A 69,404-nucleotide genomic window follows, 5' to 3' on the forward strand; every position below is an offset into this window, starting at 1 on the left:
GCTTTTCTCTAGTTGTGGCAAGTGGAGGCTGCTCTCTAGTTATGGTGCATGGGCTTCTCACAACAGTGGCTTCTCTTGCTGTGGAGCATGGGCTCTAGGGCGCACAGCTTCAGTAGTTATGGCTCCTGGCTCTAGAGCATAGGCTCAATAGCTGCGGCACACAGGGTTGGCTGCTCCGATGCACGTGGAATCTTCCCAGATCAGGGATCAAATCCGTATCTTCTCCTTGGCAGGTGGATTTGGAAACCCTATAAATATTATTATTATTAGATGTTATCTTTCTTAAATTGCTACATCTATTTTGTACCCTAAAGCATCCTTGTTACTCAGAACAGTCCCTGGAACTCTGTAGATACTTTTTAAATATTTGCAGAATGAATGAGTGAATGAATGATGGAATTCCCTCTGTTTGTCCTCATTCTAGTGTTACAGTGCCTTCCAGTAAGGGTGGGGTGGGTGACAGGGTGTTCAAGTGCCATTAGGGCCTAAATCAGAAATTTAGAAGTTTGTGGGCATAGTCCACAAGTATTTCTCTAGGAAAACGTGTCTAACCTACAAACGAAGTTCTGGTAACTCAGGTCAAAGGTAAATTGGGAGGGAAAATCTGTATGGCACATGTACCAGGAATAACCTCCTTTGTCTTGTTTTAGTAGATACTTTCAAATTTCCTTCTCTAGGCAAGGCTGACTAGAGTGCAAGTTGCAAGTTAATTTGAATTTCACGTTTTGTCCTTGTTCTTATACAGAGTGAAAAGACTTCAGAACACTGCAAAGTGTTTATATAACCAACAAAAGGAGTGTTTTGCAGCTGCACAGACCTGGAATCTAATCAGGATCCCTGTTCTATAATCACGGATTGTACTTGGCCCGAGTCTTATTTTTCTTATCTATAAAACGGGGATAGCTTACTTTCTTCATAAGACTGTGCTGGGAAAGCATTTATGTGCATTTTGAAACCACTTCAGCTCTATACAAATATCAGTTATTACTGGATCTCCACATTGGTTTCTTGATAGAGTTTCAGGAAAATATCTGTGAAAGGGTGGGAGATACCTGATCTAATCTCAACGCTCTTTGAGATCCGGAGGGTTTGGACTTTCCCATCCAACTGCTATTCAGGGGCCAAGCCTTGAGGACGCTGGGTGGGCGATCAGTGCTTGATCAGACTAGGACTGAAGGGTCCGGGCTAAACTCCCTGCTTTATTTCTTTCATGTCAAAAGTCACAATCTACAAACCCTGATAAGGACTCAGGAGATGTAAGCCAGAAAGACGATGAGTGAAAACCGAGACGCAGAGAGAGGGTGTGTGTGTGTTGTCTTGGGAGGAACATCAGAGCCAGAGAGGGAGGATGTGCCGGAGGGAGTTCGCGTCTGAAAGAGTGGAAGGGGAACGGAACGCAGGAACTCCACACCCCGAGTGAAAGTGAGGCCCAGTGAAAGGGGTCAGCCTGAGGAATTTCGGTTCCCGCCCTACGACTCCCGGCTTTGACTACAGTTCCGCCCGCAGAAGCCCTGGGCCCCTTGCCCCGCCCCCAGGGGTTAATCGGATCGTACCATTATGCCATCATAGGGGCGGAGGTGAAACGTGGGCTAGTCTTGCAAAGCAAATAGTTCTTTGTCAGAAAAAACAGGATTATCTATATGATCTGACAGTTCTTAGTTAATACATTTCCTTTCTGCCTGCTAGGATCCTCTATACTCCCTGAAGCGTGCCAGGAGTCCGTCCATGATTCCCCCTTTCCTTTACGTAGTTGGTACATTCCCCCGGGAGACGTAGGCGGGGAGGCGTACATAAACCTCGACGCAGGAGGCGGGGCTGCTCAGTCCTCGAGGCGTCGGTGCTCTGTAGCGTTGGAACCTTGTTGCTTGTCGGCCTGTGCGCGCGTGCGCGGACATGGCCTCAAACGGTATGTAAGGGCGCGAGGCGGTCGTGGCGCGCCGGCCTCAGACCTCATTCCCTCCCAGTCCGGCTTTTGTTTTTCTGTGGGACCCGAGCGGCTATCGAGTGCAGGATCTTTTCCTCGCACCAGTGGCTGGAAGCAGCGGAGAGGGGTGGAAGGGGGAGGCCGATGTCGCCATTTTGTTTTGCTCCTCTGGCTCCTCGCGTGGGGCGGGAGGTCGTCCCTTCGCTGCCCCCTTCCTTGAGGTGAGGATTGGGAGGGACGCGGCTTATTGATTGGGAATGGGAGGCACGGATGGAAATGCTCGGTCGCCGTACCCGCTTCTCCCCCACGTCCCCAGCCGCGCGCTCGGGCCCGCTTTGTCGCAGTGCTGCATCCGGGCACTCGGAGGAGCGCGCACGCGCTCTGGTAGCCCCTCCCCCCTTTCTGGCGGCGCGAACCGCCCCCCCCTCCGGTCTCATTTCGGCCCTGCTTTTTGTCGCGAGACCCTCGACTGGAGGCTCCGCGGCGCGCGTCCGGTGTGGGCCGCGCCCCCGGGGTCCCTCGGGAAGGGGCGGGACCGCCTCGTTCCCGCCTCGCTTGCCACGCGGCCGGGGGCGGAGGCTCGGGGTCGGGGCCGCGCGCCCGCTTAACGGCTGTGGGTGGGGGGCTGGGGAGTGATCCAACGGTCTTGAGGACCGGGACCGAGGCCTTTCCCGCCTAAATTTCCTCTTACCGAGGTGGGAACTGAAAAGAACGGCCGCCCGAGGCCACACCCTCTCTCGGTGCTCTGGCTCTTTCCTGCGGGGGAAGCGCCTCGTTTCCTGTATCGAGAAGATGAGCCGATCAGGCCCGTACGTCTTCCATGTGGCGTTTTAAAAAGCACTTTGGCTTCTTTGGATTCGCCTAGTCTTCCCGCAGCCCCGAGTTAGGCAAGGGGGATAGGAAAACGCACTCCTTTGGGAGCCGCAGGGCTGGGGGCTTGAGTACCAGCCAACGTGCTGATCAGAGTGCTCTCTTCCCTTGGTTAGCTGGCTTTGCACCAAAAGCTCCCATTTCCAGGCTCCAAGATGGGGCAAAGGGTGAAGCGTGGCCTTTTGTGAGATACTCTTGTTCCTTGGATTGAGAAAGCGGAGGCTCCTTTCGGAACAACTCTGCCTCTGGCTTGAATTAAAAACCTGTCTTGATGAAACAGCTGTGTGATTTCAGCCTAACTCTTGGCGATGTGTTCCTCCTCGAGGGGGCGTGAGAAAGAAATGTGTAAATCTTTGCAGTTCCTGACATCGATTGAAGTTGCGGACAGTTGCTGCTGTCCGTTAGCACTCTTGCTTTTTCAACTACTTAAGGCTGCTTTCTTGGTTTTGTGGAAATGCGCTTCCTCTTTGTGTTTTTTATTGTAAGAAAACTTGACTGGGATCTCACAGACTGCCCTTTGCCAGTAGAGTTTCATGAGGGGATTTATGCCTCCTTTGTTGATTTTCTTATCTGAGGATACGAAGCTTAAGTCATTTCGCTCTAGGCTATTCTGAGGAATGGCTGAAGGTAATATAATCGTGTTTTTCTTTTGCAGACTATACCCAACAAGCAACCCAAAGGTGAGTGTCCCTTCTGGGCTTCCAGAGTTTGTAGAGGGAGAGGGTGGCTAAGGTTTCTTTTCCTGAGAGCATTGTTTTTTTCTCCAGCTACGGGGCCTACCCATCTCAGCCTGGGCAGGGCTACTCCCAGCAGAGCAGTCAGCCCTACGGGCAGCAGAGTTACGGTGGCTACGGCCAGTCTACGGACACTTCGGGCTATGGCCAGAGCAGCTACGGTAGTTCTTATGGACAGACCCAGAACAGTGAGTCTTAGTGGGTCACCCCACCTCTTCAGCTCTTTGTGAATGTTGCTTTTCTTAAACCTAAACAGTGCTGAAACGTTCCCCTTACCAGTCTTGGACCCTTAAAGCTCTTTGATGTTTTGAGTCCTTTAAAACGAAAAGACTTAATTAGTTTGTAATCTTGTTTCCTTTTATTTTCTGTGACTTTTTACTTTTCTGTTTATGCTGTTATTTTCCCAATTTCTCCTAAGCATGAAAGTGAAATAAAGGCGGGAGGAATATTCTCTAGAGGCAGAAATGCTTTAGGTTTTTAAAGAGGGAAAATGACTTGCTTGAAGATGTTTGAAGTCAGATGGCATCACATGATATACCAGGAGGTGGAATTTGCCCTGAGATCCCTGAAGTGTAAATAGTAACGCGTTGTCTTTATTTGTTGTGCACATGGTTGGGGAGGTTAAAGTGCTGTTAGTGAACAGAGATCTCTTGGGCTGTGACTAGTGGTGGTCCTGGAGGCTGGCTTTGGGGTTGTGTGGGATGAGATTAGAACTCAGAACTTGAGTAGAAGTTGAAACACAGCTTTCAGGTAGAAAGGTAATCTCTTTAGCTACAAGTTGCAAGATTGCCAAGCATCTTATAAGAGGTTGACTTATCATGTATGGGAAGCATTAAGTGGTATACAGTGGTGTTCTCAATGCATTTGCTGCCTGTTGTCTTTCCTCATAGCTTTTGTGACTTCACTTTTCCTTTCCTTGTAGCAGGCTACAGCACGCAGTCAGCTCCCCAGGGATATGGCTCAGCTGGTGGCTATGGCAGTAGCCAGAGTTCTCAGTCGTCTTACGGGCAACAGTCCTCGTACCCTGGCTATGGCCAGCAGCCAGCTCCTAGCAGCACCTCAGGAAGGTAAGGAGTGGGTCTGGAGAGGACTGAAAAGATTAGGGGTGAATCCTAAGGAATGATAATGTGATCAGCAGTGGGAGTAACTATGAGGGGTAATGGGACAGAGGTGGTCTCTGCTGGGGACAGAGAACGGGATGTACCAGAAGTGAAGTCCTGGACACACTGGCATTGTGACTCTTGTCTTTTTTCTTTTCCCCTAGTTACGGTGGCAGTTCTCAAAGCAGCGGTTATGGGCAGCCCCAGAGTGGAGGCTATGGCCAGCAGTCTGGCTATGGTGGACAGCAGCAAAGCTATGGACAGCAGCCAAGCTATAACCCCCCTCAGGGCTACGGACAGCAGAACCAGTACAACAGTGGCAGTGGAGGTGGTGGAGGGGGTGGCGGAGGTTAGAGGTTTTCTTCTGCTCTGTCTCATGCCTGCTTTTCGCAAGAAATTGTATTCTCTTAGGCCCTTACCCTGAAAGCGTTCTTAAAAACCTTGCATTTTTGTGTCCTAGCTTTATCAGTATTTCTAGTGACACTTATTCCCTGGCACTCCTGAACTGTTTTATGCCACCTCACAGTCTGTTTTGTCCTTTATAAAGGCATGCTTTTCTTTCCTGACAGGTGGCTATGGCCAAGATCAGTCCTCCATGAGCAGTGGTGGCGGCGGCGGTGGTTATGGCAATCAGGACCAGAGTGGTGGCTACGGGGGAGGCCAGCAGGACCGTGGGGGCCGTGGCCGGGGCGGTGGCGGTGGTTACAACCGCAGCAGTGGTGGCTATGAACCCAGAGGTCGTGGAGGTGGCCGTGGAGGCAGAGGCGGCATGGGGTAGGTGTCTTGTGAGCCAGGGAGTACCATCATTGGGAAGGGTGGAGGGTTGCATGAGTCTCCCTTGAAGCCTAGTCCTGTAGTGCATGGTTAGTCTGATTCTGGGAATTTGTGAGGACTTTGATTTGGGATCTTGACTGTTTCTTTTTCGTACATCCATCCCCATTTTATTTTTGTGAGAACTTTGAAGCCTGAACTTCTACCCACACCTCTGTACAGAGAGTTGAGTACTGACAACTTCCATCTGTAAAGAAAAAGGAGAAATATAGGGGTATATGTGGATTGGAGTCATTGATGTCCTAGACAAGAAACATGGAAGTAAAGGCTTCTTTCTCTGCAAGGGAAACCGATGATCCCACTCCTGGTGATAGGGAAACTTATTACTTGTATTCCCATGTGTCCTCTAAAGGAGTTGTCAATGGTTAACCTGACTTGAGCTTCCAGGAATTGGCTACTTTCTCTTCCTGTATTCTATAGCCACTTGAATCCACGAGCTTGACTTGTACTAATCTGACGGACTGTAATGATTTCTTGTGTGACTTGGTTCTTGGGGCTCTCTGAAGTGTGCAGACCTTTTGGACAAAGTACAGTACACTTGACAGTGGTCTCCCCCCGCTTGCTCCACTGTCCCCCTTCCTCCGGTTACTTGTCCAGCTGGACCTTCTTTCCTCCCCTTCCTGCTGAAGCAAAACCTTAGATTTGATGTTAGAGCATTTGTCTGTTGGTAAATAACCATTGGAGGGACCCTTCTCTGTCTCTCTCGAGAAGGGGAGGAATGTCAGTGTGTTACTCCTTTTGGGGAAAAAGTAAGTTTTATAAAAAGAGTTTGTGTATGGTAAGTATTCAAAGGGGGGGTGGGGGCAGTGCCAAAAACCTGACAGAAATAAGGAAAACTCTGTTGTGTGCGTGTGTTTAATGCAAAACTTTGAAAAAAGAAAAGCAACTGTTATGTGACTGTTAACTTGCTCTGCATTTTATGTGCCACAGGTATGAAAGGTGACATTGCAAAATACTCCGCTCTTCTCGCAGTGTAGAAGGGGTGACCCCGGGGGTGGGGAGAGATCAAAACCAGCTCAGTAGTTAGGGTAGGGCTTAGCTAAGTTTTGTCTCGCTTTAAGGGGAAATTGCCTTTGGTTTTGACTTTTTATGGAATGGGGTTGGGTCTGCTTGCTGCTTTCAAAGCAAAAAAAATCACAAAAATGTGTTCAGGGCTACCCCAGCCTGGTGTGAAATGTCTTCTGGGTAAATTGGGGGTAGGGTTTTTTAAACCAACTACTGGGTTGTCAACTGCTTGCGACAAGAGGAAAAAACATCTGCTACATCGGAAGAACGACCAAGGAAAATGGGTCTTTTTTTTTTTTTTTTCCTAGAGGAAATAGATATATAACCTTTTAAGCAAAATCCTTAACAATTGTGTCTGAGAAATTGCACACGTGTGTGTGACATGCTCACAGGTCAGACAAGGGGTGGTCAGGAAGGGGAATGTATTTTAGTAGCCACTTGCATTATCATTTTCCCAAAACACCTACCTATGTTTGGGGAATGTTGAACAAAACCAAAAACCGCCCTTTTGTAGCCGTTGGAAGCTTCATGTCCTTTCTTCTAACTTGTCTTCTCCAGCGGAAGTGACCGTGGTGGCTTCAATAAATTTGGTGGTAAGTGAACAGAGTTTCCAAAATTCCCAACTCCCAGCAATGCTTTGTCTGATTGTTCATTTGCAGTTGTCTTAGCGTGTTTTAAGTGTCAAAAGTTTTGGAGTGTCCATAACCACCTCCAGAAAGGGGTGGGGTGGAATGCCACCTGCTGCCAGATGTGTGCTAACCTGGAGGCAGGCAGGGAGTAAGACTCAGCAGTCGTCTGGTACCAAATTGGTTTGACCCAGGTTAATAAGAGGTGTTTAGGAGGCCTCTTGACAGGAGTTTCACCACACCCGGCACTTAGTGACCACCGTTATGAGAAAATGGAGAGTGTGTGCTGGAACACGTGATGCCAACTTGGCTTTAGGATCGATCCTTTGATCAGTGTGTCCGAGGCTTTGTGTGTGTGTGTGAGTGTGTTTAACAACCTCCAAACGTTTTAATTCTGGACGAGGGATGAAGTATTGCCCTGCCCTGAGGATGGTGAAGTTGGTTTATATTTATGTATTAAATACTGAATGGTGTCAATGCAATCCTACATACACGTATTTAAACTCAACTCAGATGGGCTAAATAGCAACTAGTTCTGGGCAGGAAGGTGTGAACTGCTTCCAAGAAAGGTTGGGAGCATGTGTGGCTCTCATGGGAAATTCTCAGGTCTTAATAACAGCACAAACTGAATTCATGGAAAAATGGCAAATTTGAGAAGTCTCCCAGTAAGCTGGAACTTTTCTGGTCTGGTTAACTAACAAAAGGTTTCTTGATTTGTCTCAACATGTAAAGCCAAAGGCTTGGGTTCATGATTTAGGTGTCATTGAGTGTGGGTACAACATTTATATATGGTGAATTCAGATAAACTTTGGGCAAAGATGGTCTCTGGAAAAAAAAGAAAATAGAGGCTGCATTATGGAAATAAGATTTCTGGTCTGTTCCCTGGGACATGCTTAAAACATACAATAGCTATTATGTATGATTTTTATTTTCATGTGGTTTTTGGGGAAACATGGTTTTAAGACTGGTTTTGAAAGATGACATTAAAAATTGTTCCACAAAGGATAAGTGTCTTTGGTGCTAAAGTTTGGAGAAACTGTATGGATGCATATCACATTGCTGGTGATGAGCCCATTTCTCTCTGGGGCGAGAGAAGAGGGCCAAGCTATGAGTTGGTTTGTTAACTTCAATGGGTCTCCCTCCTAGCCCTCCCAGTCTGTGCTGAGGACATTTCCCAGCCTGAGCTGGGGGAGGCAGCATTTTCTGAAGTGTGGAGTTGTCCCTGTGGGGACTCAAGTTACATGCAGACCTTAAGAAAAGGGGCCTGTGTCTTTCCCAGACCTGCCTAGGGTTTTCTCTGGGCAGGCAACCCAGAACAGGGTTTGGAGTGAGGCTGGCTGTGAGCACTTACCTGATGTTTTGCAGAAGTTTGAATTTGGTGTTAATTTTTTTCCTGGTCTTTCTCAGCCTCTTAACTAACGGCTCCTCTTTCCTTGTTTTTTTGTTTTTGTTTCTTTTTTTTTTTTTTTTCTATGTCACTTAAGGCCCTCGGGACCAAGGATCACGTCATGACTCTGGTAAGTCCACAGTGGCAGGAAAGAAAGGCTAAAGTGGTAGCAGGACTTTTTCTTGGATATTGTTCAAACTTAAGGGAATCTGAAGAAGAGCGGGGCTAGAGAAGGAAGATGTGGGGAAGAGAGTTCAGGTGTAGCTGTGTTTGACAGTGTATTTAACAAAAAAGACACAGGGAAGCACTTAGTGTGCTGCTTGTTTTGATTATGTTTGTATGCTGCATCTTAGTGTAAAATTCGTTTCTGGGGGGGTCTTCAACTGAAAGTTGAGAAACACTGGTGTGGTCTTAGGCAATTAACTCCTGAGCCCTGGTTTCTTTTATGAATATCAACATGTTTCAAGGGGTAGTTGTAAAACCTAATTTTAATTTGTGAAGCAGCTAGCATACAGGCACTCAGATAATGAAGTAGAGTTGGAGATCTGTCGGACCTACACCACCAGTACTTTATCTTAATTGGTTTAGAAATTTTTTTTCTTTGAAAGCTAACTGTCAAGTATTCAAGTTCAGGTTATTAAGTGTCACTGACTTGTTTTATCTTTGGTTGTTTCCTCTCCACTTTTGCTGCTGTGTTTGGCAAGCAGAACAGGATAATTCAGACAACAACACCATCTTCGTGCAAGGGCTGGGCGAGAATGTTACAATTGAGTCTGTAGCTGATTACTTCAAGCAGATTGGTATCATTAAGGTACTTATGGGAACTTGTCTTGCGTCCACTGCAAGGGCACGGGTTTGATTCCTCATTGGGGAACTAAGATCCCATGTGCTGCACTGTGTGTCCCCCCAGCCCCAAAGGAAAGGTACTTCTGAAGCAGAGTGGGTGCTTTTTATCGGTGCTGCAGGCTTTGGGATTTCATACCTTAGTGGAAATAGAAGTCTTAATGGTTGCCTGCTTCATTTGTTGAGGAAAAAGCATTAACTGTTGCCATTCCAAAGGGAATCACATTTTAACACAAAGAGGCACAATTGGTTAAAAAAGTGATTAAGACTTTTGAATTTGTAGTCTGTAATCTTTATCATTTAATATTGAAGGGAGAAGCAGTTAACAATCAATGGCTTTCTTTCAAGTTATGTGTGAAATAGGAAGGTATGGTTTTGATAGTGCTGTATTCTCTTAAGACTGATGTGATCTCATGTTGCTTTCTTCAGACAAATAAGAAAACAGGACAGCCCATGATCAATCTGTACACAGACAGGGAAACAGGCAAACTGAAGGGAGAGGCCACGGTATCATTTGATGACCCACCTTCCGCCAAAGCAGCTATTGACTGGTTTGATGGTAAGTCTGAGGAGGCTGGGGGAGAAGGCAGCTAGCTTGGGGAAACAGGCTGCATTTTGAGGATTTCTTTGAGTCTTTGAAGACTTAACAGCACTACACTGTTGGTGTAGTCTTATATTTGCTTACGTTTCATGAGATTGTAAACATTCGTAAGAAGGCAGTCTTCTCTTGATTGTACCAGGTGTACTTTTGGACCCACAGGCCATAGGTCTTAATAAGAAGTCTCTTTTATATACTTCCTCTATTTTTTTAGGTAAAGAATTCTCTGGGAATCCTATCAAGGTCTCATTTGCTACTCGGCGAGCAGACTTCAATCGGGGCGGTGGCAATGGTCGTGGAGGCCGAGGGCGAGGAGGTGAGGAGCTATTTCTACTGCTATAAAGAAGTGATGGGGAGAGAAGGGGGGAGGAGGATGGTACGGGCTTGTTTGGGAAGGACGGGTTGGCCACACTTGGAAGGGGAGCAGACCTGTTCTTGGCTCTGTTCTAGGACCCATGGGCCGTGGAGGCTATGGAGGAGGTGGCAGCGGCGGCGGTGGCCGAGGAGGATTCCCCAGTGGTGGCGGCGGTGGCGGAGGACAGCAGCGAGCAGGGGATTGGAAGTGTCCTAATCCGTGAGTGGAACGGCTTCATTTTTTTCTCCACCCTCTAGTACGTGTGCCCTTTGATGTTAAAGTATGTGCCAAGTTGCTTCAGTCCTGTCTGACTCTGCAACACCATGGACTGTAGATTGCCAGGCTCCTTTGTCCATGGGGGTTCTCTAGGCAAGAATGCTGGAGTGGCTTGCCATTCCCTTCCCCAGGGATCAAACCCAAACCTCTTCTGTCTCTTGCATTAGCAGGCAGGTTCTTTACCACTAGCACCACCTTGATGTTAACGACAAGAGTTTGTAGTTTCTGACTAATGTCAAAGCTACGCTAACAGGGACAGACTTGGCCAGGAGTCATCTAGACTGGGCTCAGTAACCTTCAGTCTTTGTCTCTGCTCCTGAGAAGCAGGCCTCTTAGCTTTTCCGAGGCCTCATTCTCCTCACGTATCCCTAGGGTCACTGGAATCTTCATAATTCTAGGTCTTGGCCATTTCCACACCTCCTCTCCACCCCCCCAACACACATTAATTGTCTTATTTTCCTCAGTACCTGTGAGAACATGAACTTTTCTTGGAGGAATGAATGTAACCAGTGTAAGGCCCCTAAACCAGATGGCCCAGGAGGGGGACCAGGAGGTTCTCATATGGGTAAGGAAGAGGCAGAGCTGGTGTTGGGATCTGCAGGGAGGCTAGACAAGGGGAGGGAGGAGGACTCTGGGGGATGTGATAGAGGGCTGAATCATGTTTCTTTTTTTCTAGGGGGTAACTACGGAGATGATCGTCGTGGTGGCAGAGGAGGCTATGATCGGGGCGGCTACCGAGGCCGAGGAGGGGACCGTGGGGGCTTCCGAGGGGGCCGGGGTGGTGGGGACAGAGGTGGTTTCGGCCCTGGCAAGATGGACTCCAGGTAAGTAAGACTAAATTGAAAGGGAACTAGAGCGGTTGACCAGATTGCATGGGATTGCAGGGTTTGGGGAATGTGGTTTCATTTTGAGGGCGGGATTGGAAAGCTGAGACTAATAGGAAATGAGGGAAGGAAAATTACCTGGGGGAGCTAGTCTGTGGATGCCCACATGCACTCTGTGCCTAGGGAGATGAGCTGTCTCTTGGGGTGGGTAGCAGGGCAGATTGGGTTTTGGGGGTGGGTGGGTAGAGAGGTTGGAACCCAGACCTCATGGATGCTCTTTCTTGCAGGGGTGAGCACAGACAGGATCGCAGGGAGAGGCCGTACTAGCCTGGCTCCTGAGGCCTTGGAGCAGCTTTCTTCCTGTACCCAGTGTTACTACCCTCATTATTTTGTAACCTTCCACCTGATCACCCACGGGTTTTTTGTGTCGGACTATGTAACTGTAACCATACCTCTGGTTCCCATTAAAAACCATCATTTTAGTTAAATTTTCTTCCTTTTCCCCCTCTTCACTCTCCTGGAGCGTGGATATCCAGGTCAAGAATGTGGGGAGTTTTTCCTCTATTCAGATCAACCAACCTAACCTGTCTTGTGGGAACTGGAGTAATTTGTTCCCGCTCAGCAGGAACTAGAATAAAGTGTTTGATACTTGGTTCAGGGGAGCAAAGGTCAAGTGTATCCTTGAAAGTAGAGATTAAACTTCCTCTGTTACAGTAAAAATTGGATGAATGAAAGGGGTAAATGAAAAAAATGGTGTGTTGCCCCCGGTTTTTGTCCAGCCATGTGGAAATTTTTCTTCTACCCTGTTGATTGACGTGCTGAATTTTGTGGGCTTATTTGTAGCAGTTTTGTTCCTTTCAAGGAGTTCTGGCACTTTTCTAAGGGTGGGGCTCAAACAAATTAAACTTACAGGGTACTATTCAAGCTTGATTGACCCTGATTAGATCATGTAGTTAACCAGTTGGGTTTTTTTTTTCCAGGAAGGGGAGAAGCTGAGCACCTAACTAATGGCAGATATGCTGTGGCCTTGCTCACAAGTTTTCATAGGTGGAGAACGAAGTGCCTGGGTTCTGTGGCTCTCACAGTCAGGAAATGGTCAATGCCAGGATGCAGTCCCTGTCATCTTCCAACTTGATTTTCATTTCTTGGCATTTCTTTCTGAAACAAATTGGTACCCTAAACATGTATTTGCTTAGGCCTGACTTAAGAGGATGCTGGATTTTAGGGAAAAACACTTGGGAATGAGATAAGATGGTAAAAGGGAAAGGTTAGCTGGAAAAGTAAGGTAAGGCAATTCTTTTGATATTTCAGTGAGTGGGCTCCCTCCCCACAACACTAGTTTTCCTGAAGGTGGGGCTCTGGGTATTGTCTGCTGAGACAGTGGTGTAATTAGGTCACATTCACATCTGCCAGTACTCAAAAGTCTTTGGTATTTTGAGAAAGGGAAGGGGTTGGGCCGATGAGTTGCCATCTCAATAGTGCCCCTTAACCTAACATACCTTTCCTGACCCCAGAAAACTACCCTTTCAACTCAAAACTTGAATTTAGGAAACTTGCCCATTCTTGCCAAGCAGTTGAATTTTGGTTACATAGAACTTAAAATCATAACCAACAGTAAACAGTGGTGGTTGTTAGAAGCACAGCTCATCAGAGTGCCTGGGACCCCTTGTGGGAAGTGCTTTTCTTTTTCTGAAATTGTTCCGTTTAAGAGTTGATTCATCCTCAAACCTCTGGTGATTGGAGACGGAGGCTTTGGCTTTGTTCAAAGGAATAGCTACCCTCCCTGCTGAGTGGAGGTGTTCTGTCAAGAGGAGGTGGAGAATGGCTGAGGTTCTCCAGGCAGTGCTTTTATTTGGCTTGTAGAACTTGGTACTTATGAGAAGCCCTCAGATTTAGAGCCAAGGAAATGGCAGTGGTGGTTCTGCCCTCTTCTGCTTTTGATCTATCTTAAAATGATGTTTGGTTTGAATGGCACAAACCACGTCTGAGAGGTTTATGGGTGCTTCACCTGGAAGGGTTCTGGTGTTAGGGTTAGATTGTGGTTCCTTTATCCCTGCTGTTAGGGTTCTCACCCAGGCTCTGGGAGTAAGTGGGATTATTAGCATTTAGTTCTTGTCCTAAAAAGGCTTCAGTGATTGGCCTCACCCTTCAGTAAGAGAAAATAAGGTACTGGGACGACTATGGTGGTCCAGTGGTTAAGGACTCCATTCCCGGTGCAAAAGGCTTGAGTTTGATCCCTGGTCAGGAACTAAGATCCACATGTGACAACGAAGGTCCTATGTGCCACAACTACGACCTGACGTGGTCAAATAAAAAAGAGTCCCAAGTGTCTAGTGGGTAGATTAGTTTGGGGGACTTTCAGGAGGCTGGGTAGAGGTGGGTGAAGACAAGCAACTGAGGGAATGTTTTGGTGGTTGATTCCGGGGCCAGTTCATCCTTTGGTGAAAAAATAGACCCTGAGGGGTTTGGACTTTGGATCCTCTGCTCTTTGCTGTATTCCCCTGTAAGCAGCACCTGGCTAGTGATAGCCAGTCATGTTTATCTGATGAGGATTGTAGGCTGGTCTTTTGAGTTCTAAAGAATAGATTATTAACTGAGTTACTGAAAATGTCCTGCAGTCTTGAAGCACTAGGCGTCTGGCGTTTTTGAATTGGGACAGGCTAACTTAGGAAGAAGCAGAGGAGAATGTTACGGGTGGGTGGGGAGAAGTGTGCTGGAGGTCTGATTGCCACCGCCTGATTTCTCAATCTTTTTCACCTTTGCCCCACATCACGTACTGGATTTCAGTAGCTTAGATAATAGTGCAGAGGTTAGGTCATTGAATCAATCATCCATCAGGGTTTAATAAAAATTTTTTAATTGAATTTATCTGGCTGCACCATGAGTTGTGCAGGATTTTAGTTCCCTGACCTGTAATCGAACATGTGCCTCCTGCAGTGGAAGCATGGAGTCTTAACCACTGGACTGCCAGGGAGTTCCCTACCAGGGGTTTCCTACCAGGTCTTACCTGCCTGTAGTCTCAGGCTCAGTGTAGGTCCATCGCAGCCATTCCACTCCAGCCTTTCTAGAACTCATACTTCTCCTACCTTTGGGCCCTCAAAACTTTGACTCTCCATCTTTAACTTTTTGTGTTGTTAATCATTTTAGACAACAGGTTTCCACAAAAATCTCGTTCACCTCCCCCATGCAGTGATCTTCGAGCTGCTGGGTATATAAGAGCTGAGGAAGTAGTGTCAGGTGGAACTTCCCATCAGGTTTGACTTCTGGGCTTGTAGAAGTTGTTTGGCTCCTAATCCTTATGGTGTTGGCTGTTAGAGTTTTAGGAGACCATTGAATCTAAAATTGCTTCTATATATATATATTTTTATATTGAAGTGTAGCTTCAATTTTAGGTGCACGTATCCATTCTCCCGTAAACTTTCCTCTTATCCAGGCTGGGACATCACTGAGCAGAGTTCCCTCTACTATACATAGGTCGGTCCTTGTTGGTTAAAAACTTAACACTCTAGAGGCAGGAACAGAAGTGTCATGAGATTGGGTCTGGGAACAGTGCTCTGGATGGATTGTGTTCTTTGTTGGATTGTGGTCTTAACCTTAAATTGGGGTAATGGTGCTAGTGAGGAGGGTTCTTTGAACAGGAAGGACAATTGAGAGCCACCAACATGGAGATTGGAAACCGAGGAGGAGCTGGGACTATGGGGTCTGATTGGAGATTCCTGTGTGTAGCGGGGAGCCAGGCTCAGGTGGTTCTGGATGGAGACTGCCAAGCGGGGAGAAGAGGGAAGGGGAGCAGGGAGCCAGGCTGTCCAGACCGCGCCCTGCAGCCGTGCCACGGGGGGGGGGGGGGGGGCGGGGGACAGTATTGCATCCGTGCTGCTTCCCTGTAGTTCCCGCAGGGTCCTTGGGGCTCTGGAGTGCAGCCCGCTCAGCGTTAAGAACTTGTCTTAGAGTTAGCCTGGTGGCTATTTTTTAAAAAATTAATTGGAGGATTATTACAATATTGTAATGGGTTTTGCCATACATCAGCCATGGGTATTTTGTTTTGTTTCCCAGAATTAGAAGGGGAGTGGCCCCATCCTTTGTGCTCTCTGCCTGAATGAAAGTGAAAAGTGTTAGTCTGTCAGTCCTGTCAGACTCTGACCCCATGGGGTGTAACCCACCAGGCTCCTCTGTCCGTGGACTTCTCCAGGCAAGATTGGAATGGGTGTATGTATGCTTAGTTGTTCAGTCATGTCTTGACTCTTGGTGACCCCATGGACTGTAGCCCGCCAGGCTCCTCTGCCCATGGCTATTCTCCAGGCAAGAATACTGGAGTGGGTAGCTGTTCCGTCCTCCAGGTCATCTTCCCAACCCAGGAATTGAACCGGGGTCTCCAGGTGGATTTTTTTATCAGCTGAGCTACCAGGGAAGCCCACTGGAGTGGGTAGCCATTCTCTTCTCCAGGGGATCTTCCCGACCCAGGTATCAAACCCAGGTCTCCCACATTGCAGGCAGATTTTTTGCTGTCTGAGCCACTAGCAAGCCAAATCCCTACATGGGAAGGAAAAAAGTGACAGTGTAGTTGCTCAGTAGTTTGTGACTCTGCAACCCCATGGCCTGTAGCCAGCTAGGCTCCTCTGTCCATTGGGATTCTCCAGCCAAGAATTGTGGAGTGGGTTGCCGTTTCCTTACCCAGGGAATCTTCCTGACCGAGGGATCAAACCCGGGTCTCCTGTGTTGCAGACAGATTCTTTACCATCGGAGCCACGAGGAAGGCTTGCTTCTGCAAACCTTGGCAGTCTGACCAAGGGGCAAAGCAAAATCCTCTCTGGCTATGTGTGTCTTAAGTTGGATATGCACCTGAATCACTTGGCAGTGGGTTCTGATTCAGCTTGTAGGTCCCCGTGGGGCACAAGTTCTCTAGCAATGTTGATGGTGCTGTTTGAGCAGCACACTCTTAGAGCCAGACTCTGAAGTTCTGCAGGGACTCATCTGCTCATCCCACCCTCCTCCCCACCTTCTCTGTGAAGGGGAACTTGATTTTGTATAAAACTTTCTCTGTTGACAGTTTGAGCCAGGACCCAAGAAAAAGGTCACTCAGGGAAGGCTGGGCCCTGCAAATGGGATTTTCTAGTTAGCACAGGCCCAGCGAACATAGACTATTTGTTCCGTCTGCTCTTTTTTCAGTCTTGTGATGCTTAGAGGTTTGGGCAGAAAATGTCCATTTTTTCAGGTGCTTGTTGAAGCCATGAACTACGAACAAAAGTATCCTGGAGATCCCTGTTGACACTAATGGGTGCTCTTTGTGGGCCAGTTGCTGCTAGGTGATGAATTATGTCCTGTTAGCCTTACTTTATAGCTGGAGATGCTGAGGTACAAACTGACCTTAAGTTTCATAACTGGTGAGTGAGGTGGACCAGAGATTTGAATATTGTTTGGCTGTAGAAGTGCCCTTAACTAGTATGCTGTGGCTGGTAGAACTCTGAGCCTCACCCTACTCTCCCTCCCTCCCCACCCCAATAAAAAGGAAAAATAAAGCCCCCAAGAAATCTTTCAACTTAGGGGAGCCATTTCTTAGAACCTTGTCTTGCCTCAGGCCTGCACTGGATTTTGTAGCTGCTCTGAGCATCTGCTGTGCAGGGAAGTGTTAGCTATGGCTCCATCTCCGAAACATTAAGTTTCTATGAAGTCTTTAAAAAAAAACTACCTATTAGATACTAGACATACACAGTAACTGCTGTTTATTATTTTTCAAATTCAAAGCATGACACAGGTTGAAAAGATGTTTTTTGGGGGAAGCTGACTGTAACGGGGGAGTCCAGTGTAGAAATATGACTGGTTCGCTTTACCACAGGGACACTAGGTGGGCGCGCCACTGGAGCCCAGAGGAAGGCCGCCTGTGGGCACGCTAGGACCGGGGGCTGGTTTCAAGGTGTCCAGGTCTAAGGGACCAGCGTGTGCTAGGTAGGGCATGGAGTGTGAGGAAGCAGTATTGGGATTCGGGGGTGTGTGACAAAGGTAGGAGAGCTTGGATGGAGTCACTCAGGGTCAGGCTGGAGGGCGGGCTCAGGTGTCCTAGTGTTAGGAGGGAGTCCATTTCCATCATCAGTTTTGATCACTCAGGCCCTTGACGGTGTTTGACTAGAAGCAGGGAGGTCAGGAGGCCTGTTGTGGGTAAGACATGAAGGAATAAACCAGATGGGGGCAGTGAAGTTGAAAAGGAAGGTGTTTGGATGTAAGCTGGAAGAATGACTACATCTGGGCCTTACGGAACGTGGTAGGGTTTCTTGTTTTCTGGTTAGGCTGCGGCTGTTGGCATATGTCAGGGTATAGGCATAGTAAAAGGAAGACAACTTCCGGTTTGGGAAATGGTAAGGTCCTTGTAGAACATAAGTGAACACACATCTCAGGTTGAATAAAGCTTGGTTTATAGATTTAAGAAGACTTGGCAGAAATGGGCTGAGGTGGAATGGGGAGCACCTGCATTCATTTTATGGGGTGGCTAGCGACAGAAGATGAGTCCATGGGGTCCTGAGTGTTGGGACTGAGGGGGACACTGGGGGAAGCTCGGCTTTCCTCTTGGAGTCCTAAATAGCATTAGGAGCAATCTCACGTGACTGCATAGCCTTGACAGTGGTCATTAGCTTAGCTTCTTGGTAGCGTCCTCCTACAGCAAACCACTTGTTTTCTCCTGTTGCTCTAGTGATTCGGCAATCAGAGTAGGGAAACAGACTGTGTTTCACAGACTCTGTGTGTGTGTGTGTGTGTGTGGTGGGGGTGGGGTGGGCGTGGAGAATAAACACTGCATTTACTAGTTCTTGTGTCTAGGGAGGGTATTCCAAGTGAGCCGTCATATGGCTTTGTTCATTCTGCACTGGTGTATCATTGTGAATGGCACACCCTGGACTGTCATACCTGGATCCCCAAGTCTGATGATCTGACTCCTGTGTATGGACTATCTGACTTTGGTGTCTGCCTGTTGCTTTGCATCCACCCCTCCAAGCCAGAAAGAATTGGGGTGCAAAGTGTACCCAGGATGTGGTCTTAGGATGCTGGTTCCGTAACAGCCTCTGGAAAGACTCCTTAAGGTGCTGTTTTCTAGAAGTAAATACTATTTTCTTTTGTTGACACAATTCCATCAAGAGAAGAAACAGCTGCTGGAAGTCATTTCCTGAAGTTTTGCTTTTGTGTTTGGCTTGTTTTCTGGGCAAAGTGTAACCTATAATCCCTTTTGGCATGGGGTGGGAGGGAGCAGCCAAGCCCACTGGTGTCTATGCCTGAAGGAACCCTAGGAATACTTGCTTTGTGTTCTGTTTAGACGATACTCATATCATTTCTCCTGAAAATGGCTCTAATTTTGCAGTTTTTTCCCTATGAAAAAGAGAAGCTTTGTAGACCAGTCTGTTTCTAAATGCATCTGTCAGATCTTGTTCAGTCCCTAGTTGTGTCTGACTCTTGGTGACCCCATGGACTTCGGGATGCCAGACTTCCTTGTCAAATCCAGCCCCCCACAATTCCAGGCCCTTTGTTCATACCTATTTTAATTTTTAGACGTTGGCCACAAGGTTGACTCACAGTTCATACGTCTCAAGGGCAGACCCTTTAGGGTGGCATCGAAGGAGCCACCAAATGGTGAGTGAGGGACTATTCCATGTGACTGAGGCGGGAAGGGTGAAGTGTTTGGGGAGCTTGCTGTCCTGCGCTTGGATATGTAGCTCAGGCCCACATGTGCTTCCAGGCTGCAAGTAGGAAAACACACCACGTACAAGTGGGATTTTCATGTATTGTGTATGAGAAAATCAGAGACTCCAGATAAGTTGGCTGGAACAGCCAGGGGTGGTATGTGGGAGCCATTGCTGGAGAAGGCGCCTTAGCTCTGCTCCAGGTCGTCCACCAGGTAGGGGTGGTTGTCCCTCAGGGCCTGGAGGAGCAGATCCTTGCAGGCCAGGTTCCAGGCTGGAGCAAAGCTGAAGAGCTTCCTCATCTTGTCCGAACTGGTGCGCTCCGCCCGCACTGCCTGGTACTGATCCTCTGTCAGGATCTTCCCGTACAGGGCATCCAGCACCCCATCCACGACTGTGACCCGTGCAATGAGGGCTGCCCGATGCTGGTCCACAAAGTGTAGTCCTGGGGTGAGAGGGAGGAGAGGGGCAAAGCTGGCACCCAGGGTGGGCACTGGAGCCTGTCTGTCCCTCTTGAACACTTTTCCTTCAAATTGCCCTGAATGCAACCCTAAGGGGCAGGGCTCAACAGGACCTACATAGAGTGGGATGCGCTTAACCTTACCTCCTTTTCAGCCAGACTTGGCCCCAGGAGTGTGAGTAGGTGAGTGGGAAGAGTTGGCCTAACTGCACGCCCTGAATGCTCTTGGCCCTGACAACAGATTTAGGCTGTGCAGGGGTGCGGTGGGGCGGGGCTGGTGAGGTGCCCAGGTAGGTGAGGTCAGGGATTGAAGGCCTTACCTGGCTTGGCTGTCTTCTGGAGAGGGGCCCTGACCTCAGCTGGCACGTTTCTAGGGCCTGTAAGAAAATGTTCAATGGTGTCTCCAAGTCTTTCTGAAGTCTCCGCCCGGAAGCCAAGGTCAGTACCCAGGGCGGGAAGCCTCCCTCGCAGGAGAAGCTTTTATGAAGGGGTAGGAGGAACAGGAAGTGAAAGCGCCAGGAGAGGCAAAAGTTGGGGCTGGGAGGAGGGTGCAGATGAGGGGAGACTGGCCTAGACCTCGGGGAGTGTGGCGGGGGCGCGCTTACCCTTGCTCATGGCCTCCTGCAGCTGCTCTGCCACCTCCTGCATGCCCATGTCGCGAAGCACAAGCGCCGTAAGTTCGGCGCCGTAAGCCTCCAGGTAGTAACTGACGAGCTTGTCGGTGAGGTCCACGGCGTCCAGGGGCAGCAGGGTCCCCCGGGGGATGCGTCCAAAGCCTTCCCGCAGCGGCACTGAAAGCAGCTTCATCTTGAACTTTTTGAACTCGTCTGCGGTCAGGTTCTCTAGCGCATCCAGGATGGCATCGCGCGTGCACCCCATGTCTCCGGGGTCCTCCGCTGCAGCCGCCACTTCCGCTCACTCTGGGTGTCTGCCGTTTGGAAAGCCTGCTCTGGGGCGGGACCAGAAACTCCCCGCCTTCTCCCAATTCCTGTCTCTGCCCCAGAACGTTGCCCTGGGTTAAGACTTCCGACTACCCTGCGCCTTCCCATCCTCTCCTGGCCATCGGGGGGCGCCCAGATCGCATCCTTTGGCTGATCTAAGGGGGGGGGGGGGGTGCCCAGATCGCGTTCTTTGGCTGATCTCTGAGGAGTGACCCAGGAGACCAGTGGAAAAGGGCTCATGGGTGGTGCCTGCCTCTCTAGGCTTGGACTAGCTAGCCAGATCAGGAACCTGGTTTACTGGGGCATCAGGGCTTTGAATCATGGAATTTTAGAGCCCTGAAATCTCCGTTTCCCTAAATCTTAGCATCCCCACTCACATGTCATAGAATCAGAACCCTAACAGCCAGAACCAGGTAGCTTCCCAAATTCCACAAACTGGGCAGAAATGACGTGTCAAAAAGAGGGCAGAGGTAACTATGTGTGTTTTCTCTCTTTGAGCCTCAGTTTCCTGATCTACAAAATGGGGATGATAACACTCCTTTGTCCACTTTGTAAATATTCCAACATAACATGGGCTACCTGATGGTGCCTGAAAAAAGTGTGTTAGTTGCTCATTTATGTCCAACACTTTACGACCCCATGGACTGTAGCCCACCCGGCAGCCATTCCCTTCTCCAGGGGATCTTCCTGACCCAGGGAGTGAACTCGGGTCTCCCACATTGAGGGGAGATTCTTTACCATCTGAGACACCAGGGAAGCCTGATGGTGTCTGAAACCTTGCCAAATACTTCCTGGGAGAGCTAGGATTTGGTCCCCCAGAAACTGAATTTCTTGGGGATTGATGACAAGAGACACTTGTAATGGTTGAGAAAATTCTTTACTGAAGGGAAAGTCATGGGTAGAGAGTCATTCTGGGGTCAAGGGACTTGACCCAGAAGAATACATGCAAGGTGGTGTGGGCTGGCATTGGAGGCCAAGCCGAGGCTGGAACCGTTCACTTGCCTTTCACGTGGCTGGGAGGGCCCTGCTGCCCTGCCCCTGTGGACCACACCAGCCTGTCTTGTACCACATCCTGCCCCAATTCCGTCTCTGAGTTCCGGCTACATTGTCCTTTCAGTTCCGCAAATGTACCAGGGTCCTTTGCTTCTCCAAGCCTTGGCATATGCTATTCCCTTCACCCGAAACTCTCTTCCCTCACTCTTTGTCTAACAAACTTTCAGATTTTAGGTCTTAAGGTAAATGTTACTTTCTCTGGAGACCAAGTTCAGACGCTCTCCAATTCAAAACACCTGCTACTTATTTGTAACTTTTATAACAATTGTGACTAAATTGCAACTAGCTCTGTGTATTTGTTTAGTATCAGACTTCCCTGACAGGCTGTAAATGTGCTTGTCCAGCTCATTGTTATAATATGCAGCATCCAGAACAGTGCTGGGCCTATAGGAGCTCAATAATTTTTTTGTGGGATCAGTAATGAGTGGAATAGGCCTCATGGCTCAAGGGAGATACCAGTAACTAAAGGTGTACCTTCCACAGAGTGAAAGTGAAAGTCACTCAGTCGTGTCTGACTCTGTGACGCCCATGGACTATACAGTCCATGGAATTCTCCAGGCCAGAATACTGGAGTGAGGAGACGTTCCCTTCTCCAGGGGATCTTCCCAACCCAGGGATCGAACCCAGGTCTTCTGTATTGCAGGTGCATTCTTTACTAGCTGAGCCACAAGGGAAGCCCTACCTTACACACAAGCTCTTCAAAAAGAGGCAGTTTTGGGAATTCCCTGGCAGTCCAGTGGTTAGGACTTGACGCTTTCACTGCTGTGGGCTTGAAGCCATACAGTCTCCAGTTTTAATCCTGGCTGTCTTTCCTAGGTGGGTATGGGAATCCTACATTTCCCCCTCTCAGCTGGGTTGTAACGATTGCCATTCCTCCTAGTGCTGTGATCCTGACATTATTAGACATTTATTCACTTAATGGGGACCCATCTCCCCACCAAAACATGAGTTCTAGGAGAGCAGGGACCTTGCCTGGTTCACTGATGAATCTTCAGCATCAAGAGAGTGCCTGGGAGGACTTCCTGGGGGTCCCGTGGTGAATCCACTTGCCAATTCAGGGGACACGGTTCCATCCCTGGTCTGGGAAGATTCCACGCGCTGCAGGCAGCTAGCCCATGTGCTCTCAGGCCCGGGCTCTGCAACAAGAGAAGTCACTGCAAGGAGAAGCCCACGCACAGCAACTAGAGAATAGCCCCTGCTGGCCACAACTAGAGACTAGCCCCTGCTTGCCACAACTAGAGACTAGCCCCTGCTTGCCACAACTAGAGACTAGCCCCTGCTTGCCACAACTAGAGAAAGCCCACGAGCAGCAACAAACACCCAGCACAGCCAAATATGAATTAAAAATAAAATAGAGTTTGATTTAAAAAAAGAGTGCCTGAGACAGCAGATGCTCAGTGAAGATGTGCTGAATGAAGAAATGACTGAGGCTGTGTTTATGTGCAACACGTTGTATTCAAGAGCTTCTGGCAGAGTAGCAGGGCCTGCTCCCCATCCCTGTGCATGCTGCCCTCCATGGGCTGGACTGGGGAGTACTATGTACCAGTATCCTCACCATGGGTGGCACTTATGGTCCAGAAGCCAGTGTTCCCTGAGCCTCTTCACTGATTTTTGTGCACTGTGGCCAGAAGGCTACATCTTCCTAGTCCACATATTGATCGTGTCCCTCCTCTGCTTGAAAACCTCATATGACCTCCTCAGTGCCCCCAGAATCAAGTCCAAGCTCTCTGGCTTGGCCTTTACGGCTCTCGCTAACGGCCTCAGCAGCACCGTTGGCCTCTGGACCTCTGCATGTGTAGCAGTTGCTCTCTGCTTGGCCTCTTTTCCCTCCTGGTCTGCGTGATATGTTCCTGCTCTCCTCCAACATGCATCAGGAGTCACTTTGTCTAAGAAATAAAAAAAAAATGAGCCCTGTATATAGTCTGTGATCCTTCACATGCAGTATTTCTCAGCCTTCCAACAGTCCCCTTGGGATAGGGAACAGTGGCCCTATTGTACAAGTGAGAAGAGGCTCAGAGAGGTTGGAGGACTTGCCCAAGGTCACATAACTGAGGGATCATGCAGGTTGGCTGGCTGGCTTCTGGGCCTGGCCTCTGTCTGCTATTCCCAGTTGGCTTTTCTGTCCTCTCTGTGCGAAATGAATTATTCCTTGGCCACACTGGCTGGCGACCCCATGACCCCTTTCTCACTGTTTGTCATACAGTGTCTGGTCTCTCTGCTTTCCTCACCAGACGGAGGGCTCCTTGAACATTCTTTCAGGTCCACAGCAGGCAGCACAAGACTTTGAACAGATTCCACCTCAATGAGACTTCATGAAATGACAAACGAATCCGAGAGTCTAGAATCATAGACGCCTATCCTTCATCCAGGGGGTCGAAAGAGTCAGACACGACTGAGCACAAATGCATGCACATGCACACACACACACATGTAACTGAATCACTTTGCTGTACATCTGAAACATTGTAAATCAACTATACGTCAGTAAAAAATAAAAACTTTAAAAATTAAGAAAAAAATAGTATTAAAGATCTCCTATATACTCAACCTCATGGTAGGTGCTGTAGAAGATTAAGTAACAGTAGGTTCCATTTTTCAAATTTACTATATTCCAGGCATGTGCTAAACAATTAACATGCATAACCTCATTTAATCCTCCCAACAGCCCCATGAGGTATGTGTGTCTATCCCCCTACACAGAGGAGGAAACAAGTTTTCAGAAAGCCCTCTGGAAGCCTGCCCTGGTGGTAACATGAGGGAATACAGATGGAGCCACCTGACTCCTGGGCTCAAATTCCAAACTACGTCCTAAAAGTACCACTTTTGTTTTCAAAAATTGACAAATTGCAATGCAACCTCAACGTACACCAACAGAGGGATGGATAAAGAAGAGGTGGTACATATATACAATGGAATATTACTCAACCATAAAAGGAACAAAATCGTGCCATTTGCTGAGATGTGGATGGACCAAGAGATGGTCACCCAGAATGAAGTAAGTCAGAAAGAGAAAAACAAGTATATCTTAACGCATATATGTGGAATCTAGAAAAATGGTATAGATAAACTTATTTGCAAAGCAGAAATAGAGACCCAGGCGTAGAGAACAAAAGTATGGATACTAAGTGGGAAGGGTAATCACTACTATGTATAAAATAGATAACTAACGAGAACCTACTGTATAGCAGAGGGAGCCCTACCCAGTGTTCTGTGGTGACCTAAATGGCAAGAAAATCCAAAAATCCGAGAGGATGTTTGTATACATACAGCTGATTCACTTCGCTGTACGGCAGAAGCTAACACAACATTGTAAAGCAACTATACTCCAATAAAAAGGGAAAAAAAAATTGTATGTTTATGACAAAAAAATGATAGATTGCTTAGAGAGATAATGCATCTGGGAACATAAGCCTCCTCTACACTGTCCGACACGCCCTTAGGAGGGCAGATGTTGCAATACTAGAAAGGATAATGTTACTATTCTCCACTTGGCAGAATGCTCCAGAAACTTAGAGAGCACATTCAGAAGACCCTGGAATAGTGGGAAAAACAAGTGACAAGGGGCATCAGACCCTTTCAGATTTGGCTCCCAAGTCCTCTGCCTCTTCTCTGTGTGACTCTGTGGTCACAGCCCTTCTCTGGAGTCTGCACTCACCAGGCCACAGGTATTGGTGCTCTGAGAACAGTGACTTCTCTAGGGAACCCCCAGGAGGTAGACCCAGAGCGGGCTTGTTCTTGGAGATTGAAGGGTGGCTTTCCCTTGTGGGGATGGGGGATAGGAGTCCTGGGCAACTCTCTGGGAAGCCATGGGAATCCCTGCTCCCTTGACCCTCCTTTTCTGGGGGAAGTACTCAGAGTTCTGAGCTTTGACTCCTGGCAGGAAAGAACCACCAGGTCTCACCTCAGGCCAAGCTTCTTGCCCCCTGCACTAAGCCAGACCAGCTGGGGTTGGTAAGATGTTTCCTGGGTGTGACCTGACCCCCTTGCCCCCAACAGAAGTAATTCTTTGATTGCTGGAGCCAGATTGCACCCCTGGGGCCAGAAGGACCACAGACTGCCAAGACATGGGGCAAGGCATTTAATCTTTTTGTGCCTCATGGCTTCAGTTAAGATAGGAGCAATGATGGGATTGTTATGAGGTTATAAATGGATTAAGAATTGTGTACTTCTTGGAACAGGGCTAGTACAGAGTCTGTGCTTTTGTCATTGTTACAGTTTTTTAGCTTCAGTTTCCCAATCAGTGATGTGGGGATGGTGTTACTGACCCTACTGGAGTGTAAGGAAGATACATTGGAAAAATTAATAGTAATAATTGTAATAATATCAATGTCAACAATACTGAACATTTTGTATGGGCCTGACATTGTTCAAAAAGTTTTCTATGAATTGGCCTGTTGAATCTTCATAACAATCCAATAGTCTTGATAGTAATCCTGATGTGATCCCTATTTTACAGATGAGAAAATCAGGTTGAATGACTTGCCCAAGGTCACACAATGAGGAAAGAGCAGTCAAGATTTGAATGTTGTAGGGACAGTCGTCAGGGGGCTTCCCAGGTGGCTTAGTGGTAAAGAATCTGCTTGCCAATGTAGGAGATGCAAAAGATGAGGGTTCAATCCCTGGGTCGAGCAGATCCCCTGGAGGAGGAAATGGCAACCTAGTCCATCCAGTATTCTTGTCTGGGAAATCCCATGGACAGAGAAGCCTGACGGGCTACAACCCATGGGGTCCCAAAGAGCTGGACATCACTGAACACACACACACACACAGAGTGGCAGTCATAGCTTCCTAAATCCTTGGTGCCAGAACACTCTCCTCGGTGTTCATTCAGTTTACTACCTATTTAGTTTTTTATTCATCCAGATAATAATTTCATCCTCATAACAAACTTCCAGGCATGAGGGTTTATTATCCTACTTATCCTTATATTGTAGCTGAAAGATGCTGCAGGTGTGCGCTCATCTCCACCTGCTTCCTGTTTGGAGAAGTGGAACTTTCTTGGATTTCTCAGGGTTCTGGGAAAAAGCCCTACCACCCTATTTCCCTATGGCTACTCACATAACCAGGAGAATTAAATCTGTAGTCATGTATATAGTTAATTGAGTTCAGTTCAGTTCATTTGCTCAGTCGTGTCCGACTCTTTGCAACCCCATGGACTGCAGCATGCCAGGCTTCCCTGTCCATCACCAACTCCCAGAGCTTGCTCAAACTCATGTCCATCAAGTCAGTGAGGCCATCCAACCATCTCATCCTCTGTCATCCCTGTCTCCTCCTGCCTTCAATCTTTCCCAGCATCAGGGGCTTTTCCAATGAGTCAGTTCTTCGAATGAGGTGGCCAAAGTATTGGAGTTTCAGCTTCAGCATCAGTCTTTCCAATGAATATTCAGGACTGATTTCCTTTAGGATGGACTTGGTTGGATCTCCTTGCAGTCCAAGGGACTCTCAAGAGTCTTTTCCAACACCACAGTTCAAAACCATCAATTCTTTGACGCTCAGCTTTGTTTATGGTCCAGTTCTCACATCCATATATAACTACTCAACTAGATGGATCTTTGTTGGCAAAGTAATGTCTCTGCTTTTTAATATGCTGTCTAGGTTGGTCATAGCTTTTCCTCCAAGAAGCAAGCGTCTTTTAATTTCGTGGCTGCAACCACCATCTGCAGTGATTTTAAGAGCCCAAGAAAATAAAATCTCTCACTGTTTCCATTGTTTCCCCATCTATTTGCCATGAAGTGATGGGACCAGCGCCATGATCTTAGTTTTTTGAATGTTGAGTTTTAAGCCAACTTTTTCACTCTCCTCTTTCACTTTCATCAAGAGGCTCTTTAGTTCCTCTTCACTTTCTGCCATAAGGATGGTGCTATATAATACAGCTATTAATATAGTTAATTGCTCTGATCCAAAAGAATCATAAAACCTCACTTATCTCTTCCTGAGACACCCAAATGATTACAGCCTGAACAAAGTTCCCAGATTAATCCCCCAAGGTACCAGGAAGCCTGGAGCAGCTTCCTAAGATGGCCAGCATGCAACATGCAAGAACTTAACATGCAAGTGTTTAAGGAATGAGGGACTTCCCTGGTGGTCCAGTGGTTAAGAAACTGTCTCACAGTGCAGGGGGCATGGGTTTGATTCCTAGTTGGGGAGTTAAGATCCCATCTGTGTGTGTGTGTTCAGTCACTCAGTCGTGTCCAACTCTTAGCGACCCCGTGGACTGTACCCACCACCCGCCCCCCCCAGGCTCCTCTGTCCATGGGATTTTCCTGGCACAATAATGAAGTGGGTTGCCATTTCCTCCTCCAGGAGAAAGATCCCACATGCTGCGAAGCAACTAAGTCCAAGCACCACATCTAAAGTGCGCCATAATTTAAGATTCCAAATGATGCAACGGAAGATTCTGGCATGCAGCAGCCAAGACCCGATGTAGCCAAATAATTAACTAAAAAAAAAGAAGGAATGAGCCGCAGAACTTAAGAGGTTAGTCACAAAAGAGAAGGTGTGCTAGGAGCTCTCTGGCTTCTGTGGAGATTTATTTACTTGCCAAAAAGTTGAAGTGTGATGACCTTGAAGAAGGGGAGCAGGGGACAGCTGCCTCCTCCTTTATAATCAGGGGAAATAATTCCACCTTGTTTCTCACCTATGGTGGGGGTGTCTGGTTACTCTCGTGGGACAATTGATCTGACTGTTATGGAAACTCAGACTAACAGAGACAGAGAGTGGTCGAGGGGGAAATAAGTCCAGGAAAAGGCTGAGAGGTCAGAAGAGAAGGACAGAGTGAGTCCTTGTGATTATTCATTCATTGAGTGTTTACTGAGCAACTGCCGTGTGCCCCAGACTTTGTTGGAAGTTGGAGAGGAGCAGTGAACAAAAATTATCTTCTGGTAGGAGAAGACAAGACAAGAAACTAACAAATGAAATATGTATGTGTCAGATTGTGATAAATGTTATGGAGAAAAATAAATTGAGGAAGGAAGATGTGAGATTTAAAATCAGGGAGTTAGGAAAAGCCCCACTGAAAATGGTGACATGGGGGAATGATCTGGGGGGGGGGGGGAGGTGGTCACGCCATAACTGTGTTTTATTTATATTTTAATGTGTTAGTTTCTGCTGTACAACAAAGTTTATCAGCTCTAACTATACATACATCCCCTCTCTCTTGAGCTGCCCTCCCATCCCCTCATCCTACCCCTCCAGGTCTTCACAAAACATCAAGCTGAGCTCCCTTGCTATGCAGCAGCTTCCAATAACAGGGTTTTCAAGAATGTTCCATGCAGAGGGGTTAGAAGTGCAAAGGGCAAGGCTGGAGTGAGCAGGGGGAGAGGTGAGCGATGAACAGGTTAAGAGGACTTTGGTTTTTATGCTGAATGCAATTTACACTGAGATCTGAAGGATAAGCCTTGAGGCTCCCAGAGCAGGGTTGAGTTTCGACCTCCGGCTCTGGATTTTGTTCATTCATTAATTCAACTGTCCCTCTGTCATTCCTTTCCTGAGCACTTAGGGAGGCCCACGTGGCCCCAGGGCTTGTGCTGAGCACTGGAGACTCCAAATGGGGAAAGACCCTCCCCTCAGTCCTGCAGGAAGGAAAGCTTTAGGGGTTGGAGGAGATTCTGTCCTGTGCCACTCCATGCCTTAAGTTTGGGGAATAAGTGGGTGATAAGCTGGGGAGGGGGCCACAGGCAGGGAAGAGGGGAGGCTGGAAATGGTGAAGTTGGGGAGCAAGCGGAGACTCCTTCCAATCATGTTTGTCTTTTCTGTGGTTTCAGAGGCCCTGTCTCTCTGCTAGCTCTGAGTTCTGGCTCCAGGCTGGGCCGGGGACAGCAGAGTGTGATGGGCCAGGACAGGTGGCCCTACCATGTGACGCTTGTCCGCTGACCGCTCAGTCCTCACTTTTAGAGCGGTTTCCAGAAGTGATGAGAGGGGATGGGCCAGGCAAGCTATATATAGTCCTGGGGCTCAGCCTGGGAGGGTCTGTCTGTCTGCTATTCACCGTGCACCCATCACCATCCTTGCTCTGAGCTTGGTACTTGCTTCTCTTCAGACACAGCTCTGAGCCGCCTACAGTTAGGCTTGACCTTGACTGGGCCTCTTGGGAGTCTCTTTTTAGCCAAGACCTCCAACCAGACCTGTGAGTCCTGGGGTCCTGGTGGGGGATGGTGGCTGGGGAGAAGGGGAAGGGGAGGGACAGGGGGACAGGGGCTTGCTGCGAGTCCTGGAGGCAGGAGAGAAGAGGAGAGGGCAGGGACTCTGGAGAATTTGGGGTTGGGGCTGAGGCCAGGGGCCAAGTCAGGGGAAAGACACTTGGGGGTAGGACGGTGTTGGAAAGCCAGCCTCAAGTTTAGGAACGGTGGGGGTTGAGCCAGGTCCCTGACAGGGGCTGGGGCTGAGAACTGCGGTGAGACTGCCTTTGGGCCTGAAAGGGAGTTTCCCTTTCTCCCCTTGGCCTGAGCCAGGGTCCCTCTGTGTGTGAGATGAGAGGCCTCTAGAGGTTGGGCCCGGGGCGCGGCCCCCGACCGGGTCTCCCTGACAGACCCCTCCTCCACGCAGGCCCGCCATGTCGGCCGCGCCCGGCCTCCTGCACCAGGAGCTGTCCTGCCCGCTGTGTCTGCAGCTGTTCGACGCGCCCGTGACGGCCGAGTGCGGCCACAGCTTCTGTCGCGCCTGCCTGAGCCGCGTGGCCGGAGAGCCGGCGGCGGACGGCACGGTGCTCTGCCCGAGCTGCCAGGCCCCCACGCGGCCGCAGGCGCTCAGCACCAACCTGCAGCTGGCGCGCCTGGTGGAGGGGCTGGCGCAGGTGCCGCAGGGCCACTGCGAGGAGCACCTGGACCCGCTGAGCATCTACTGCGAGCAGGACCGCGCGCTCGTGTGCGGCGTGTGCGCCTCGCTCGGCTCTCACCGCGGCCACCGCCTGCTGCCGGCCGCCGAAGCCCACGCGCGCCTCAAGGTGCGGGCCCCTCCAGCGGGGATCCGGGTCGGATGGGATGGTTGGACGGGTCGGGGTCGGGCCGATCCGGCCTCTGAGCTTCAGGGCCCGGGGCGCCTGGAGGTGCCTGGGACGCGGGCGGGGCGGTGGGCTAGGGAAGATGAGCTGAAGGCGGAGCCTGGCGGAGACCAGAGCCTGGAAGAAGCGCTCCGAGACTGGCCTCGGCTAGACGAGCGCGGCCGCTGGAGCGCACGCGGGGATGCGGGAGGAGCGCAGCGGCAGAGCGGAGTCTGCCTCGCTGGGGCCCGAGCGGAGGACAGGGTCGGTGCCCGCGGCCCACGCGAACAGGCTTGGCTGCTGGGCGTAGCCCTGGATAAGAGGGGCCTTGTTGGCCGGGACCGCCACGCTCCCGCGCTCCTGGAGCTGCCAAACTTGTAATGGCCTGACAGTTACCAGATGGAGCCTCACCCAAAGGGACCTGGGAGGCCAAGGCACGCCTGTGCACGCAACTCAGTGCACAGCCCCGGGGTGGTACCGAGACCCAGGTGCAGGCTGTTTTTGTGGTTGGAGCTGGAAGTTCTGAACGCCTCCAGACTCCACACACGGTTGTGCGCGCCCCGAGGTTTGCCATCTCCGCGGATGCCGACACTGGCAAATGCAGACGCAGGCACACGCTGGCTCCCCTGGCGTACGTGTGGCAGATCACACGCGTGTAGAGCTACAGGAGTGTATGTGTATACACAGGCCCAGGGAGATATGTCATGAAGCCATTTATAGGGTTGTTGGAAGAATAAACGACAGGTGCAGGGCCTGGCGGAGGCGGCGTCCGGGGCTTGGAGCAGTCCACGGTCTCTGCGATGGAGAAGCTGCCACTCTCTTCTCCAGGCGGCTGTTGAGGGTGGTGGTGGTGGTGGTAATCTTTGCCCATAAACGTCAGCGTTGCAAGACACTTCTCCTTGGTCTCCAGGCTTCTAGATGGGGTAGACCCTGCCCTTAAGCCCACCAAATCCTCCAGGGGCCCAGCCTCACCGTCCCTCCCGCTCCAGCAGTGCCAGTCCCTCGGGGTGCTCGCTGGTAGTCTCCTAGGCAACTGCAGGAGGCTCCACCTCCCAGGAGCCCACCCAACCCAGGCTCCCCTCTGCTGGTGACCCTAGAACTCCTATCCTCACCCATCTTTATCTGCAAAAAGAGAAGAGTGTCCATGAGGTGGAATGGGGCACCAGAAAGCCCAGGAGCCTCAAAGGGTCAGGCGGGTTGGGACAGTCTTTCAGAGTCTGCATCAGTCCACCCTAAGCCCCAGGGAGGGGGTAGCTGGAGGTCTGAAGTAAAGATCCCTGGAAGGAGGGGGAAAACTGAAAGTGTGTCTGACTCTTTGTGACCCCATGAACTGTACCCTACCAGGCTGCTCTGTCCATGGAATTCTCCAGGCAAGAATACTGGAGTGGGTTGCCATTTCCTTCTCCGGGAACCTTCCCAACCTAGGGATCGAACCCATGACTTCCACATTGCAGGCAGATTCTTTACCATCTGAGCCACATGGGGGACAAGAAACCTGGGGTAGGGCAGAACACCTGGGTCCTTGGGGAGGAAGAGGTCTGGAGACCACGTGCCAAGACTCAAGAGTGGTTGAATGGGATCTGCTGGGCAACCAGGGACTCACAACCCCCAAAGTCATGCGGCCTCCCCCTGCTTGCCTCGGAGTAGAAGGACACCAGCCTCTCGGTGAGACCCATCATGCACTGCATTGAGCACTGTTCCCCACACCTCCTCACCAGGGGATGCTCCAAGAGCCTTCTTTGTTCAGCCCCCAGCCTCTAGGGTGCCATCATGCTTGTCCCCATGGCTCAGCCCTGTCACCCATGAACCTTAGATGGCTGACAGCCTCCAAGGCCACGCTGCCCTGCAGCAGACAGGGTTGTGGCCCTGGAAGATGTCTGGGGATGGAGACTGACCTGGCAGCTGGCCACAGTAGCCCATGGTCCAATTTCAGTGAGGACTCATAGCAAACAGTGCCTAGAGGGTCTCCTAGTTTCCTTTAGAGGAGGTGGGGAAGAGGCTGCCAATTTGTCCCAAAAACCACAGGTAAGGTAGGTGGGGGATAACCGTTCCCATTCTGCAAAAGAGGAAAATTGAGGTTGGAAGTCAGGGCAACAGGACTGGAACAGTCTTGATTCCAGGGCCGTGCACCTCCCAGCAAATTGGCTTTGGCTGGAGGTGTTAGGAACTCCCCTATGCCTGCATTTCAGGATCCCAAACTGAAAGATCTAGAATAGGAGCTGGCCCACAGGTTTGTTTGGTTTGTCCATGCAGAAGACATTGTTTTTAAGCTTTTGGCCATGCTTGATCCCATGCACTGCCGTGGGATCCACCTGCAATGCAGGAGACCGGGTTCAATCTCTGGGTTGGGAAGATCCCCTGGAGAAGAGAATGGCTACCCACTCCAGTATTCTTGCCTGGAGGATTCCATGGACAGAGGAGCCTGGTGGGCTACAGTCCATGGGGTCACAAAGAGTTGGACACAACTGAGCAACTCATACTACACTACTATCCTCAGAGCCTACAAGTGTGCAGGGAGGCTGGTTAGAGGGTTTTGCTAAGATTCTGCTTTTAGGTACAGGGTGAAGGCAGGAATAGGAAGAGGCTGCCTGTCTCCTGTACACATCCTCCACTAACCCCTGAAACCCGCTATTGTGCCAAGCCCTTACCTCTCCGGGGGAGGAGACCCAACTACATCTGTGATCATCGTCTTCCCAAAGATCTATGCTGAGGGGCTGCCTGCTGGGGGGATGCAATCAGGGAAGACAAGGCTGGGGAGGACTTAACAGAGACAGACAATGGAGGGCGAGACATTCCAGATCTCAGAACCGGTACTGGCAAGTGCCTGAGACCAGCAAGTGTGTTTGGGGAATGATAAGTTACCAGCCTGGCTGGAAGAGGAGCTGGCATTGAGGCTGAGCCAGAGAGGGTGGGTTAAGGCGGGGAGGTGTGGGTTTGGTGGGGGAGGTGGGCGGTAGCATCACTTCTTTATATCTGCCCTCCCCCCACCAGACTCAGCTCCCACAGCAGAAGATGCAGCTGCAGGAGGCATGTATGCGGAAGGAGAAGAGCGTGGCCCTGCTGGAGCATCAGCTGCTGGAAGTGGAGGTGAGGGACTCGTCCCAGCAGAGCCCGGGGACTGGGGGTCCAGGCTGGGGGCCCCCAGTCAAATGCTCTTTCCTGTCTGCTCCCCCCCCCCCCCCGCCAGGAGACAGTGCGTCAGTTCCGGGGGGCAGTGGGGGAACAGCTGGGCAAGATGCGTTTGTTCCTGGCTGCCCTGGAGGGCTCCTTGGACCGTGAAGCCGAGCGAGTGCGGGGTGAGGCGGGGGTCGCCTTGAGGCGGGAGCTGGGGAGCCTGAACTCTTACCTGGAGCAGCTGCGGCAGATGGAGAAGGTGCTGGAGGAGGTGGCAGACAAGCCACAGACAGAATTCCTCATGGTGAGCACTGGATGGCTTCCCTCTGGCCCTCAGCCAGGGTTTAGGCTTTGGAGACCTCATTCTGTTGTCACATAGGGACCCCGAGATCCAGAGACAGGCAGGGATGAGCCAGGGTCACAGACCGAGGAGGGGTGCGCCCCAGGTTGGCCCTTATGCTTGTTTAGGTGGAGCACTGCACAAGGACGCTGTATCTAAGAGGGCATTATTTGTATCATAGAGGTTGTAGATCTGCATTTTTATTAGGATACTTTTTTATCAGGTAGAATTAGTTTCTTGAGGAAGGCGGTAGTTTTTTCTAATTCATACAGTAAAGGGCTAGGGGTGGCCTTGAATTCTGGGTTTCCTTTGCCTTTTCTGACTTTTCCTGACCCCGCACCCAGCATTTCTGTGTTCTGCCCCAGCCTCAGAAGCCCCCAGTGTCCCCACTGCCTGCTCATCTCCATTCTCTTTTTCTCTCTTTCCAGAAATACTGCCTGGTGACCAGCAGGTGAGATCAGCCTGGCCCTGCCCGCTTTCCCACCTTGCCCTTGTCTGCCAGGGACACCGGCTGGTTCCTCCCGTTCAGTCGATGGGGATTCCCCCGCCCTTTGTGTGGACATGAACTTGACCCGTCTTTGTCCTCAGGGACCTCCCAGACCAGTGCTGGAGACAGATGCGGGCAGGGACACAGCCGTCACTCAGTGCTGCTGTTCGGGGGGGTGGTGGCGGGGCCAGGCTTTCCAAAGGTGTGCACGTTAGAGCTGGATGCTGAAGGAGTGAACAGGCTTCCCAGGTGGTGCTGGTGGTAAAGAACCCGCCTGCCGATGCAGGAGACGTAAGAGACGTGGGTTTGATCCCCGGGTTGGAAAGATCCCCTGGAGCAGGGCATGGCAACGCACTCCAATATTCTTGCCTGGAGAATCCCATGGACAGAGGAGGCTGGTGGGCTACTGTCCATAGGGTTGCAAAGAGTCAGACATGACTGAAGCGACATAGCATGCAAGTAGAGGGTTGGTGGAAGAGCGTTGGAGGCAGAGGGAACAGCAAGTGCAGACTGCTAAGAGGAAGCGAAGATGAAGCTGGTGTGGCTGGAGGGGGTCAAACTGTGAAGGGGGTAGGAGCTAGACCTTATCCCAAGAGAAGGCTTTGAAAAAATTCTGGTAAAATTTGGCAAAATTTTGATAAAATTCTGGTAAAATCTGGCTTAGTGGTAAAGAATCTGCTTGCCAATGCAGGGGGAGTGGGTTTAATCCCTGGGTCAGGAAGATCCCCTGGAGGAAGAAATGGCAACCCACTCCAGTATTCTTGCCTGGAAAATCCCATGGACAGAGGAGCCTGATGGGCTGCAGTCCAGTTCAGTTCAGTTGCTCAGTTGTGTCCATCTTTGTGACTCCAGGGACTGCAGCAAGCCAGGCTTCCCTGTCTATCACCAGCTCCTGGAACTTGTTCAAACTCATGTCCATAGAGTCAGTGATGCCATTCAACCATCTCGTCCTCTGTCGTCCCCTTCTCCTCCTGCCTTCAATCTTTCCCAGCATCAGTGTTTTTTTCCAATGAGTCAGCTCTTCGCATCAGGTGGCCAAAGTATTGGAGTTTCAGCTTCAGCATCAGCCCTTCCAAATGAATATTCAGGACTGATTTCCTTTAGGATTGACTGGTTTGATCTCCTACAGTCCATGGGCTCGCAAAAGAGTTGGACATAACTTAGAGACTAAACAACAAAAACAACAAAATATACATAACATAAAATTTACCATTTTAACCAATTTTTCTTCCCTCCTGCGTGGCTTGCAGGATCTTAGTTTCCCAACCAGGGATCGGCAGTGAAAGGGTGGAGTCCTAACCATTGGACTGTCAGGAAATCTTACCCTGGTTTTTTTTTTTTAAGAGTACATTTTAAGTACAGTGGCATTCACATTGTTGTGTAACTATCACCACCATCCATCTCACACCTTTTTCATCTTTCCAAACTAATGAAAACAGAAGGGCTTTAAACCAGGGTGTGATGGGGGGCACATCCTGGAACTTGACCACAGCTCCTGCCTCCTGTCTTCTGGGCACTGCCCCTGCCCTCCCCCAGCTCTGTGCCTCTTCCAGGGAGTCCCTCCACCGACCCTTCCTCCCCTCTCCCCACCCCCAGGCTGCAGAAGATCCTGGCAGAGTCACCACCACCGGCCCGTCTGGACATCCAGCTGCCCATCATCTCAGATGACTTCAAATTCCAGGTGTGGAGGAAGATGTTCCGGGCTCTGATGCCAGGTACTGGGAGGGGCTCACCCTGGGTTTGTGCTTGTGATGGTGTGGTTGATGGGAGGCCCCAGCCGCATACAGAGAGGCCTCTCAATCCCAACTGGGGAGGTCACCCTAGAAGGTGCCCACTGCCCCTTTCCCTCAGGGTTAGCACCCTTGTAACCTGTGCTCAGAGAAGGACTTTAAAGGGCATGGGGTTTTCAGGTGGGTGATTGACATGGAGAGGGCATTGCTTTGTTTTTGGCTGTGCCACTGAATCTTAGCTGGGGCATGAAGGCTCTTCCATCTTCACTGTGGCATGTGGAATCTTTAGTTCCTGGCTGTGGCATTTAGTTCTCCAACCAGGGCTCAAACCTCAGGCGCCCTGCATTGGGAGTGCAGAATCTTAGCCACTGGACCACCAGGGAAGTCCTGACAGTAAGTCCTGCTTACTGAAAGGATGCTACTGCCGGCAACAGGTGAAGCTGGGGCCTGGGTTTGAGCCCTGCATGACTCACGAACCATCCCTGCCCCTGCTGGCCAGTGGGGATGATACCCCCTGCTAACTGGGAGCTGAGGACCTGTGGAGCTGGAACCCTGGGGTCACTGACTCTGGCCTGTGGCCGGGGAGACCCAAGGGCTCACTCATCCTCTTCTCTGCAAGAGCTAGAGGCCATCGGGGAGCTAGAGCTCCAGCAGATGTATACTTGGCCTCACTGGGGGGAATGGAGGGACCTCTGCTTTAGCTAAGAGAAGACTAAGGCCCAGAGACTGGTCAAACCTGACTTGGTCACACAGCGGGGTGAGGTTGAGACTAGCTTAGGACCAGGCTTCCTGACTATCTCCTGCTCTAAGGCCTTAGATGGTGAGTGCCACGGCCCTGTATCCACTTAGTCCTCCCCACAACCCTGGAAGGAGGGAATTATGGTCTCATTTTACAGCTGAACAAACTGAAGCCTTGAGAGGTGTGGCCTTTGGCCCGAGTCAGTAAGCCGAGGCGGGGATCACTGCCCAGAGATGCTGGGAGGATGAGAAGAGCTGCGCCCCCGACAGGCGGGTTGGGAGAAGGCTCGCAGGGAAGCCCACCCGCAGGGTCTGACCCGCTTCCTTCTGGTGGCAGCGCTGCAGGAGCTGACCTTTGACCCGAGCACGGCCCACCCGAGCCTGGTGCTGTCCAACTCGGGCCGCCGCGTGGAGTGCTCGGAGCAGAAGGCGCCACCGGCCGGAGAGGACCCTCGCCAGTTCGACAAGGCGGTGGCGGTGGTGACGCACCAGCTGCTCTCCGAGGGCGAGCACTACTGGGAGGTGGAGGTGGGCGACAAGCCGCGCTGGGCGCTGGGCGTGATCGGCGCTCAGGCCGGTCGCCGCGGCCGGCTGCACGCGGTGCCCTCGCAGGGGCTCTGGCTGCTCGGGCTGCGCGACGGCAAGATCCTGGAGGCTCACGTCGAAGCCAAGGAGCCGCGCGCGCTGCGCACCCCGGAGAGGCGGCCCACGCGCATCGGGATCTACCTGAGCTTCGGCGACGGCGTCCTCTCCTTCTACGACGCCAGCGACCCCGACGCGCTGGAGCTGCTCTTCGCCTTCCACGAGCGCCTGCCGGGGCCCGTGTACCCCTTCTTCGACGTGTGTTGGCACGACAAGGGCAAAAATGCGCAGCCGCTGCTGCTCGTGGGGCCAGACGTCGGCGGCGGCGGCGGCGGCAGCGGCGGTGGCTCGGAGGCTTAAGCTGCCCGTTGGGTTCGGGGAGGGGTGAGGGGCCCTGCCGGGCTGGTCGGGGTCGCCGGGGTTGCAGGCAGGGCGGAGGGGGTTGGGGACGGGACTCCAAACATTCTGAGAAGTTGGGGGTTGGCATGTGCCGGGGACCGCCAGCCAGGGGTTGGGGTGGTGATGGGAAGGGAAGACCTTAAGTCAGGTCAATGGAGAAACTCTAGCTGGGGAACCGGGAAGCCCCAACGATCGGGGAAGAGTTGAGATTGAGGAAGGGTCGGGGGGCTTGGGGAAGAGGGAGGGGAGGAGCTGAAGAACTCTGTGGGAGTCAGGAGGCCCGGAAGCCTCCCGCTCCTTTCCGCCTTGCGGGGCCTCTGAAGTCGGGTCTGGTCTCACCATCGTAAGAGGCCTTCCACTGGGGTGATTCTCCAAATGGAGCATATGCACCAAAATCACCTTTTCAGAGCACCTCGCAATGCTTTGGCTAAAGCCCAGATGGCAGAATTTCTGGTTCAGTAGGTCAAGCGTGGGTCAAAAGTGGGCCTTTTTAGCAAGTCCTCAGGGACAGCTGATGCTGCCTCTCACAAGCTGGATCACACCTGAAGCGTTGCTGACTCAGCTGGCCTTCTGTTCCGTCAGCTCCCTCTTACACAGAGTTATCACGAAGCTGTCAGCCATGAGGCATAGAAAACCCAAAATACATTCCTCCAGGCCACAGCCATTTAGAAACTGTCAGAGCCTGTGTGCAAAATTGCTTCAGTTGTCTCAGGCTCTTTGTAACCCTGTGGACTGTAGCCCGCCAGGCTCCTCTGTCCATGGGGATTCTCCAGGCAAGAATACTGGAGTACAGGGGATCTTCCTGACCCAGGGATCGGACCCACGTCTCCTGCATTGGCAGGCGGATTCTTCGCCGCTAGTGCCACCTGGGAAGCCAGAGCCTTTGCTGGGTGAATAAACCAACCCCCCCATTTATTGCCCTTTGCCTCTGGATTATGTTGACTGAGTGTCTCAGACGTGGAGGACAGCCCCCCCCCCCCCCCCCAATTGCTAACCAAGAGAAAGAGCCCTGCCCCGGGGGCCTGCTGCTTGAGAAGGAGAGGAAGCCCCCATCTCATCACCCTCCCTCCCCGAGTTGCTTCCTTACGTGTGAACATTTTTTTTAGGCCTTTGGGCCTAAAATAACCACTGAAGCCAAGAGTGGGAGCCCCTCTTCCCTGGAGGGAGAGGCTTTGGGGATTCAGGCAGGTGGGACTTCTGCCCCTCCCATCCTAAGGAAGGATGAAGGCCTGGGGCCATTTGCTGTCACCAGTGGGGTCACTGCTGCTGCTGCTATGTGAGGTCTGGGGCCCCCTGGCAACTGACGCCAGTGTGGGAATTTTCTGGGGGCGGAGGGCGAGGAAGGTGTAGGGTAAGAAAGGCCTCAGGATCTGGCTGGGGGTATGCTTCTGGCCGCATCTCCCAGAGGAAGGCCTGTTGTGCCCTGGCTCCGGGACACAGAAGAGAAGATTCGTCTGAGAAGCTCTTTCTTGTTAGAAAATAAAACCATTAAGTGAAGGGATTCGTTGGTGGTCAAATCCAGCAGCATGAATAAACATGATTATAGTTCGACTCCCATATTAAATCTGTGTCAAGAGATGACTGATCTATTGCTAGGTAGTATGGGTGACTCAGATGATAAAGAATTTGTCTGCAGTTCTAGAGACCAGGGTTTGATACCTGGGTCGGGAAGATCCCCTGGAGAAGGGAATGATAACTTATTCCAGTATTCTTGCCTGGAGAGTTCCATGGACAGAGGAGCCTGGCGGGCTACAGTCCATGGGGTCACAAAGAGTCAGACACAACTGAGCGACTACACTTTCACTTTCTTTCATGTGGGCTTCTCCAGTGGCTCAGGGGTAAAGAATCTGCCTGCCAATGCAGGAGTTGTGAGTTCAGTCCCTGGGTCAGGAAGATACCCTGGAGAAGGAAATGGCAACCCACTCCAATATTCTTGCCTGGGAAATCCCATGGACAGAGGAGCCTGGCAGGCTATATTCCATGGTGTCACGAAGAGTGGGACAAGACTGAGCAAGTAAACAACAACAATCTTCTCATTGCCTGTCCAGCCTTCAGTCTTGATGGACCCATCAAATCTTTCTAAAAATCCAAATATGGTCACGTGATTCAGTTGCTCGAAACTTCCAAGGATTCCAAGATTGCTTACAGGAGGCTTGTGGGATCTTATTTTGCCCACCAGGGATTGAACCCCAGGCCCTCAGCAGTGAAAGTCGAGTCCTAACCACTGAACTGCCAGGGAGGTCCCCCTCCAGCTTCATCTTATGCCTTCTGTACACATACGTCTACCCTACTGAACTCTTGGGGTCCCTGTATCCCCCACATTGCACAACTCTCTGCTAGGAATGGCTTTTCCCTGCCCTCCCTACTCATCCTACAATACTCTCCAGAAATATCACATTAAAAAAAAATTCATTTGTTTATTTGACTGCATCTGATCTTAGTTGTGGCAAACAGGGTGTTTATTTGTGGCACTCGGGCTCAGTACTTGTGGCGCGTGGGCTTAGGTGCTCGGCAGCCTGTGGGATCTTAGCTCCCCAGCTAGGGATCGAACCTGTGTCCTCTGCAGTGGGAGGCAGATTCTCAACCACCAGGGAAGTCCCAGCACCATCATGCTTATTCTCTCTCGACTCCAGCACCTCCATACAATGTGCAACCACTGGGCTGAATCCCCGTCGTGGGTGTCTGCAGAGGGCGGTTGGTGCCCAAGTGGTCCTAGGCCCTTTCTAGGAAGAAGGGACTGTGAGAAGCAGAGGCCAAGACAGGATTCAATGTGCCTGATTGTTTTGAGGGAAGACTCCTGTGAAAGAGAAAATGGGGCCATAGATCATGGTGCCTGTCTGACCCGGAGTGAGGGAGAGAGGGAAGTTTGGAGGGACTGTTGTGGGGACTCCTCCAGACAGCTGCCCCTGAGAGGAGCCCTGGGTGGCCGCGAGCCCACCTTTGTGCCCCTCCCACTGTGGTCGTTGGCTGGGAGCTGGGCTTTGCACAGAAGGGCAGGGAAGGGTCTCGCCGCTCTTCTGCTCCTGCCCTCAGCCATCTGTTCCATGAGTTGCAGTTACAGCAGGGAACTTTCTTTTCACAATCTTCACAGGTTCTTTCTATGGAAAGTTATCCTGGCTTGGGCTGTGTGCCTTGAGGGGTATGACCCGGTGACCTTGCCCTTGGCTGATTGTGACAGATGGAGTCCCTGAGCCAAAGGCAGTCAGCCAGGGGCGAGTTTATGGGAAACCCTGCCTCATCTGGGTGTTCCTTGTTGGTTGGGGGCCGCCTGGTTCAGCCAGAATCTCCCTGGGGCTGGAGGAAGGTGAAATGGGGACAGAGAGATGGATTCCTCCAGAAAAGGACCAGGACCTCCTCCCTGAGTTCTTCCCCTTTGCGGAGACCCTGGGAACCCATCACAACTGGCTGCAGAGAGGTTTCCCGTGCCTCCTGACTCCTGAGTGTCCAAGAAAACTAGTGCCTGCTAGGGCCATGCTAAACTGCAGGCAAAAACATTTATTGAGAGCTTGTTATGTTTCAACAACTTTATTTTTAAAAATTTTTCTTTATTTTTGACTGTGCTGGGTCTTCATTGCTGCGTAGGCTTTTCTGTAGTTGGGGTGAGCAGGGGCTACTCTCTAGTTGGGGTGTGCAGGCTTCTCATAGCAGTGGCTTCTCTTGTTGTGGAGCACAGGCTCTAGGGCATGCGGGCGTCAGTAGCTGCAGCTCCCGGGCTCTAGAGCACAGGCTCAACAGTCATGGTGCCCAGGCTTGGCTGCTCTGTGGCATATGGGATTGTCCCAGATCAGGGATTTAACCCATGTCGCCTGCATTGGCAGGTGGATTCTTTAACACTGAGCCACCAGGGAAGCCCCTCAGTAATTTTATATTCAGTATTTCCTTTATCTAATTTGTCCTCATAACCCTAGGGCTCACAACAACTAGCATCTCACTAGCCTGCTCATCAGAAATGATCCCTGTTGTCAGTTTGATGAGTTGTTTTCCAGGACTTTCTGTGCATTTATGTGTCCCACAGATAATATATAATATAGTGTTTTTCTTTCTATATAAATGATGTCATACTCTACATGAATATGACACATTATTCTGCATATTCTGCAATGTCTTTTTTTTTCAGTTCAGTCACAGAGTCAGGAGATTTGTCCACGTTACTAGGCAGAAAGAACCTTCTCTTTTTTGATTGCTGTGTAGTATTTCACCGTGTGAATGTGACAACTTACTTCATCATTCCCTGATTAACTGGTATTTTATCTTTAACCTTTGTTATCACAAACGATGCTGCTGTGAACATCTGTGGATGTGTCTCTGGGTGCACACGTGCAAGGGCTTCTCGAGGGTAGGTGCTGAGTAGTGGAGATCCTAAGACTTAGCATGTGTGTGTGCTTAGTTGTGTCTGACTCTTTGTGACCCTACGGATTGTAGTCCACCAGGCTCCTCTGTCCATGGGCTTTTCCAAGTAAGAATACTGGAGTGGGTTGCCATTTTTGACTCTAGGGGATCTTCCTGACCCAGGGATTGAACTTGCGTCTCTTGTGTCTCCTATCTTTGCAGGCGGATACTTTACCCCTAGCACCACCTGGGAAACCCCTAGCATGGGCATCTTAAACATTTTAATGGTATCACCATTAAACCGTGGACTTGAAAAAGGGGTGGACTAGAAGGGTTACATGGGTGTGAAGTGGTTAAAATTCCAGAGGTTGGACTTGAAGAATTACATCAGGAAACCATCTTTTATCACCGATTTCAGCCGTGTTCTGGAGGATTGCATAGCTTTGGGGTCATTCTCAGCTATCAGAACAGTCTCATTTTCAAGTATGAAAATGTCCAGTCCAGCATGATTCAAAATTTCAACATCACTGCCAATTTAAAGTGACCTGGGGACTTCCCTGGTGGTCCAGTGGTTGAGAATTCACCTGCTAATGTAGGGGACACGGGTTTGATCCCTGGTCTGGGAAGATCCCACAAGCCTTGGGCAGCTAAGCCCGTGTGCCGGAACTACTGAGCTCGTGCTCTAGAACCTGCATGCTACAACTCGAGAAAGCCTGCACACAGCAATGAAGACCCAGTGCAGCCAAAAATAAGTAAATAAAAATGAAAAAACAACTGGGGGCATAATTCTTGAGGCACTAGCCTATAGTGTTCCCCCTTTGCCTGGCAAACTACTAAAGCCACTCTTTCTTTCTCCTCCATGAAAAAAATAAAAAATAAAAAAACCCAGTGAAACAATGTATTACTTTTATAAAAAAAATAAAGTGATCTGAAGTGGAAAAGGGGGTGAGGATCTGGTTTTTCACTCTCCTTTCATTCCTCCTCTTTCCCCCAGTCCCTCCCCACCCCTGCTCTGCTGGCTCCTTCAGGTTAGGTCACTTAGAGGAGAAGAAAGTGACATAGGACTGCTGGTGACTCTAATGTGGGAACCCTGTCGTGACTGGAATCCAGATACTACTGCTTTCACGGGAGGCATTGTTGGTTTCTTTAGAGGTGATGTAGGCAGGCCTTCTTGTCCCAACAGCTCAGCTCAGCGTCCTGGAGTTACACTCCTGCCGTGATTATATTATTGCTGGGTCCCTCTGCCAAGGCAGGTAGGTAGTTGTCCTGGGCACGGGCCTGTCAAAACTTGAGCCCAGCATTCACTTGGCCTAGGGCTTCTCACATAAAGATAAGGGTGTGATCCCATCTCTCTCCTTGCCTGGCCGTCTTGGGCTGCTCCAGTATACTCTGTCCCTCCTTTGGGACACTCCAGGTGAGAAGCCAGCATCAGCCTTCATGTTCACGTAGGTCTCCAAGCCCAGGTTCTCCTAAGAACTTCTTGCCAGCCTTCATCCTTCTAGTTCCTGCAGTGCCGGGCAGGAGAGGTACCTCTCTGTGAAGGGTTCTTTTGATGCAACACGTCCACTCTTTCAGGTGTGAGGAGCCCTCTTTGGAAGACAAGTGGGAAAAACCCCACAGCTCTCTAGTCCATTCAGGTGGGAGACGAGGGTGGAATTAGCAGGGCCGGACCTGATCTCTCACTAGGAAGTTCCAAAGAGTGTCTCTGCAGCTCTCTTTAAAATACGGGGCAGCATACTGATCGAGATCATGTACTGTCTTGAGCGTTGGGACTTTAAACAAAAATTGTCTCCATCAGTTTATGCTCCAAACAGCACCAATACGAGAACAGAGTTCCCCTAAATCTTCTCCTGCACTCAATATTATCAAACTCAAATTCTTTTTTCTTTAGCCAGTGTGGTAAGAAATAAATAAATGGCATCCTGGGACTTCCCTGGCGGTCCAGAGGTTAAGGCTCTGAGCTTTCAATACAGAGGATGCAGGTTTGATTCCTGGTTGGGGAGCTAAGATCCCACACACTCTGCAGCACTGCCAACCAGTAAAAACAACAACCCCCCCCCCCCAAATAAATAGTATCCCACTTACCTTATTTTTATTTTAATTTACATATTTCTCATTGCATGTGTTTATTGACCTTGTTTAGAACCTCCTGATTTCAGTGCAACCACACCGTAGCTAGTTAGTGCTTTAGGCCTGTAGAGTATTTTTGAATCTATTATCTTATCTGATCCTCTTGGAGGGTTAGGGGTGACTGAAACTATGTCTATATCTTATTGGGGAAAACTGAGCTTCTCAACCATTCCTGATGGCAGCTGATTGATAGGCCAGACTTGGAGCCTGTCTTTCTCTCCAGATCTTGGCCATTTTTGACTTGGTACCCTATATAGTCCTCATTTAATCCTATATATATATTAAATTAAGTCCTATATATTTAATCCTATATAGTCCTTATTTAATCCTCATCTTATAAAACATCTGAAGAAGACTTTGGGCGCCTGTGGCAGGTACTTTGAGATCCTTGGAAGGAAGGTGTATAGGTAATGTGTCGGTGTGAAGGTAATCATAGCCAACCTAAATTGTTGCTACTGGTTTTGGGGCTTTTTTCTGAGAATAGAGTCTGAGCAAAGAATTTAACAAGGCTGGGTGGAGCTGGGGGTTTCAGCAAAGAACTCGAGAGCCAGGAAACCCCCTGTTCGGTTGCCCAAGGCCTGGCTGAATAGAAACAGTTTCCTCAGTGCAAATGTATGTTCTTTTCCTTCAAACCATCATGAAACACTGTGAATGAAAGAGATGAGATATAATGTCAGGGAGTTTTGAATGAAGTGGGACATACTCATGATTTAAGGGAGAGACAACAAGCAAAGCATCATATCAAACTCTAGATCCACCGTGGCTGTAATTGTGAGAAAAAAATTTCTCTGAAAAGAAGACAAAAGCAGTGCTCGCTTCTACTGTACATACACTAAAGTTGGGAGGATACAGAGAAGATTTTCCTGGTCCCTGCCCAAGGATGATGAGCAAATTCATTGAGTTCCATATTTTGAAAGAAAATTTTAATTGGAGGAACACTGCTTTACAATGCTCTGTTGGTTTCTACCATCCAACAATGTGAATCAGCCATAAGTATACCTATGTCCCCTTCCTCTTGAGTCTCCCTCCCACCCCACCCAACCAGGTCATCACACCCTTTAGGTTGTTACAGAGCACCAGGTTGAGCTCCCTGTGTTATAGAGCAACTTCCCAATGCAGGAAGCATATTTAAATAATTAAAAAAAAACCACTTAAAATCTCCAAAAACAAACAGACAAAAGTAACATCAAAACATGTCACCCACGGGATTCCCAGTGATTTAACTTTTCTTCTTCATATTTCTGTGCCGTCTTCCCATTTTTGTTAGTGAGCAGGTGTCATCTAGGTCTCTGCAAGGTGGAAGGAAGAGGACTCAGAGCTGGCTCAGGGGACCACATCCAAGTGCTCTGATAGGTGCAGAGCTCTGTTAGTGCTCTGTTAGGTTAGGTTTTCTTTTCCAAACCAGTGGGGATACTGACGCTCAGAGAAGGTAACACAAGTAGGAAGGGGCAAAGCTGAGTCCATCTGACTCACAGCTACTTTACACCTCAAGGCCATGAAGTAAATTTCGTCTCTGGAAAGGATGTCCTCCAACGATAACTTGATGGTTTAAATGAGACAGCTTTGGCATTCACCCGTGACTCCCACATGGGAACATTATTCTCTTTTCAGTTCAGTTCAGTTCAGTTGTTCAGTCATGTCTGACTCCTTGCAAACCCCTGGACTGCAGCACAGCAGGCTTCCCTGTCCATCGCTAACTCCTGAAGCTTGCTCAAACTCATGTGCATCAAGTCAGTGATGCCTTCCAACCATCTCATTCTCTGTCATCCCCTTCTCCTCCTGCCTTCATCTTTCCCAGCATCAGGGTCTTTTCCAACGAGTCACTTCTTCACATCAGGTGGCCAAAGTATTGGAGTTTCAGCTTCAGCATCAGTCCTTCCAATGAATATTCAGGACTGATCTCCTTTAGGATGGACTGGTTGTATCTCCTTGCAGTCCAAGGGACTCTTAAGAGTCTTCTCCAACACCACAGTTCAAAAGCATCAATTCTTTGATGCTCAGTTTTCTTTATAGTCCAACTCTCACATCCATACATGACTTCTGGAAAAATCATAGCTTTGATTAGAAGGACCATTGTTGGTAAAGTAATGTCTCTGCTTTTTAATATGCTGTCTAGGTTAGTCATAGCTTTTCTTCCAAGGAGCAAGCATCTTTTAATTTCATGGCTGCAGTGATTTTGGAGCCCCAAAAATAAAGTCTGTCACTGTTTCCATTGTTTCCCCATCTATTTGCCATGAAGTGATGGGACCAGAAGCCATGATCTTAGTTTTCTGAATATTGAGTTTTAAGCCAGCTTGTTCATTCTCCTCTTTCACTTTCATCAAGAAGCTCTTTAGTTCTTCTTTGATTACTGCCATATGGGTGGTGTCATCTGTATATCTGAGATTATTGATATTTTTCCTGGCAATCTTGATTCCAGCTTGTGCATCATCCAGCCTGGCATTTTGGATGATGTACTCTGCATAGAAGTTAAGTAAGGAGGGTGACAATATACAGCCTTGATGTACTCCTTTCCTGATTTGAAACCAGTCTGTTGCTCCATGTCCAGTTCTAACTGTTACTTCCTGACCTGCATACAGGTTTCTCAAGAGGCAGGTCAGGTGGTCTGATATTCCCATCTCTTTCAGAATTTTCCACAGTTTGTGGTGATCCACACAAAGGCTTTGGCATAGTCAATAAAGCAGAAGTAGATGTTTTTCTGGAACTCTCTTGCTTTTTTGATGATCCAACAGATGTTGGCAATTTGATCTCTGGTTCCTCTGCCTTTTCTAAATCCAGCTTGAACATCTGGAAGTTCATGGTTCATGTACTGTTGAAACCTGGCTGGGAGAATTTTGAGCATTGCTTTGCTAGCGTGTGAGATGAGTGCAATTGTGCGGTAGTTTGAGCATTCTTTGGCATTGCCTTTCTTGGGGATTGAAATGAAAACTGACCTGTTCCTGTCCTGTGGCCACTGCTGAGTTTTCCAAATTTGCTGGCATATTGAGTGCAGCACTTTCACAGCATCATCTTTTAGGATTTGAAATAGGTCAACTGGAATTCCATCACCTCCACTAGCTTTGTTCACAGTGATGCTTCCTAAGGCTCACGTGACTTCTCATTCCAGGGTGTCTGGCTCTGGGTGAGTGATCACACCATTGTGGTTATGTGGGTCATGAAGATCTTTTTAGTATAGTTCTTGTGGGTATTCTTGCCACCTCTTCTTGATATCTTCTGCTTCTGTTAGGTCCATACCATTTCTGTCCTTTATTGTGCCCATCTTTGCATGAAATGTTCCCTTGTTATCTCTAATTTTCTTGAAGAGATCTCTAGTCTTTCCCATTCTATTGTTTTCCTATATTTCTTTGCACTGATCACTGAGGAAGGCTTTCTTATCTCTCCTTGCTATTCTTTGGAGCTCTGCACTCAAATGGCTATATCTTTTCCTTTTCTCCTTTGCCTTTAGCTTCTCTTCTTTTCTCAGTGATTTGTAAGGCCTCCTCAGACAGCCATTTTGCTCTTTTTCATTTCTTTTTCTTGGGGATGATCTTGATCCCTGTCTCCTGTATAATGTCATGAACCTCCATCCACAGTTCTTCAGGCACTCTGTCTATCAGATCTAATCCCTTGAATCTATTTGTCACTTCCACTGTATAATTGGAAGGGATTTGATTTAGCTCATACCTGAATGGTCTAGTGATTTCCTTACTTTCTTCAATTTAAGTCTGAATTTGGCAATAGGGAGTTCATGATCTGAGCCACAGTCGGCTCTCTGTCTTGTTTTTGCTGACTGTAAAGAGCTTCTCCATCTTTGGCTGCAAAGAATATAATTAACCTGATTTCAGTATTGACCATCTGGTGATGTCCATGTGTAGAGTCTTCTCTTGTGTTGTTGGAAGAGGGTGTTTGCTATGACCAGTGCGTTCTCTTGGCAAAACTCTATTAGCCTTTGCCCTGCTTCATTCTGTACTCCAAAGCCAAATTTGCCTGTTACTCCAGGTGTTTCTTGACTTCCTAATTTTGCATTCCAGTCCCCTATAATGAAAAGGACATCTTTCTTGGGTGTTAGTTCTAGACGGTCTTGTAAGTCTTCATAGAACCGTTCAACTTCAGCTTATTCAGCATTACTGATCAGGGCATAGACTTGGATTACTGTGATATTGAATGGTTTGCCTTGGAAACGAACAGAGATCATTGTGTCATTTTTGAGATTGCACCTAAGAACTACATTTTGGATTCTTGTTGACCATGAGGGATTTCTTCTAAGGGATTCCTGCCCATAGTAGTATATATATTTGTCATCTGAGTTAAATTTGCCCATTCCAGTCCATTTTAGTTCACTGATTCCTAAAATCTTGATGTTTACTCTTGCCATCTCCTATTTGACCACTTCCCAATTTACCTTGATTCATGGACCTAACATTCCAGGTTCCTATGCAATATTGCCCTTTACAGCATAGGACTTTACTTCCATCGCCAGTCACATCCACAACTGGGTGTTGTTTTTGCTTTGGCTCTGTCTCTTTGTTCTTTCTGGAGTTATTTCTCCATTCTTCTCCAGTAGCATATTGGGCACCTACTGACATGGGGAGTTCATCTTTCAGTGTCATATCTTTTTGCTTTTCATACTGTTCATGTGGTTCTCAAGGCAAGAATACTGAAGTGGTTTGCCATTCCCTTCTCCAGTGGACCACATTTTGTCAGAAGTCTCCACCATGACCTCTCTGTCTTGGGTGGCCCTACATGGCATGGCTCATAGTTTCATTGAGTTAAACAAGGCTGTGGTCCATATGATCAGTTTGATTAGTTGGGGTACTGTTCTCTTTTCATTACCCCATAATTGGGGTATTGAATAGCCCACAATCTCTTTTCAATAGCCCATAATCCTGCTGATTCAGTCTAGGAGAAGGTCTGCATTTGGGACTCTTAGGTCCTTGGCACCTCTTGGACACTTACTTTTCTTTGTAACAGACAAAGAGTTCATCTCAGGCTCAGACCCTACAATAAGCAGTCTCCCAGTCATTTCATTTTGTTTTGTATTCATTATATTTGCTTTTACCATTACCTTCTATTTATAAGCAAGTGATAATGGTTTTTACTGATGGTTTTGACATAACATTCGCTTTAAAAATACATGTATTGGCATTTTCCAATTTATGGAACAGGGACCTCAGCAGGGCTGGGGGGCATGGATCTATCACAAGGGATCCAACATCCAAATGTATACCGAGCATTGTTTGTAGACTAAATTAATCACCTGTACAAGGACACAAGGACTTTTTTTTCAAAAGATGTGGCTTTTAAAATGCAGTTTCATTTAAAAAAAAGTACAGATATGGGTTACTGCATAGGGAATATAGCCAATATTTTATAATAACTACAAATGGAGTATAATCTTCAAAAATTGTACACCTGAAACTTACATGATATTGTACATCAACTATATCTAAATAAAAGTTTGGAAAAATACATGTATTAAACACACACACACATGCACAGTCCTGGGTTATCTCAGGAAAGACATACAAGAAATTTGTCCTGTGGCTCTGGGAGACTGGGGGCAGGACTGGGAGAGAAACTTCACTGTGTATGTTATCATACCTTTTGCTATATACAGAGCCTGTTATACAGCCTGTTATATATATAGAGGCATATTATCTATTAAAAATAATTTTTATTTTTAAAATAGAAACTCTCAAGGGAAAAGGGAAATTTAAGTGGAAAAGAGAGTCTATGAAAACATGTTAAGTAATACTACAGGTGGCAATGTGACAGATGTGAACTCGGCCTGTGGCTTTTGGCAAAAATAGTGAGGATAGTATGTGAATGAGAGAAATCTGGCAAACAGTCCTTGAAAGATCTGAGGTATTTTGGCAAGTTCTCTTTCAAGTGGAGGAGACGCTGTGTGAGGAGGCCATGTCGGTGGTGATGACCAGGTGTCGGGGGCGGTTGTCTCCTCTTTGGGTCTCAAGTTTCCTCATTTGTAGTGGGAAGCGACTGTTGTAGACAATTCTCTGAGATCCCATGGTCTTAATTTCGGTTCCCCCCGGAAGCAGATCTAAGACAAAGATCCCAATGAAAGCAGTTTAATTAGGAGGTGCAGGCCGCGCCCCCCTCCTCCGCTCCGCCTCCCACGGGGCGTGGGGAAGCGAGGGAAGGAAGATCTGAAGCGAGGCGGCGCCGTGGTGAGTGGAGCTTCCGCGCTGAGAAACACTTGCCTCTCCCGACCTGAGGGGGAAGAGTCAACCCCTAGACATGACGTGTGTGTGTGTGTGCGCGCGCGTGTGTGTGTTTGTGCACACGCTTGCGATTGTGTATTGCTCAACCTACATTTTATTATCGAAATATAATTGCTTTACAATGTTGTGTTAGCGTCTGCCGGGCAACGAAGTGAAAGGCAAGGTCACATTCTGAGGTTTCAGAGAAAGCCCTCAGGCAGGAAGAAACAGCGGGGTGGTGGGAAGTGGTGGGGAGTTCTGAAGCACAGAGGTGTGTGAGGTTTGAGGGATCAGCCCTTGCCAGTCACACCCTCTGTCTCTGACTGGCTTAGAGTCTCTGAGCTTCAGTGGAATATCGCCTGCATGCTAGTTGCTTCTGCCCTGTCCAAATCTTTGCGACCCTGTGGATTGTAGCCTGCCAGGCTCCTCTGTCCATGGGATTCTCTAGGCAAGAATACTGCAGTGGGTTGCCATGCCCTCCTACAGGGGATCTTCCTGGCCCAGGGATCGAACCTCTGTCTCCTGAGTCTCCTGCATTAGAGACAGATTCTTTACCCACTGAGCCACCTGGGAAGCTCCAATGGAATGTTCAGTTCAGTTCAGTTGCTCAGTCGTGTCCGACTCTTTGCGACCCCATGAATTGCAGCACGCCAGGCCTCCCTGTCCATCACCAACTCCCGGAGTTCACTCAAACTCGTGTCCATCGAGTCGGTGATGCCATCCAGCCATCTCATCCTCTGTCGTCCCCTTCTCCTCCTGCCCCCAATCCCTCCCAGCATCGGGGTCTTTTCCAATGAGTTGTTACTCAGCTATAAAAAGGAACACATTTGAGTCCGTTCTAAGGAAGTGGATGAACCTAGAGCCTGTTATACAGAGTGAAGTAAGCCAGAGAGAGAAAGACAAATATTGTGTATTAACACATACACAACCTAGAAAGATGGTACCGCCGATCCTACATGCAGGGCAGCAAAGGAAACACAGACATAAAGAACAGACTTTTGGACTCAGTGGGAGAAGGAGGGGGGGGGATGATTTGAGAGAATAGCATTGAAACATATACATTAGCGTATGTAAAATAGATAGTCAGTGGGAGTTTGATGTATGATGCAGGGAACCCAAAGCCGGTGCTCTGTGACAACCTGGAGGGATGGGGTGGGGAGGGAGGTGAGAGAGGGGTTCGGGAGAGGGGGGCACATGTATGCCTATGGCCAATTCATGTTGATGTATGGCAAAAACCATCACAATACTGTAAAGTGATTATCCTCCAATTAAAATAAATAAAAAAAAAGTGGAGGCAGCAGAAGGGCTTCTAGAGGATTCTCAGGTGTGGGTGAGAGACAAAGAGAGGTAAGGGGACAAGTAGAACCGACCTGGGAGGGACACAGCAGCCAAGCAGGCTCCCTGGCTGTTCCTTCGGCCTGAGTCACCTCTGCTGTGAGGATTAAGTCATCCTCTTGGGCCCTGCCTGCACCTGGGGGCCTGGGAGCACCATCCAGGCCTGGAGAAGGGTGTGTGGAAGTGGCTTCACGCACCATCAAGCCTGGCACTGATCTTTAGGAACTGGAGGCAGAATAAATTTCCCTAGAATGACTAAAAGCTAGACCAGGATGACTGGGTTTCTGGGAGGAGAAGAGAGACTCAGGGGCAGATGTTGGGTGTGGGGACATGGGGACTAGGCTCGTCACTGGTGATCCAAGAGTGAGGAAGCAGGAAAGAGTGGAGGCCAGACCCAGGGTCCTAGAAATAGGGTGGGTGGGAATCAGGAGGTGGGACCCTGGGGGAGGGTGTTATGGGAGGAGGTTTTTCCACTACTGGGGGCACTGGAAACTTACTGCTAGAGACATCTGTTGTACTTTTGCTTCTCTGTCCAATATTCAGTCTTTGTTTTTTTCTTTCATTCTTTTTTTTTTTTTTTCGGCTGCAGAGCATGTGGGATCTTAGTTCCCCGACCAGGGATCAAACCTGCATCCTCTAAGTTGGAAGCACAGAGTCTTGACCACTGGACTGCCAGGGAAGTCCCAACTTTCCTTTCTTAACAGGCACTTCAGGAATGATTTGGCCAAAGTGCTAATTTTATTGGTGAGGAAACTGAGTCAGCTCCCAGGAATTAGCCGCACGAATTAGAAGAACAAACAAACAAAAAAGACTGGGAAATCTTTTTCCCAACTCCCACTTCAGAAATCTTTTTGAGACATCACTTAGACTTTTGCAAGTATAAGATCTCCAGCACAGAAACCACATATTTAATTAAATTATTTATTTTGGACACACATTTTATACATAGTAGTTTATGTTTCTTAATCCTATACCCCTATCTTGCTTCTTTGCCCTTCCCTCTCCCTGCTGGTAACCACTAGTTTGGTCTCTGTATTTGTGAGTCCCATATACTGTTTTTAAAACTCAGGTGCACAAAATTGGATTATGCACAACACTTTACTGGTCCACTATCATCATATGGTCTATGTATACCCCTCTTGTCTCATGTTATGTACTTATTAAAAAATCTGAGCACTAGAACTTTCCTGGTGGCCCAGTGGTTGAGAGGCTATCTGCCAATGCAGGGAACACGGGTTCAATCCCTGGTCTGGGAAGATCTCACATGCTGAGGGGCAGCTAAGCCCATGTGCCACAATTACTGAAGCCGGTGCCTAGAGCCTGTGCTCTGCAACCAGAGGTGCAACTGTGATGAGAAGTCCTTCAGTTCAGTCAGTGCAGTTCAGTCCCACAGTCGTGTCCTACTCTTTGCAACCCCATGGACAGCAGCACGCCAGGCCTCCTTGTCCATCACCAGCTCCCGGAGTCCACCCAAACTCATGTCCATTGAGTCGGTGATGCCATCCAACCATCTCATCCTCTGTCATCCCTGTCTCCTCCCGCCTTCAATCTTTCCCAGCATCAGGGTATTTTCCAACAAGTCAGTTATTCACATCAGGTGGCCAAAGTACTGGAGTTTCAGCTTCAGCATCAGTCCTTCCAATGAATATTCAGAACTGATTTCCTTTAGGATGGACTGGTTGGATCTCCTTGCAGTCCAAGGGACTCTCAAGAGTCTTCTTCAACACTACAGTTCAAAAGCACCAATTCTTCAGTGCTCAGCTTTCTTTATAGTCCAACTCTCATATCCATATATGACTACTGGAAAAACCATAGCTTTGACTAGATGGACCTTTGATGACAAAGTAATGTCTCTGCTTTTTAATATGCTCTCTAGGTTGGTCATAACTTTTCTTCCAAGGAGCAAGTGTCTTTTAATTTCATGGCTGCAGTCACCATCTGTAGTGATTTTGGAGCCCCCCAAAATAAAGTCTGTCCCTATTTCCACTGTTTCCCCATCTATTTGCCACGAAGTGATGGGACCGGATGCCCTGATCTTCATTTTCTGAATGTTGAGTTTTAACCCAACTTTTTCACTCTCCTCTTTCACTTTCATCAAGGGGCTCTTGAGTTCTTCTTTGCTTTCTGCCAAAAGGGTGGTGTCATCTGCATATCTGAAATTATTGATATTTCTCCTGGCAATCTTGATTCCAGCTTGTGCTTCTTCCGGCCCAGCGTTTCTCATGATGTACTCTGCATATAAGTTAAATAAGCAGGGTGACAATATACAGCCTGATGTACTCCTTTTCCTATTTGGAACCAGTCTTTTGTTCCACGTCCAGTTCTAACTGTTGATTCTTGACCTGCATACAGATTTCTCAAGAGGCAGGTCAGGTGGTCTGATATTCCCATCTCTTTCAGAATTTTCCACAGTTTGTGGTGATCCACACAGTCAAAGGCTTTGGCATAGTCAATAATGCAGAAGTAGATGTTTTTCTGGAACTCTCTTGCTTTTTTGATGATCCAACAGATGTTGGCAATTTGATCTCTGGTTCCTCTGCCTTTTCTAAATCCAGCTTGAACATCTGGAAGTTCATGGTTCATGTACTATTGAAACCTGGCTGGGAGAATTTTGAGCATTGCTTTGCTAGCGTGTGAGATGAGTGCAATTGTGCGGTAGTTTGAGCATTCTTTGGCATTGCCTTTCTTGGGGATTGAAATGAAAACTGACCTGTTCCTGTCCTGTGGCCACTGCTGAGTTTTCCAAATTTGCTGGCATATTGAGTGCAGCACTTTCACAGCATCATCTTTTAGGATTTGAAATAGGTCAACTGGAATTCCATCACCTCCACTAGCTTTGTTCACAGTGATGCTTCCTAAGGCTCACGTGACTTCTCATTCCAGGGTGTCTGGCTCTGGGTGAGTGATCACACCATTGTGGTTATCTGGGTCATGAAGATCTTTTTAGTATAGTTCTTGTGGGTATTCTTGCCACCTCTTCTTGATATCTTCTGCTTCTGTTAGGTCCATACCATTTCTGTCCTTTATTGTGCCCATCTTTGCATGAAATGTTCCCTTGTTATCTCTAATTTTCTTGAAGAGATCTCTAGTCTTTCCCATTCTATTGTTTTCCTATATTTCTTTGCACTGATCACTGAGGAAGGCTTTCTTATCTCTCCTTGCTATTCTTTGGAACTCTGCACTCAAATGGCTATATCTTTCCTTTTCTCCTTTGCCTTTAGCTTCTCTTCTTTTCTCAGTGATTTGTAAGGCCTCCTCAGACAGCCATTTTGCTCTTTTTCATTTCTTTTTCTTGGGGATGATCTTGATCCCTGTCTCCTGTACAATGTCATGAACCTCCATCCACAGTTCTTCAGGCACTCTGTCTATCAGATCTAATCCCTTGAATCTATTTGTCACTTCCACTGTATAATTGGAAGGGATTTGATTTAGGTCATACCTGAGTGGTCTAGTGATTTCCTTACTTCAATATAAGTCTGAATCTGGTGATAAGGAGTTCATGATCTGAGCCACAGTCAGTTCTTGGTCTTTTTTTTTTGCTGACTATAAAGAGCTTCTCCATCTTTGGCTGCAAAGAATATAATCAATCTGATTTCGGTGTTGACCATCTGATGATGTCCATGTGTAGAGTCTTCTCTTGTGTTGTTGGAAGAGGGTGTTTGCTATGACCAGTGTGTTTTCCTGACAAAACTCTATTAGCCTTTGCCCTGCTTCATTCTGTACTCCAAGGCCAAATTTGCCTGTTACTCCAGGTGTTTCTTGACTTCCTACTTTCGCATTCCAGTCCCTTATAATGAAAAGGACATATTTTTTGGTGTTAGTTCTAGAAGATCTTGTAGGTCTTCATAGTGTTGTAGCCACGCGTTCTGGGAAACAAACTCACTCAGAAGGACAATGCAGATAGTGAAGTGCAGTTTATTACGCCTGTGGGCCCAAGGCAGAGTCTCCTCTTAGCCAAGGACCCCGACCAGCATTTGTGAAAATCTTTTATACCCCATGTGTACATATCCAAACCCACCACCCCAAATTCCTTGAGAGTTACATAAACTAAGGAAGGGTAAATACAATCCCAATAACCCCATCACTCATGTGCCATGTGCTCAGACAGTTAAACAATTAGCCAATAATCAGTAAGCACGAGGTTACACTCCTACAGGTACAGAAAAATTTATGGCCTGTCTGGAGGAAGGGGTGATTAGTATCTGTGCTCTCTTAGGCGAGGAGTAACCTGGATACGATCTTCAAGATTCCCCTGTCCGGAGGGGGGTCTTATCCTTCTGTTGTCGTTTCCATAGACACTAAACACAGAGTGCAGAGTCCATTGGAGAGGTGGCCGAGCATGATCAGCATGGACAGGCCTAAGATGGAGTCCAGGCCCTATGAATTCCTTCTTCAATAGAACTGTTCAACTTCAGCTTCTTCAGCATTACCGGTTGGGGCATCGACTTGAAGTACTGTGATACTGAATGGTTTGCCTTTGAAGTGAACAGAGATCATTCCGTCATTTTTGAGATTGTATCCAAGTACTGCATTTCGAAGTCTTTTATTGACTATGATGTCCTTGTGTTATAGCCACGCTTTCCGGGAAACAAACTCACTCAGAAGGACAATGCAGATAGTGGAGTGCAGTTTATTACGCCGGTGGGCCTACGGCAGAGTCTCCTCTTAGCCAAGGACCCCGTCCAGCATTTGTGAAAATCTTTTATACCCGATGTGTATGTGTCTAAACCCACCACCTACCCCATGTGTACGTGTCCAAACCCACCACCCCAATTCCCTTGAGACTTACATAAAGGAAGGGTAAATACAACTACAATAACCCCATCATTCACGTGTTATGTGTTCAAACAGTCAATAATCAATAAGCCCGCAGTTACATTCCAAATAGTTAATAACCGATAAGCCTGTGCTTACATTCTGATAGATAGTGTCTGGAGGCAGGGGTGATTAGTGTCTGTTTTCTCTTAGGTGATGAGTAACCTGGATATGACCGTCAAGGTTCCCCTGTCCGGAGGGGGTCTTATCCTTCCATTGTTGTTCCCACAGGCACTAAGCAGAGAGTTCAGAGTCCACTGGAGAGGTGGCCGAGCACAATCAGCACAGACAGGCCTGAGATGGAGTCCAGGCCCTATGAATTCCTTCTTCACTTGCACCACAGCAAAGCGTAGCCCCTGCTTGCTGCAACTAGAGAAAGTCCACATGCAGCAGCAAAGACCCAGTCAGCCAAAAATAAATAAATAAATACAATTAAAAAAAAAATTGAGCACTTGTGAAACTGGCGTCTAACCCAACGCAGCTTATTTCTAAGAACTTCCTCACAGAGGCTTCTCCCCTGTCCCAGCCCCTGCCTGCCTCTCAGAGGGGACCACTAGCCTGGATTTGTGTTTTTATTTTCCTTGCTCTTTTTTCTTTTAATGATCACAGATGTCTTTAGTTTCATTTTACTGGGCTTCTGAAATGTATAAAAGAAGCATGAAAATATTTTGTTTTCTGAGACTGGCTTGTTTATTAAAAATTTTTATTGTTATGGAAATTTCAAACCCACAAAACAGAGTGAAGTAAAAAAACATGGATCTCTATGTACCCATCAACCACCTTCAGCCATTAACAAGATTCTGCCACAATTGCTTCATCTATCATGTTTTTCTTTCTCTTTTCCTGTGAATCTTAGTCATATTATCATTTCATCAAAGCCCTTCCTACTGCTGATATAAATTTGCAGAGCATGTGTTAAAGAGCCACCTTGTCATATTAGGAGACATAAATTTGTAAACATAACTTGAATAAAGACTACAATTCAGATGTCAAAAAATTTTACATATAATCACCTGTACATATTTTAATACTCATTTCTAAAAGCTGTTGACATTTCCTAGTATAACCATATTACCATTATCACACCTAACAAAATCAACAAGCATTTCTTAGCACCATGTCATACCAGTGACCTGCTAATTCAACTTAATATTGTTTGCTAAGATTCATCTAGGGTGTTGCACTGACTGTAAAATGTTCTATTTACCCATTCTCTTATTGTTGGGCATTGACTCATTTCCAGTTTTCAGTCATTATGAATAGAATGAATATGAATATTCTAGCAGGTGTCTCTTGGCACATATGTGCTAAATGGGTTTTGCCAAATGCCTAAAAGTGAAATTGCTGGGGAAGTTATGCAGTGTTTAAAACCTGGGTTTGCTGGTTTTCATGCTAACCAGCAGTATATTAGAGATTCCATGGATCTACAACCTCTCTAGTACTTGAATGTCTGTACTGGGTTGTAAAGTAAAATTCAGTTTTTTTTACTATGGTGACATTCAGAAAAGTTTGAAGAACTTTGGGCTAAAGAGTCAAATAGGTATATTTTGTTACAAAAAACCTGTCATTCTTTATCTTCCTCCCCTTCCCCTGGCTTGCATTTGCTTTCGTTAATTTTGGTATTTATCTTCAAAACTCTAAGTAATATGCTTATAATGCCACTTCTTAATTTTTGTGTGCTTAGTCACTCAGTTGTGTCCGACTCTTTGTGACTCCATGGACTGTAGCCCATCAGGCTCCTCTGTCCATTGGGATTCTCCACAAGAACACTAGAGTGGGTTGCCATGCCCTCCTCCAGGAGATCTTCCCAACCCAGGGATCGAACCCAAGTCTCTCATATTGCAGGCAGATTCTTTACCATCTGAGCCACTAGGGAAGCCCATGAATACTAGAGTGGGTAGCCTATCCCTTCTCCAGGGGATCTTCCAGACCCAGGAATCAAACCGGGGTCTCCTGCATTGCAGACAGATTCTTAATTTTTAGGTATTATTTATTGGGTCTTTCTGGGGTTTCCCTGGTGGCTCAGATGGTAAAGAATCTGCCTGCAATGCAGGAGATGTGGGTTCAATCCCTGGGTCAGGAAGATCCCCTGAAGAAGGGCATGGCAACCAATTCCAGTATTCTTGCCTGGAAAATCCCATGGACAGAGGAGCATGGCGGGCTACAGTCCATGGGGTTGCAAAGAGTCAGACATGACTGAGCAACTCACACTTTAACTTTCGTTGGGTCTTTCTACAATGGAAGATGATTTTTTCATCACTTTCTCTTTCTTACATCTTCATGATTCATGTGTACCCAGTCACTCAGTTTTGTCTGACTCTTCGATCCCATGCACTGTAGGCTGTCAGGCTCCTCTGTCCACGAAATTCTCCAGGCAAGAATACTGGAGTGGGTAGCCATTCCCTTCTCCAGAGGATCTTCCTGACGCAGGGATAGAACCCAAGTCTCCTGTTTTGTAGGCGGATTCTTTACCTCTGTGCTACCTGGGAAACCTTCCCAATATAGTTAAATCTTTATTTTTAAAATTTTGTTTATCTATTTGATTGCCCTGTGCTGGCATGTGGGATCTTAGTTCCCCAACCTGGGATGAAACTCGGGCCTGCTGCATTTGGAGCACCGAGGAACCACTGGACCACCAGGGAAATCCCATTAAGTCTTTAGTTTTTGATTCAATCAATATTCTGGCTTTATATTATGTATGTATGTATGTATGGTATGTATATGCTATTCATGGCCGAGTTATCTAATGTATTTTGGTTCCTTTTTCTCTCTTGTATAGCTTTTTGTTTTCTCGATAATAAATACTACTCTTTTCCTTGGTTCTGTTAGAGGTTATCCCTAATCCAGTCACCAGCCTCTGCCAGGTGTTAAAAATCTCCTCTAGGTACATCCAGACACTCTAGGGGTTCCAACCAGTGTGTATCTGTCCATCTTATCGCTTATCATTCTGTCTTCTGTGGCCCCACTCCCCGAGGCCATTACCCCTCCCTCTTCCTGGTGTGGCAACCACACCAATTTCTTTGTTTTTTGGTTTTGAGCTTACTTTTCAAGCTGCAGCAGCGTGGTTTTCACACGCCCCACACCTCTGCAATGGCCTTCTCGTGTTTGTGTTGCTAAATCCAGTGGACATTCTTCTGTTTCCATCTCTGTTGTCTCAGCAGCATTTCACGTGGCGGACAGCTGGCTTCCTTGAAGCAGTTTCCTCAGTCTTGCTTACCATCTGTCTCTGCCTTGGCTTTTGTTCTCCCTGAAGCAGATCCTGAGACAAGGACTTCAAGTATAAGGAGGGAGGTGCAGGGATCACTGACAGAAGGGTGGGGAGGAAAGGTGGCCAATAAAGAGTGTATTTAAAATTTTAATTTAATTTTACTTTACTTTTTATTTTATTTTTAATTTCTATTTTTGTTTTGGCCACACTCTGAGCAGAATCTTAGTTCCCCAACCTGGAATGGAACCCTGGCCCCCTTCAGTGAAAGCATGGAGTTCTAACCACTGGACCGCCAGGGAATTTCCATTTTATTTTGATTAACTTCATTTTGTTTATTAATGCACATTTGATTTACAATATTTTATTCATTGTAGGTGTACAACATAGAGATTCAACATTTTTATAGATTATACTCCATTTATAGTCTTTATAAAATATTATTTTATTGGCTATTTTCCCTGTGCTGTACAATATGTCTTTGTAGTTTATTTACTTTATACATAATAGTTTATGTAATTTATACTGCTTTCTCCCCCATCCCTTTCTTTGCCCCTTCTCCCTTTCCTCTCCCCAGTGGTAACCACTAGTTTATTCTCCGTATCTGTTGTAGAATCTGGAGTTGCAAAACACTCCTTAGAGAACACTCAAGACAGTGGAGTACAGCTTATTATGGCAGCAGGTCCAAGGGGAATTGGTTCCCAGCAGGACCCCCATGATTTTGGAGGACTTGGTTTTATACCCTCTGCCACATGACTGGTTACACATTAGTAATTAGTTTTACAACATGCAGCTGCAGAAGAATGAACAATTACAACATTCAGGTGCAGGCAATATCCTTAGTCTAACTGACTGAGACAACCTGACCTGTACTTCCAATCTTTGTATGCCATCTGTGAGGAGGGGGTTTCCTGGTTTTTCTTTAACGATGGTTAACAGGGTTCAGGCCCAGTTCACATTCTTTGTTAAGATGGCCGACTTTCTTCAAGATGGAACCCCTCTTGCCCTCCTCCCAGGAGCCCCAACACTGTGAGTCTATTTCTATTTTTTGTCTATTATTTTGTTTTATTTTTTAGATTCTAGAAAGGGTGTGGTTTTTTTTTCATTTCCCCTCAGTTTTATTGAGGTATAATTAATAAATAAAAGTTGTATATGTTTACAGGGTACAATGTGGTGTTTTGATGTATGTATACATGTTTTGATATATGTGAAATGATTAACTATAATTAAGCAGGGGATGAAATGATTACATATCATCACTGACTCAATGGACACAGATTTGAGCAAACTTTGGGAGATAGTGAAGGACAGGGAAGCCTGGCATGCCGCAGTCCATGGGGTCGCAGAATCAGACACAACTTAGCATCTAAACAACAAGAACAACAACAATTATTAAGTCAGTCACCTCGGGGAGTGACTGGGTCTTAATCCAGAGGGAAAACTCTGGGAAACAATAAAAAACACACACTTCAGAACAATTCCACCTTAGGTATAAGGGAGCTGGGGTGTTTTTTTTTTTCTTTTTAAATTAAACTTAAAGTTGTCTTTTTTCTTTTGTATTTATTTATTTAGAAAAACTATTAAAAAAAAAAAGATCTTAATGACCCAGATAACCATGACGGGTGTGAAGTCAAGTGGGCCTTAGGAAGTGTTACTATGAACAAAGCTTGTGGAGGTGACAGAATTCCAGCTGGGCTATTTAAAATCCTAAAAGTTTATTAAAACTGCTGTTAAAGTGTTGCGCTCAATATGTCAGTAAATTTGGAAAATGCCCAAAGGTCACAAGACTAGAAAAGGTAATTTTTTTTTTTTTTTTGAAAAGGTAATTTTTTATTTCAATCCCAAAGAAAGGCAATGTCAAAGAATGTTCAAACTACTGTACAATTGTGCTCGTTTCACATGCTAGCAAGGTAATGCTCAAAATCCTTCAAGCTAGGCTTCAGCAGTATGTGAACCAAGAACTTCCAGATGTACAAGCTGGATTTAGAAAAGGCAGAGGAACTAGAGATCAAATTGCCAACATCTGTTGGATCATAGAAAAAGCAAGGGAATTCCAGAAAAACATCAAATTCTGCTTTATTGACTATGCTAAAGCCTTTGACTGTGTAGATCACAACAAACTGTGGAAAATTCTTAAAGAGATGGGAATACCAGACCACCCTACCTGTCTCTGGAGAAACCTGTATGCAGATCAAGAAGCAACAATTAGAACCAGACGTGGAATAATAGACTGGTTCAAAACTGGGAAAGGAGTACTTCAAGGCTGTATATTGATACCCTGCTTATTTAACTTATATGTAGAGTATGCCAAATTCCAAGCTGGATGAATCATAATCTGGAATCAAGATTGCTGGAAGGAATATAAGCAACCTCAGGTATGTAGATGATACCGCGCTAATGGCAGAAAGTGAAGAGGAGCTAAAGAGCCTCTTGATGAAGGTGAAACAGGAGAGTGAAAAAGCTGGCTTAAAACTCAACATTCAAAAAACAAAGATCGGGTCCCATCACTTCATGGCAAATAGATGGGGAAAAAATGGAAATGATGACAGATTTTATTTTCTTGGGCTCCAAAATCACTGCAGATGGTGACTGCAGCCACAGAATTAAAAGATGCTTGCTCCTTGGAAGAAAAGCTATAACAAATGTAGACAGAATATTACAAGCAAAGACATCACTTTGCCGATAAAGGTCCATTAAGTCAAAGCTATGGTTTTTCCAGTAGTTATGTATGGATGTGAGAGCTGAACCCAAAAGGGTGAACGTTGAAGAATTGCCGCTTTTGAATTACAGTGCTGGAGAAGACTCTTGAGAATCCCTTGGACAGCAAGGGCATCAAACCAGTGAATCCTTAAGAAAATCAACTGTGAGTATTCACTGGAAGGACTGATGCTGAAGCCGAAACTCCAGTACTTTGGCCACCTGATGCAAAGAGCCCATGCGTTGGAAAAGACGCTGATACTGGGAAAGATTGAGGGCAGGAGGAGAAGAAGGTGACAGAGGATGAGATGGTTGGATGGCATCCCCGACTCAACGGACATGAGTTTGAGCAAACTTTGGAAGATAGTGAAGGACAGGGAAGTCTGGCTTGCTGCAGTCTGTGGGGTCACAAAGAGTCAGACACAACTTAGTGACTCAACAACAACAATTTATTTTTGGCTCTGCTGGGTCTTTGCTGTTTTTCTCTAGTTGCGGTCAGCGAAGGCTACTCTTCTTTTGGGTGCTCCAGCTTCTCGATGTGGTGGTTTCTCTTGTTGCGGAGCACAGGGTCTACATTGCGGGGGCTTCAGTAGTTGTGGCTCCCCGGGCTCTAGAGCATAGGCTCAACATTGTGGCACATGGGCTTAGCTGCTCTGTAACGTGTGGATCTTCCCAGACCGACAGTTGAATCTGGGTCTTCTGCCTTGGCAGGCAGATTCTTTATCGCTGAGCCACCGGGGAAGCCCTGGAGCTGGGGTATTGATACACCAAATTCCTAAAGTAATTGGTTGAAAGTTGATTTGGGGATGGGGTGGGTGTTTACTTCTCTGCACTCCTGGCTTACTGGCGTTGTGGGTCTAGCAGCCATCTGGAAGTTGACTTGCAGGGTCTGCCGGTGTTAAGCTCTGAGGATTTTGAGGGCAGTGTGCTGAAAGTGTCTGCTACGTTTCCCAAATAGAATGTAAGGTCCATGAGGGCAGGGATTTTGGCGTGTTTTGCTTATTTCTATATCTTCAAGGCCTGGCACATAGCCATTGCTTGATATATAGTATCTTGATGACTAAATGAATGAGTGAAGAATTCATGAATTCAATCATAAGGATTCAGGAAAAAAACAAGCAAACTACAATAGTAGATACTGTGAAAGTGAAATGCTTCAGGTAAACATGCCTCCCTTCTTTGTGACCCCATGGACTGTAGCCTGCCAGGATCCTCTGTCCATGGGGATTCCTCAAGAAAGAATACTGGAGTGGGTTGCCATGCCCTCCTCCTCCAGGGGATCTTCCCAACCCAGGGATTGAATCCAGGTCTCCTGAATCATGGGCAGATTCTTTACTGTCTGAGCCAACAGGGAAGCCCAATATATAGTATTTTGATAACTAAATGAATGAGTGAAGAATTCATTAATTCAATCATAAGGATCCAGCAAAAAACCAAGCAAACTACAATAGCAGATACTGTGGAAGTGAAATGCTTCAGGTAAATATGCCTCAATTTTGTATGGAAAATGAAAAACAAGGAATACCATGATAGTAGTAAAGAGAAACTTGAGAACAATTCAGTTTAGCAAAATCATGGAATTCAAATGGAATGACACACATACTTAGTGAAGTAAGTCAGACAGAGAAGGAGAAATATAGGGGAATTTAGAAAGAAATAATACAAATGAACTTACAAAATAGAAGGAATCACAGACTTAGAAAATGAACTTATGGTTGCAGGGGGTTAGGGATAGTTAGGGACTTTGGGAAGGTTATCTACACACATTGCTATATTTAAAATAGATAACCAACAAAGACCTGTTGTATAGCACATGGAACTGTGCTCAATGTTATGTGCCAGCTTGGATGGAAGGGGGTATGGGGGAGAATGGTATTTGTATGGCTGAGTCCCTTCGCTGTTCATCTGAAACTATCACAACATTGTTAATTGTCTATACCCCAATACAAAATGCTTTTGATGTTAAAAAAGATTTTTTTCTTTTTCTTTTAATTGGAGGCTAATTACAAATATTGTAGTGGTTTTTGCCATACACAAAAAAGATTTTTTAAAAAAGCGAAAAAAAAATGAAATGGCACAGAATTGCCGGATCCCTAATAATGCCGCTACGCTGGTGCACACCTGGCTTTGGAGCCCCCCTCTGCTTTTGTTCTGTGTGGCGACTCACTCCAGTATTCTTGCCTGAAAAGTATCCTTTGGAGAGAGGAGACTGGTGGGTTGCAGTTCATGGGGTCTCAAAGAGTTGGACACAACCACGTGACTGAGCAGGATACATTGACTGTTGCTTGAGTTGGAATCTCTCTTAATTTGTACCCCAAAGCATTCTAACGGATATAAGCTCTGCTGTAAAAACTTGGTACATAACTTTGGGTGTCTCAGTTTCTTCATCTGCAAGATGGGGATAATAATATCTCCTTCATAGGATTTCTATTAAGACTGGATAGTTAACACATCCAAAGCACTTAGAGCTGTGCCTGGCACAGAGTAAATACTCACATAATGTCAATTGCTGTTACTGTTTTATTATTATTACTTTAAAATATAATATGTTATTATATTGTGTGCTTATATTTGTTCTAAGTTTCTTCCATTTTTCAGTTTTCAAAGTTAGGCATTTTTTAGCTTTTTTTTTTTTAATATTTTCTACTTTTTACCTTAATGTAGCATGATCAGAGAATATGGTAGTATCACTTCTGCCTTTTTTTTTTTGGCCATGCTGCACAGCTTGTAGGATCTTAGTTCCCTAACTAGGGATTGGAGCCAGGCTGGGACAATAAAAGCACTGAGTCTTAACCACTAACTGGATCACCAGGGAATTCCCCATTTCTGCCCTTGTGTGGCACAAAATAGCTCAACTGGAATTCCATCACCTCCACTAGCTTTGTTCGTAGTGATGCTTCCTAAGGCCCACTCGACTTCACATTCCAGGATGTCTGGCTCTAGGTGAGTGATCACACCACTGTGATTATCTGGGTCGTGAAGATCTTTTTTGTACAGTTCTCCTGTGTATTCTTGCCACATCTTCTTAATATCTTCTGCTTCTGTTAGGTCCCTACCATTTCTGTCCTTTATTGAGCCCATCTTTGCATGAAATGTTCCCTTGGTGTCTCTAATTTTCTTGAAGAGATCTCTAGTCTTCCCCACTTTATTGTTATCCTATATTTCTTTGCATTGATCACTGAGGAAGGCTTTCTTATCTCTCCTTGCTCTTCTTTGGAACTCTGCATTCAAATGGGTATATCTTTCCTTTCCTCCTTTGCTTTTCACTTCCCTTCTTTTCACAGCTATTTGTAAGGCCTCCTCAGACAGCCATTTTGCTTTTTTTTGCGTTTCTTTTTCTTGAGGATGGTCTTGATTCCTGTCTCCTGTACAATGTCACGAACCTCCGTCCATAGTTCATCAGGCTCTCTGTCTATCAGATCTAGTCCCTTAAATCTATTTCTCACTTCCACAGTATAGTCATAAGGGATTTGGTTTAGGTCATACCTGAATGGTTTAGTGGTTTTCACCACTTTCTTCAATTTAAGTCTTAATTTGGCTATAAGGATTTCATGATCTGAACCACAGCCAGCTCCCAGTCTTATTTTTGTTGACTGTATAGAGCTTCTCCATCTTTGGCTGCGAAGAATATAATCAATCTGATTTCGGTGTCGACCATGTGGTGATGTATTCCAGCAAATTTGGAAAACTCAGCAGTGGCCACAGGAAAGGAAAAGGTCAGTTTTCATTCTGATCCCAAAGAAAGGCAATGCCAAAGAATGCTCAAACTACCGCACAATTGCAATCATCTCACACGCTAGTAAAGTGATGCTTAAAATTCTCCAAGCCAGGCTTCAGCAATACGTGAACCGTGAACTTCCAGATGTTCAAGCTGGTTTTAGAAAAGGCAGAGGAACCAGAGATCAAATTGCCAACATCTGTTGGATCATCAAAAAAGCAAGAGAGTTCCAGAAAACCATCTATTTCTGCTTTATTGACTATGCCAAAGCCTTTGACTGTGTGGATCACCACAAACTGTGGAAAATTCTGAAAGAGATGGGAATACCAGACCACCTGACCTGCCTCTGGAGAAACCTGTATGCAGGGCAGGAAGCAACAGTTGGAACTGGACATGGAACAACAGACTGGTTCCAAATAGGAAAAGGAGTACATCAAGGCTGTATATTGTCACCCTGCTTATTTAACTTATATGCAGTGTACATCATGAGAAATGCTGGGTTGGAGGAAGCACAAGCTGGAATCAAGATTGCCAGGAGAAATATCAATAATTTCAGATATGCAGATGATACCATCCTTATGGCAGAAAGTGAAGAACTAAAGAGCCTCTTGATGAAAGTGAAAAAGGAGAGTGAAAAAGTTGAGTGAAAAAGCTCAACATTCAGAAAACTAAGATCATGGCATCTGGTCCCATCACTTCATGGCAAATAGATGGGGAAACAGTGGCTGACTTTATTTTTCTGGGCTCCAAAATCACTACAGATGGTGATTGCAGCCATGAAATTAAAAGACACTTACTCCTTGGAAGGAAAGTTATGACCAACCTCGACGGCATTTTAAAAAGCAGAGACATTACTTTTGTCAACAAAGGTCCATCTAGTCAAGCCTGTGGTTTTTCCAGTGGTCATTTATGGATGTGAGAGTTGGACTATGAAGAAAGCTGAACACTGAAGAATTGATGCTTTTGAACTGTGGTGTTGGAGAAGACTCTTGAGAGTCCCTTGGACTGCAATGAGATTGAATCAGTCCATCCTAAAGGAGATCAGTCCTGGGTGTTCATTGGAAGGACTGATGTTGAAGCTGAAACTCCAATACTTTGACCATCTGATGCGAAGAGCTGACTCATTTGAAAAGACCCTGATGTTGGGAAAGATTGAGGGCAGGAGGAGAAGGGGACGACAGAGGATGAGATGGTTGGATGGCATCACCGACTCAATGGACATGGGTTTGGGTGTACTTCGGGAGTTGGTGATGAACAGGGAGGCCTGGTGTGCTGCGGTTCATGGGGTCACAAAGAGTCAGACACGACTGAGCAACTGAACTGAACTGAACTGTGGCATAAAATTGGAATGGTTTTTTCAAAATGTGCTTTAGTGCTTAATAAAACTATATCCTATTTCTGAAAGTTAATTCTCCACATACGTCTATTATTGCTGCCTTATTAGTTGTCTTGTTTCAGATTAATCACTTAAATCTTATATTTAGACCTCAATCTGAGTTTGTTTTCCATTTCTACTTTCTAAATGTTGCCAAGATCCACCTTTCCATCCTTTGTTCTAACTGGACATGATTCCAACATTTTCTCAAATTCCAATTTGTTTCTAGACTCAGTGTTTTACCTCTGAGATGTTTCTACCTTCCAAATAACCTTCATTATCGAAGATTCTATAAAAAGACCCCCAGGCCCTGGCTTTTCTGTCCCCACTGGTGGGCCCCCCTTCCAATCCCACTTCCTCTTGCTCTGTCTGTGAACAGGAAGTGTCTGAAACCAGATGTTCCTCTTTTGTAGGTGCTGTCAAGATCCAGCCTCCTTCCCTGCCCTGACCATGGCCCTGACACTCAGCTTTTGACCACGCGATTGCTCCAGTTTCCTGTTGCAATGGTTCTTACACTTTTCTATCTGCAGAGTAATTATTTGAGAGTAAAAACCACTATGAAACCACCTGCTATAGTTTACCCAGGCTTCTTTGGCACATTTATGACCAGGAAAAGGAATTTTCAGTATCAGCTAAGGTGCTAGGAGCTAGACCCATCCTGCAATAATATCTTCAGTTCGTCTCTCTACTATTTCCTTCTTTCTACCCTTTTGTTACCCCAGACCAGTGGAAGTCTTGCCCAGAGCTGAAGTTTCTATTACTTACTTATTCAGTCTGATTTGCTAAACTGTTTTAATGTGGCACATACCATGCTCAGTTCTGGGAATATACATTTGTATAATTCAAGACTGTTGCCTTCACAGGTTCATAGATCTAGGGGACAGACTAGTGGTTACCAGTGGGGAGGAGGAGAGGGGCAATATAGGGGTAGGAGAGTGGGAGGTACAAACTACTGGGTGTAAGATAGGCTACAGAGATGAATTGTACAACATGGTGAATCCAGCCAATATTTTATTATGGCTGTAAATGGAGTGTAACCTTTAAAATTTGTATAAAAAATAAAAAGTTAAAAAAAATGCCTTCAATAAGCAATAGTGGGAGAAATAACCTCTTAAACAATGAGATCCAGAGTGAGAACTATTTTTATTTTTTAAAAATTTCTGGATGTTTATATTCTTTTAACAAAAATTACTTATTTATTTATGGCTGCACTGGGTCTTCCTTGCTGTGTGCAGACTTTCTCTAGTTGCAGCGAGTAGGGATTACTCTCTGGTTACGGTGCTCAGGCTTCTCACTGTGGTGGCTTCTCATGTTGCAGAGCACAGCCTCTAGGGCCCGTGGGTTCATTAGTTGTGGCTCACCGGCTTAGCTGTCCCATGGCATGGGAAATCTTCCTGGACCAGGGAGCGAACCTGTGTCCCCTGCATTGGCAGGTGGATTCTTAACCACTGGACCACCAGGGAAGTCTGAGAACTATTAACAGAGCTGTGTAAGAGAGTCTGGGTCTGAGTAAAAAATCAGGGTAGGCTTCTCAGAAGTAGTGACAGCTCGAGTTGGCTCTTGGAGGGCAAATAGGAGTTCCTGAGGATGACAAAAAGCGGGAGAAGAAAGGCATTCTAAATGTGTTCAGTGGTAGGTTGAACTAGTTATGTAAAGCAGCATGACAAATGACCCCAGACTTAGTGGCTTAAAATAACAATAATCATTGCTGATGGAAATGCCAAATGGTGCAGTAACTTTTTAAGACA

General features: G+C 47.4%; 3 protein-coding genes and 1 non-coding gene across 9 annotated transcripts; 3 read left to right on the forward strand and 1 right to left on the reverse strand.

Annotated features, from left to right (window-relative positions):
- The first annotated feature begins 1,844 nt into the window (after window positions 1–1,844).
- Window positions 1,845–12,026, forward strand: FUS (FUS RNA binding protein). 3 transcript variants are annotated; one of them, XM_061153290.1, is made up of 15 exons: window positions 1,845–1,906; window positions 3,450–3,474; window positions 3,562–3,716; window positions 4,454–4,595; window positions 4,793–4,977; window positions 5,198–5,402; window positions 7,023–7,057; window positions 8,575–8,607; window positions 9,185–9,288; window positions 9,750–9,879; window positions 10,133–10,234; window positions 10,369–10,492; window positions 11,014–11,114; window positions 11,226–11,373; window positions 11,661–12,026. In XM_061153290.1, exons 1-15 carry the CDS (start codon window positions 1,894–1,896, stop codon window positions 11,698–11,700), a joined length of 1,542 nt encoding a protein of 513 aa, XP_061009273.1. In that variant the 5' UTR covers window positions 1,845–1,893; the 3' UTR covers window positions 11,701–12,026. The 3 variants fall into 3 exon arrangements, with proteins under 3 accessions (XP_061009273.1, XP_061009272.1, XP_061009274.1); XM_061153289.1 differs by having other exon boundaries at window positions 1,846–1,906; window positions 4,451–4,595; XM_061153291.1 differs by having other exon boundaries at window positions 1,846–1,906; window positions 4,451–4,595; window positions 4,793–4,956.
- A 7,089-nt stretch (window positions 12,027–19,115) lies between these two features.
- Window positions 19,116–20,447, reverse strand: LOC133063656 (apoptosis-associated speck-like protein containing a CARD). The gene is made up of 3 exons (XM_061153297.1): window positions 20,100–20,447; window positions 19,815–19,871; window positions 19,116–19,479 (listed from the first exon to the last, which is right to left on the reverse strand). Exons 1-3 carry the CDS (start codon window positions 20,371–20,373, stop codon window positions 19,223–19,225), a joined length of 588 nt encoding a protein of 195 aa, XP_061009280.1. The 5' UTR covers window positions 20,374–20,447; the 3' UTR covers window positions 19,116–19,222.
- Window positions 19,796–37,903, forward strand: TRIM72 (tripartite motif containing 72). Of its 4 annotated transcripts, none has more exons than XM_061153293.1 (9): window positions 19,796–19,932; window positions 27,792–27,965; window positions 29,527–29,613; window positions 30,033–30,429; window positions 33,457–33,552; window positions 33,653–33,883; window positions 34,348–34,370; window positions 36,003–36,121; window positions 37,212–37,903. In XM_061153293.1, exons 4-9 carry the CDS (start codon window positions 30,040–30,042, stop codon window positions 37,814–37,816), a joined length of 1,464 nt encoding a protein of 487 aa, XP_061009276.1. In that variant the 5' UTR covers window positions 19,796–19,932; window positions 27,792–27,965; window positions 29,527–29,613; window positions 30,033–30,039; the 3' UTR covers window positions 37,817–37,903. The 4 variants fall into 4 exon arrangements, with proteins under 4 accessions (XP_061009276.1, XP_061009275.1, XP_061009277.1 ...); XM_061153294.1 differs by lacking the exon at window positions 19,796–19,932 and adding an exon at window positions 24,977–25,153; XM_061153295.1 differs by lacking the exons at window positions 19,796–19,932; window positions 29,527–29,613 and adding an exon at window positions 24,984–25,153.
- A 7,219-nt stretch (window positions 37,904–45,122) lies between these two features.
- Window positions 45,123–45,227, forward strand: LOC133064118 (U6 spliceosomal RNA). The gene has a single exon (XR_009694590.1). It is a non-coding gene; the product is annotated as a U6 spliceosomal RNA (small nuclear RNA).
- Window positions 45,228–69,404: the final 24,177 nt, after the last annotated feature.

This window comes from Dama dama, chromosome 10 (genome assembly GCF_033118175.1).
Source record: "Dama dama isolate Ldn47 chromosome 10, ASM3311817v1, whole genome shotgun sequence".
In the NCBI taxonomy this organism is placed as follows: Eukaryota; Metazoa; Chordata; class Mammalia; order Artiodactyla; family Cervidae; genus Dama; species Dama dama.

Bases quoted from the DNA above. Each gene is read 5' to 3' on its own strand.
- FUS (XM_061153289.1), top strand. The intron at 9,289-9,749 runs GTACTTATGGGA...TGCTTTCTTCAG, and splicing joins AGCAGATTGGTATCATTAAG to ACAAATAAGAAAACAGGACA. The intron at 10,235-10,368 runs GTGAGGAGCTAT...GCTCTGTTCTAG, and splicing joins TGGAGGCCGAGGGCGAGGAG to GACCCATGGGCCGTGGAGGC.
- TRIM72 (XM_061153292.1), top strand. From the start codon at position 19,889: ATGGTGTCTCCAAGTCTTTCTGAAGTCTCCGCCCGGAAGCCAAG. The intron at 33,553-33,652 runs GTGAGGGACTCG...CCCCCCCGCCAG, and splicing joins ATCAGCTGCTGGAAGTGGAG to GAGACAGTGCGTCAGTTCCG. The intron at 34,371-36,002 runs GTGAGATCAGCC...CCCCACCCCCAG, and splicing joins TACTGCCTGGTGACCAGCAG to GCTGCAGAAGATCCTGGCAG.
- LOC133063656 (XM_061153297.1), bottom strand. From the start codon at position 20,373: ATGGGGTGCACGCGCGATGCCATCCTGGATGCGCTAGAGAACCTGACC. The intron at 19,872-20,099 runs GTAAGCGCGCCC...ATTTTCTTACAG, and splicing joins GCAGGAGGCCATGAGCAAGG to GCCCTAGAAACGTGCCAGCT. The intron at 19,480-19,814 runs GTAAGGCCTTCA...CTCTCACCCCAG, and splicing joins CCAGAAGACAGCCAAGCCAG to GACTACACTTTGTGGACCAG.